General features: G+C 43.2%; 1 non-coding gene across 1 annotated transcript; it reads left to right on the forward strand.

The window, feature by feature from the left end:
* The first annotated feature begins 13,597 nt into the window (after positions 1-13,597).
* Positions 13,598-13,672, forward strand: Trnat-ugu (transfer RNA threonine (anticodon UGU)). Its single transcript has one exon. It is a non-coding gene; the product is annotated as a tRNA-Thr (tRNA).
* The last annotated feature ends 58,417 nt before the right edge of the window (positions 13,673-72,089 follow it).

Consider the following 72,089-nt stretch of genomic DNA (forward strand, 5'->3'; position numbering starts at 1 on the left):
AGCATCATTCCAACGACAACTGTGGTTATCGCAAAAATTAATGAATTGCGCAGGCTCGTTCGTCGTGTAAAAGATTTCTCAGTTCAGATTCAGATTATGATACTGGTGCTGCTCATTACATGTCGTTAAATAATATTCGACTAAGCTGAGACATGCTAATTGGTTTCGAAAGAGGCATTTTGGTTTTCGTATGTGTGTATCAGTCAATGTTCGTTTCATTAATTAAAGGGAGACGTGTAATTATTAAGGTTTTTTACTCGTAATTAAGTTGCGGGGTTGTTTTCTTAATTGTATGGCCACTATTTTTTCTTGTGTTTTATTTACATGTTAAAGACTGCAACGTATGAATAAGGCCGTGGGTAGAAATGTTTCTAATAGGAGATTTCTGTGTGTTCTAGAAGGCTTTCTTGTTCTGGTTTCAATGTTTATGTACCTTGGGCCGGAGGAGTACGCGGGCCGTGTGGGTCCGTTCGGAGAGCAAGAAGGCCATGGGTCCTGAGCAGGACTGTAAAAGTCTATATTGTATTTTCTTCCTGTAATGTAGCACTCTTATTGAGCTATAATTGTCTGAGTAGCTTATGCTTAAATGTGTGGTAATTAAGCTTGCAGAAATTTTGCTTTATTCAAGGTTTTCCAAGATAATGTTGCACTTACAATAATTTTATTACTTGGCTAAATATTTTTTTAGATGCAATTATGCTTGTGTCTTTTTAACGTTGAGTTTTTTAGTACACTTTATTTAAGGGAAAGGTAAACTTTAACCTGTTTGTGAGGCGAGTTTCTTTCTGAGTTCACTTCGAAAGTCTTTGCTTAAATGTTTGATGTTACTGAAATGGTTTAAAGAGAATTTGATAGTGATCGTATTTATTTCAAAATTTGTTTGCTAAAGGATAAAGAGTGTAATGAATGTAAATTGTACAGTATATTTTTTTGAGTACCAAGGAATGTGAACATGTGCTGAGGAACTACACTATGATAAAATTTATTATATGTGCACACTTGGGCCTAGTCCTTCCTTAATCAAAAGTGAGAGCCTGTTCTAAAGATTTTAAGTCATCGCTACACTACTGAACAGTCTTCTTGACTTATTATCGAACTTATTGTGTTACTGAATAACAACAACCTGTATAAACCTTTCTATAACTGAACAAAGTGGTCCAATGAAGGTCATGAAATAAAAATAAATAAATAAAACAAGACTAAGGCGTTAAGTCCTTGAACTAACCATAGGATTTAGAAATGATCTCGGCAGCGCATATTAATGGTATGTAACGAAATCATGTTTGTTTATTACGTATCTAAAGTCGAATGTATGAATTAAGCTTCCCGTATGTAACTGCTTTCAGTCCCGACTGCTTTTCCTCGATACTACTGAAGGATAAGTTAAGTGCTTCGATTTCATTGTAGGGGCGGTGTTGAAGCTGGTGGAGAACCTTTACTCTTTAGTCTCCACACTGTGTGACACCCTTTACATTTGGCGCACTGTGTTTCTAATCTGACAGTTCTAAAATAAAAACTTTGTGAAATTTGTGAAGCCGGTGGCTGGGTTATCAGTATACGAGGATTGGCACATTTGTGCCTGGATATTTCAGTATATTTTCAGATTTTATTCGCCACCCTGAAGTATCAAATGTTGCTTGGGAATTGCTTGTTCAGCCACAGAGTTGACTGTTTTCTTTTTTCTTCACTTGTCTCTGTATTTACAGTTCTGACTTTATACGTACCGTATATTTTGCTTTTAATTTATTGGCTTTTGGGACGTGCCCATACAGTCATCTCAATAATGTAATATCAACTGCGACGATACCAACGTGAGGACAACACGACACCCAGAGTACAGAAAATCTCCGGCCGGACCGGGAATCGAAACTGAGCCCCTTCGGATAGCAATCCACCGCTCTCACCTCCCAGCTACCGAGTCGTACCATATCGTATGTTGCACCTGTGGAATGTTTGATTACAACTTCATTTGCGGTAGACGTTGAGATTGTTTGATGTTCCTCTAGACACTTTTCCTATTTATGGAAGCGTGTTCGATTAATGAATTTATGAACCGAAACGCGAAGTCCTAGTGTGCTGGTTTCGCTATTCATTACATCAATAGAATCAATGTCGTGTTGAATTAATACGAGCCCACTACAAGGAGTGTTTCTTCCGTTCGTTTTCACTTCCAGTGGATACTAAATTTGGTGTATTTTGGGTTTCACAAAAGCAATAGGATGCGAACATACAGAGATGGGCAAATAAAAGCGGCCAGGGCGAATGGATACGACTGTATGTGATTGTATGCATATAAACACACCGTGAAGCGCACACCAAGAAAATGTTCAAATGTGTGTGAAATCTTATGGGACTTAACTGCTAAGGTCATCAGTCCTTAAGCTTACACAGTACTTAACCTAAATTATCCTAAGGACAAACACACACACCCATGCCCGAAGGAGGACTCGAACCCCCGCCAGGACCAGCCGCACAGTCCATGAGTGCAGCGCCTCAGACCGCTCGGCTAATCCCGCGCGGCGAAGAAGCGCACACCACGTGTACGCCCACCACGTGATGCACACAGATTCAGAGCGTAGTGAGGGCTGTGTCAGTGTGAGTGGATCAGTGCAAAGGGGGCGATGGTACTCACAGTGGAGCAGTGGGTGTTTTCTGTGGAAAGTTACGTGACATGAAAGGCGTGGGAACGGAATGGTTAGTTGTTTGGTTCTGAGCACTATCAAATGGCTCTGAGCACTATGGGACTTAACAGCTATGGTCATCAGTCCCCTAGAACTTAGAACTACTTAAACCGAACCAACCTAAGGACATAACACAACACCCAGTTATCACGAGGCAGAGAAAATCCCTGACCCCGCCGGGAATCGAACCCGGGAACCCGGGCGCGGTAAGCAAGAACGCTACCGCACGACCACGAGCTGCGGACGGTTAGTTGTTTACTGAGACGTTTAATGGCGTGAAAGTGCTAGCAAAGAGTGCCATACAAAAGCTTAGTTGGAAAATTGCTTCAGTCAGGACCTCCTTCCTAAATGTATTTTATAAATGATAGAGGGCACCAACCAGTCGTCGGTTTTTTTTTAGTTGGTTTTGTTACGCAAATCCAATTCCAACTTTCCTAATGGAAGGTAACCTGATTCCTAAATGTGCCCGCAAACTAGAAAGTGTGGCTGCAGTTCACCAGAAAATGCCTCAGAGTCCTACCAAATCGCCCCGGCGCCTGCCGTATCACGTTATCACGTCGATGATGCGCACGAATACACCGCCTGGACGTGCATATGCACTCCTACTGAGTTGTTCATACATTGAAACCAGCAGATCATCCTCAGCGCCTCCAGTTCTGTGAGTGGCTTTTCAGTGAGATGACATTGAATGGCTTGGACACGGATCTGTTCTTAGAATCACAGGTTATGGGCAGCGGAGAACCTGCATAACTTCCACGAAATATAGTTGTATGATCGGAAGGTTGGAGTTTGGTGTGCAGCGTCTGCGCGCCGTATTATTACTTTCATCAGACGCTGACTTCGGCGCGATACATTGCCAACATTTTGAAACCAATTGTGGCAGCATTAATGGAGGAGGAAAACGCATACAATTATTTCCGACAGGATGGAGCAACTGCCCATACAACCAGCCGAACCTTGGAGCACACACATTTACACAGTCTTCACGCGTGACAGAGCTGTTAGCGGAGGTCGGTTTGGTCGCGGCCCTAGCTGGCCACCCAGGCCACCTGATCTGTCAGTGTGCACTTGCTGTGTGTGGGGAGCCCTCATGACTAAGGTGTGTCTCAAAAACCCTCGTAGTCTTCAAGAACTGCAGAACATTTCGGATGAGACTGTAGCAATTCCAGTAGTCCAGCTTCGATCCACCTTCAGCAACTTGCTCACCACGGCCCAAAAGTGCCACGAGCTGAGTAGTGGTCACTTTCGGCACCTGCTATAGATTAGTACTGTATTTTCTTCCCTCTACTGTGTTTCTCTGTACCCTGGAACTCTGTCCTCCAGGCCACTTTTATTTGTCCCACGCTGTACATTCGAAAACTCGACCGCAAGCACTGTGGTGCAAGTGTGCATGTGAGAAATAAGATAATGATACTATGGCTGTTAACTTATTGAGTTGTGAATTTGTTTTCTAATTTAGTTATCTCGTTTGATAATTTTCGTCACTGCCACCAGAAATAATAAGCCGACCACCACCAAACACTATCTGACGGCCAGCGCGGAAGAGATTCTGCCAGCGTATGTTGCCGCTCGCTGCCCTCAGTTGAATTACTTGCGAAAAATATTATAATTGAAAGGTAAATGAATAGCGTTGTCTTAATTCGCTAACACATAATGAGATTATGTGTGGTGGCTGACATCGTACTGTCAAGACCAATCACGTAATTGCTACGATGAAGTAAAATCCACAGGAAGTGAAAATTATGTAGTTCTTCTTCTCAGTGAAGATCCATAGAATGATTATTTATTTTGCAAGAGTTGATTGAAAATTATTTTCCTGTTTTCACTGTTCCTTACTCCAGAAATTGAAAATATTTTGACATTGTGGTTTACGAAAATCTGACAGTTCAGCTACAGATTACTGACGCCGCTGCCCATTCCACAGATAGGCTTCATCACTGACAATTTTCGACGAAGCGGACACTTAATAAGGGTAACTGAAAGTGTTTTCGCTCGAGATAAAGTCTCTGGAAGTTCGAATCAGCAAATTGCTCATCAGGAAACTAAAACATTTGGTTGTTGCTTACACGCTGGGCAATGGAAGTCCGAACACGGTCGAGAAAGAATGAATCAGGTGTCTAGTTGAGTGGAAGGCTGATTAACCAAAAATTGAACTTCTGGTATACTTATAGATCGGAAAGTGGGACTGTAACGCCGCAACACACACACACACACACACACATTCGTACACGTACTGCAATGGGCTGTTAACTCTCTACTCAGACCAGTACTGCGCAAATTTCACGTATCGAAGTTAGTTACTTAATTTGTCTTTATCATGTACTAATAATCTGTATCAGCACTTGTGTAACACCCTAACTGCCATCAAAAACTATGGTCATATATTGATCGATTACAAGACCGTGTGCAATTTACAGTTACATTCTATTTAATCAGTGTTTGACCTGAGTAACTCACAGGAAGTTTGGCGACTAGCATCGGATGACACCACGGAGGGATACTATTTTGTCAAAGTAAATGTTTAATCATTGTTTAATCATATGGAATCACTGGCATACTATGATTTATAGAGAGGACAAGGAAATTCGATAATACCAGAGCAGCTTCAGCTGTGGTAGTAAAGCATTTAAGTCAGACAAACTGTTGACCTCTCTGTTAAATAAAAATTGCACAACTACCTCGTCTGCTGAACGAGATTCACCGAGCGATGTGACAACGAGATCAAAACACTGGACACAGTACTCGGAACGGCGGAGTTCAAACACCAGTCCTGACATTAAGATTTAGGGTTTGCAAAGATTTCCCGAAGCGTTTAAACCAAATGCAGTGATAGTTAATTAGGAGAAAATTTACAGCTCAATCCTTGTCCCATTCGATGTGCTGCTCCACTTGTAATGAGACCATAAGCGAAACTACGTTAAATCCCGATCTACCTTTCTTTCTTAGAAGGCTCTGTGGGACAAACTTCGGCACGACTCGGCTATTTTCGCCACGGTTCGGGTGACAGTAGCCACGACACGACGACCGTTGCGCAGTTACCGATAGGCGATTCCTCTGTGTGTATCAGTTAAGCAGTTAAGTTATTACTTTCGAAAGAGCAGCACATGTCGAAATATGTAATCGCGTGTCAGTATTCTTTGATGACAAGATTTTAAACATGGATGAAACAGCAACTGTTGAAATTCTTCACGGAAAATGATGACAGCCAAAACAGTTGGAAGATAAAGATTTATTAAGTTTCTTGACCACAGTTTCGGTACATCTAAATATACCTTCATCAGAAGTAAAATACCTAAAATCACATCCTGCAATGGAGATACATAAAACAATTGTGCCAAAGGCGTCGTCAGTAGTTAAAACATCATCAACTACTAACGACGCCTTTGGCACAATTGTTCTATGTATCTCCATTGCAGGATGTTATTTTAGGTATTTTACTTCTGATGAAGGTATATTTAGATATACCGAAACTGTGGTCAAGAAACTTAATAAATCTTTATCCTGCAACTGTTTTGGCTGTCATCATTTACCGTGAATTCTTTGATGATGTCTCATGCCAAAGAAAACGAAATTTTGGGTAGAAATTTATCTTCTAACAAAAACCTGTCAAAACAGACGTCACCAATAATGAGACATCTGCATTGCATATCAGTTTCAGTTTTTCTTAATTTTTGTATTTTCCATTAGCACCGTTACCGGCTGTGTACTGTACGCCTTTGGTGGGTTAGATTGTGAACAGTGGGTGTCCCACTTATTATTATTCATCCCGCATTTATGGACTGTTTTTGTTTCCAGTGTTTGCACCCAATCAATTCAACATGCGCTTCCAAGCATTGTTAAGGTTTTCTTAATATTACTAATGCCTTAATGACTTCACTGTGCAGCTGATTTGATACACACCACATATTGATTATTTCTTGTACTAAATACACGATATCAAAGTGTAGCTAGTTTTGTACTTTCGTTGTCAGAAATGATTGAAGGTGATGCGGATTACATTAGGCCCATGGGTGGTGGCAGCTGAATCAAGTGCATAGTTTCACAAATACGACTCCCATCAGTTTCTGTCGACTTCTACCCTCAAAATGTAGCCCTTGTGGTTTATATTGCTTTTGTCAAATAAGGACGTAATCATAGCACTTTTACATCAGTTTGCAAGTAAACTCTTTTTGCTATCATATTCCCTTAGTTCCAGTACATATAAGCACAATTCCACACGTCAAAAAAAGTTTTACATCATCTCCGTTCCGAGAGTTCCGGAACTTGTACAGAAAATTGGAACATAGATCAACATAAACATCATTTCTACCCTTTTTATTGCTCATGAAAACCACACACTGCATGTTGTACCACCATACAGCGAGATCTTCACTGATACCCAGTAACACGTCCTCTTGCATTGACGCATGCCTGTATTCGTCGTGGCATACTACCCACAAGTTCATCAAGACACTGTTGGTCTAGACTGTCTCACTTCTCAACGACGATTCGGTGTAGATCCCTCAGAATGGTTGGTGGGTCACGTCGTTCATAAACAGTCCTTTTCAATCTATCCCAGGTATGTTCCATAGGGTTCATGTCTGGAGAACATACTGGCCACTGTATTCGAACGACGTCGTTATCCTGAAGGAAGTCATTCACAAGATGTGCACGGTGGCCGCGCGAATTGTCTTCCATGAATACGAATGCCTCGCCAATATGTTGCCGATATTGTTGCACTATCAGTCGTAGAGTGGCATTCATGTATCGCACAGCCGTTATGGCGCCTTCCATGACCATCAGCGGCGTACGTCGGCCCCACATAATGCCAACCCAAAACATCAGGAACCTCCACCTTGTTCCACAGTGTGTCTAAGGCTTTCAGCCTGACTGGGTGGCCTCCGACGATTATCTGGTTGAAGGCATGTGCGACACGTGATGCCAATTCTGAGCGTTCCATTCGGCATGTTGTTGGGCTCATCTGCACCGCGCTGCTTGGTGTCGTGGTTGTAAAGGTGGACCTCGCCATGGACGTCAGGAGTGAAGTTGCGTATCATTCAGCCAATTGCGCACAGTTTGAGTTGTAACACGACGTCCTGTGGCTGCAAGAAAAGCATTATTCAACATGGTGGCGTTGCTGTCTGGGTTCCTCCGACCCATAATCAGTAGGTAGCGGTCATCTACGGCAGTAGCAACCCTCGGGCGGCCTGAGTGAGGCATGTCATCAAAAGTTCCTGTCTTTCTCTATCTCCTCCATCTCCGAACAACATCGGTTTGGGTCACTCCAAGACGCCAGGAAACTTCCCTTGTTGAGAGCCATTCCTGGCAGTAACAATGCGGACACAATCGAATCGCGGTATTGACAGTCTAGGCATGGTTGAACTACAGACAACACGAGCCGTGTACAGCCTTCCTGATGGAATGACTGGAACTGATCGGCTGTCGGATCCCGTCCGTCTAATAGGTGCTGCTCATGCGTGGTTGTTTTTATCTTTGGGCTGGTTTAGTGACATCTCTGAACAGTCAAAAGGACTGTGTGTGTGATACAATATCCACAGTCAACGTCTATCTTCAGGAGTTCTGGGAACCAGGATGACGCAAAACTTTTTTTGATGTGTGTATTTTGTCTAACAGACCTAAGCCCATATGCTTTTACTGTACATGATTCCCACGCAGACCATTGTCTCTTGCGAAGGTGAAATATATTTAAAAACTGGATTACTGTCAATGGGCCAGGTGTACTACTGATAAAGCGCTTGTCTGAAAACCAGATTTTGCGAGATCGATTCCCTGTCGACCGAAGGAAATTTTCATTGGGCCTTCAATCTAAACTTCACGTCTCAACGATGTGAGAAGTCGCCAGGACTCCAAATTAAGCTTTAACTCCCCCTTCCCCGGTTGGATAACTTAGGTAGATTACGGACAGGTAAGTCGCTAAAGTGGCGTCCAGTTGAAAGACTTCTACTCGATCACTCAGCCACATGCATTGATTTACTACCAACGTAAATGGAGAAAAGTATCTGCCACTGGATCAAAACAGCTTAAGGGATATGTAGCCCCTACTATAAGAATTTGTATATGTATATGCATTCCTAGGTCTACTGACCGTTTATAAATAAAGCTTTCGTGATGGGAGAAGCAGAGATCCTCCAGGGTAGCCGAGAGCGCTAATGCGCTGCATCCTGGACTCGGGTTGGCGCGTCGGCCCTGGATCGAATCCGCCCAGCGGATTACCGACGAAGGCCGGTATACTGGCCATCCTGGATGTGGTTTTTAGGCGGTTTTCCACATCCAACTAGGTGAATACCGGGCTGGTCCCGACGTTCCGCCTCAGTTACACGACTAACAGACATTTGAAAACGTTCTCACTATTACATGGCTTACACTAGACACAGACAGCTGGGGAACGCTAATACCATCCTGGGGGGTTCGGGATGGCGACAGGAAGAGAATCCGTCCACCCTCTGCAACTAACACTGCCAAATCAATAGTAACACAGCCGACACCGCGTTGAAGCAGGACAAAGGCCCCAATAAAGAAAGAAAGAAAGGAAGAAACAAGGAATGCTCCTCTTACCTGCCAACAGTGCCAGGCAGGCCTGTCACCAAAGGACGAGCTATGGTGGACAACGCCCTGGTTTCCATCACTGCACTCTTCAGTGAGTCCGCAAACAGAACTAGCTCGACACACCAGCACTCACTAACGTCGTTGGTGAGAGTAGTTACGAGGCCAGTTCAATAAGTAATGCAACACTTTTTTTTCTCGGCCAATTTTGGTTGAAAAAACCGGATATTTCGTGTAGAATATTTTCAAACATTCCCGCTTCGTCTCGTATAGTTTCATTGACTTCCGACAGGTGGCAGCGCTGTACGGAGCTGTTAAAATGGCGTCTGTAACGGATGTGCGTTGCAAACAACGGGCAGTGATCGAGTTTCTTTTGGCGGAAAACCAGGGCATCTCAGATATTCATAGGCGCTTGCAGAATGTCTACGGTGATCTGGCAGTGGACAAAAGCACGGTGAGTCGTTGGCAAAGCGTGTGTCATCATCGCCGGAAGGTCAAGCAGGACTGTCTGATCTCCCGCGTGCGGGCCGGCCGTGCACAGCTGTGACTCCTGCAATGGCGGAGCGTGCGAACACACTCGTTCGAGATGATCGACCGATCACCATCAAACAACTCAGTGCTCAACTTGACATCTCTGTTGGTAGTGCTGTCACAATTGTTCACCAGTTGGGATATTCAAAGGTTTGTTCCCGCTGGGTCCCTCGTTGTCTAACCGAACACCATAAAGAGCAAAGGAGAACCATCTGTGCGGAATTGCTTGCTCGTCATGTGGCTGAGGGTGACAATTTCTTGTCAAAGATTGTTACAGGCGATGAAACATGGGTTCATCACTTTGAACCTGAAACAAAACGGCAATCAATGGAGTGGCGCCACACCCACTCCCCTACCAAGAAAAAGTTTAAAGCCATACCCTCAGCCGGTAAAGTCGCGGTTACAGGCTTCTGGGACGCTGAAGGGGTTATTCTGTTCGATGTCCTTCCCCATGGTCAAACGATCAACTCTGAAGTGTATTGTGCTACTCTTCAGAAATTGAAGAAACGACTTCAGCGTGTTCGTAGGCACAAAAATCTGAACGAACTTCTCCTTGTTCATGACAACGCATGACCTCACACAAGTCTTCGCACACGAGAGGAGCTCACAAAACTTCAGTGGACTGTTCTTCCTCATGCACCCTACAGCCCCGATCTCGCACCGTCGGATTTCCATATGTTTGGCCCAATGAAGGACGCAATCCGTGGGAGACACTACGCGGATGATGAAGAAGTTATTGATGCAGTACGACGTTGGCTCCGACATCGACCAGTGGAATGGTACAGCGCAGGCATACAGGCCCTCATTTCAAGGTGGCGTAAGGCCGTAGCATTGAATGGAGATTACGTTGAAAAATAGTGTTGTGTAGCTAAGAGATTGGGGAATAACCTGGTGTATTTCAATGCTGTATAAAACAACCCCTGTTTCAGAAAAAAAAGTGTTGCATTACTTATTGAACTGCCCTCGTACATAGGTTTCTCAAAGCTTCACTTATCGCTAGGAAGGAGTCTTCCTTATCTTACCACTGGCGATATGCATCGGAGCTATCAGCGGAGTAAGTAAGTTGAAATGTTGTCGTTATTGGGTGGATCCTGTAAGATTTATACAAAATAAATACGCTTTTGACTCTCTGTCTTGTTATGTTTCTGGTAAAAATAAACAAAGATGTGTGTAACTACAGACCTACGTTCCGCCTCAGTTACACGACTCACAGACATTTGAAAAACTTACATGGCTTACAGTAGACACAGACAGCTGGGGTACGCTAATACCATCCGGGGGGGGGGGGGGGGGGGGAAGGGGGGGGGGGGTTCGGGATACCGGCAGGAAGGGAATCCGGCCACCCTCTGCAACTAACACTGCCAAATCAATAGTAACACAGCCGACGCCGCATTGAAGCGGGACAAAGGCCCCAAGAAAGAAAGAAAGAAAGGAAGAAATAAGGAATGCTCCTCTTACCTGCCGACAGTGCCAGGCAAACCTGTCACCAAAGGACGAGCTACGGTGGACCACGCCCTGGTTTCCATCGCTGCACTCTTCAGTGAGTCCGCAAACAGAACTAGCTCGATACACCGGCACTCACCAACGTCATTGGTGAGACTGGTTACAGAGGTTTCTCAAAGCTTCACTTATCGCCAGGAAGGAGTCTTCCTTATCTTACCACTGGCGATATGCATCGGAGCTATCAGCGGAGTAAGTAAGTTTAACTGTTATCGTTACTGGGTGCATTCTGTAAGATTTATACAAAAGAGATACGCTTATGTTTCTGGTAGAAATAAACAAAAAAGTGTGTAATGAATATACAGATCTACAAGTCGAGCTCATTTCTCGAAGACTGTACAGGCGAGTTATCTACGTTTTAGATGAACTACCAGCAACACATGAAGGTGTGAATCTCGCACCGACTGGGGACGGGGTCAACAAAAAAATGGCTCTGAGCACTATGGGACTCAACATCTTAGGTCATAAGTCCCCCCCCCCCCCCCTCGGCCGGCCGCGGTGGTCTAGCGGTTCTGGCGCTGCAGTCTGGAACCGCGGGACTGCTACGGTCGCAGGTTCGAATCCTGCCTCGGGCATGGGTGTGTGTGATGTCCTTAGGTTAGTTAGGTTTAAGTAGTTCTAAGTTCTAGGGGACTTATGACCTAAGATGTTGAGTCCCATAGTGCTCAGAGCCATTCATAAGTCCCCTAGAACTTAGAACTACTTAAACCTAACTAACCTAAGGACATGACACACACCCATGCCCGAGGCAGGATTCGAACCTGCGACCGTAGCAGTCCCCGGGGTCAACAACTATTGTTGTTGGACAAATCTATGAAAGCTGAATATTTATTATGGGCGAATGTTTTCCAGTATGTTGTACCCACTCGATGATGTTATGAAAACAGTAAAATGTAAGCTTTCACGGACGTTATCTCACTCTTCCTCAGAACAGCCCTCAGAAGGGCCCACGGTACCGATCGTCGGCCGTGTCATCCACAACCACTGGGCATCGCTGCATGCGTATGTGGAGGGGCGTGTGGTCAGCACGTCAGAACGTTAGGGGGAAGTATTACCAGATCCTACCTTCCCTGATGAAGAAAAGAAAGGTTTTAAACATAAACTATCTTTTATATTGTCACAATTAAAGAAACGTTGGCGTGCTTTTCACAAAGTTTAAAGTACCTTCCTAATATATAACCATAACTTGCTGTGAAGTATCTTTAAAATTCCCTGTTGCGAAACTCGAGTAGGCAGGCCATCGAAGTTGCTCGTAGAGTTAAGGGAACGCAGTAAAAGGCTTAATACAGCAGTTTTGGAGCCACAGAATTAACGTACGCCAGTCAAATAAAGTTACGAGCATGTGCAAATGTTTAGGATTCCAAAGTGGTTAGAGATATTACTTCATCTTCTACACGAGGAGCTAAGTACAGACAAGCATTGGATATGAGTTGTAGAGACTTACAAGCGCGAAAGCCTTCTCAATCTTTGGGGAAGCTTCGCTGACAAGGGAACAATACGGAATTGTCCGAGCAGCTGATGAGCTGTTACAGTTTCCTTCAAGTGAGTAAAAAGCAGTGCTACCCTGTGACCGAAACCTGTCAGGTGACTGCCACATGTGCGGAGATTCAACTTCAAGCCTTTGGAAGATGTTTTAAATTACCTTCCAATTCATTACACAAATGCACTGAATCTTGTCTATAAATGGGGTTGTGATGGTCCACAGCGAATACAGTTTAAACCAAAATCTGAAAACAACCATGATCACGATGCAAACATATTTAAGTCATCTTTAGTGCTCTTCCAACTCATTAGCAACAAGAATAAGCTCCAACACTATCATCTCATCGCCATTGAAGACAAATACACGAAACAGCTGAAGTTACTAATGAAGAAATTAGTTATATCAACAGGCAAATTGAAACATATGAGGAATAAAAATCGCAGTAACAGAGGGTGATTTATCCATAAAAGACACATTGCTGATGACTATGATAGATGCAAAGATCTGCAATGCTGCAATTTGCAAGGCTGCCTCAAACGACTTCAGTGACATGTGAGAAACCAAAATAGTACATACAGAAGGTCTTCAGGTCACCATGCCAACACCCCATGCCCAAATTAAATGTTCCGAATTTTCGTTGCACTTGTGGTATAGAATAAACATCAAGAAGTGGCAAATCCGTTCTAAAGACGAAAACGAACTTGTTCAAGAGACAAAAAAAAGTCACACAGGAATATATATGACGGTAGTATCTGTTCCCGAAAGAACAGTTACTGTGGATGACCATGCAGCTTTGCTAGAAATGAAATGATAATTAAATGGACACCCTAGCTGTCCCTGCAGACGCGCTATCCTCTTTGCTCGCGGTGGCTTAGATGGATAGAGCGTCTGCCATGTAAGCAGGAGATCCCGGGTTCGAGTCCCGGTCGGGGCACACATTTTCACCATGTCCCCAATGAAGTTCATCAACGCTTGTTCGCAGCTAGGGTGTCCATTTAATTATCATCACACAAGAATGTTTAGAAATCGATTGGGGTTAATTGTCGATGTTGCCAAGGAAGACTATGGAAATAGAAATGATGGAAATACTAGTAGCATATTTCGCAGACGCTGAAACATCAGCAGAAAAACCAGGTGTAAAGCTGCAGCTCATCTATTCAGGGCTATTCTAGAGGCTAATTGCGGCGGACTTTAGACAGACATAGACTGATTTGATGGCCGGCCGCGGTGGTCTAGCGGTTCTAGGCGCGCAGTCCGGAACCGCGCGACTGCTACGGTCGCAGGTTCGAATCCTACCTCGGGCTTGGATGTGTGTGATGTCCTTAGGTTAGTTAGGTTTAAGTAGTTCTAGGGGACTGGTGGCCACAGATGTTAAGTCCCATAGTGCTCAGAACCATTTGAACCATTTTTGAACTGATTTGCTGCTTTTACTTTTGAGACACCAAGACTGTATGTTCATTTATACGAACGGCATTCTATGTACTCCACTGAACACAACATTTTCGTGCACGGCCCAATTGTCATCGAACATGCTCTCTTCCCCATAGGCAGTTTGTCAGAAGAAGCCGCCGAGGCTCGCAATAAACACTTTCGTCTGTACAGACAAACGTTTGCCAGCAAACTGTCACGAGAAGAATACACTCTGGACATAATAAGTAGGCTACTACTGACGTACTATCCACAAATAACAGGTATGAGACCGAAGCCAAAGGAAACCAGCAAGTCGTTCCTAAAAGAGACGTTAGATCTACTGCTCTCGAGCGAAGGACGGATGAGGCAGGTCCCTCAAGCTGAAAATGATGACGAAGAGGAGTCCCCAATAAAAACAGACAGCTCAAATGTACGAGACTGGTAGGCATCATCGGAAAATACGAGTCTAACAACAATACTATAATTTTGTTTTATTTTATGTTACATAGTATGTATATAGATTAGTATCCATCGGCCGGCCGATGTGGCCGTGCGGTTCTAGGCGCTTCAGTCTGGAACCGCGCTTCCACTACGGTCGCAGGTTCGAATCCTGCCTCGGGCATGGATGTGTGTGATGTCCTTAGGTTAGTTAGGTTTAAGTAGTTCTGAGTCTAGGGGACTGATGACCTCAGATGTTAAGTACCATTGTGCTTAGAGCCATTTGAACAGCCATAGTATCCCACAAATATATTCTCTAGGACCTAATAGCACAAAAAATACCAAACACTAATCCTGGTCAACTTTTTGCGATGGCCAGGACATCCCGTATCTACGGACAATAACAGAGGACGGTGTCTTCATCTGTTTAGTGCATTCTCTAGGTTGATCGTAATAGCAAAGAGCTTACAATAGAAGAGGTGTATTTCACAGTAGTGAAGATGAACATAGCTCTTGTTGTTGTTGTTGTTGTGATCTTCAGTCCAGAGACTGGTTTGATGCAGCTCTCCATGCTACTCTATCCTGTGCAAGCTTCTTCATCTCCCAGTACCTACTGCAACCTACATCCTTCTGAATCTGTTTAGTCTATTCATCTCTTGGTCTCCCTCTACGATTTTTACCCTCCACGCTGCCCTCCTATATTAAATTGATGATCCCTTGATGCCTCAGAATATGTCCTACCAACCGATCCCTTCTTCTAGTCAAGTTGTGCCACAAATTTCTCTTCTCCCCATTTCTGTTCAATACCTCCTCATTAGTTACGTAATCCACCCATCTAGCCTTCAGCATTCTTCTATTCTCTTCTTGTCCAAACTACATATCGTCCACGATTCACTTCTATACATGGTTACACTCCTGAAACACGTATGTATTCATTACCAGCGATGGCGAGGCATGACAGAATCTCTGACCAGAGAGTTATGTATCGTGGCTAGTCTGCGCTTGACCGCGCGAGACGACAGTTGCGTGTAGCGAGTCGGCAGGAACAGTTGTACTCTGTCTGTAGTAGTAGTCAGTCGACAGTAGTAGCGAGTGGACGGTTGTACTGAGCGGGCGTCGGCATGCGTCGACGGCGTGCTGTTCTTCCGAATCTGGTCAAGTTTGTGGTGGACGATGTGTATTATTGTTGAAGGTAATGAAGCAGCATTGCGCTCAGCTAATAACGTATGTTAATTGTAATTAATTTGTTAAAAAAATGATGCCCAAATAACAACTTTTTATAAAGTAACTCATTTAAAGAAAAAGATTCATTTCAAGCTAAATAATATTTCCTATGCATTCCCTCCAAGAATCAAAATTAAATATAGGCCAGCATTGCACGGAGCTGTGCCGAAAAAAAAAGAGCAGATATAGATAGTTTTACTGAGGTAAGAATTTATCAGGTTTAATTATTTCACAGGGCCGAAGGTCAGCGTTGCTGCCCTTATATGATTTATCAGGTTTAATTATTTGTGTTGAGATGTTACATTCAGTTCATCGTTCATCATTTAATTAACATTATTGTGGGTTTTAAGAGCAATGTTCATTCGTTAATGTTTGTGCAGAGTTTACATTTGGGCCATTATTATTCTTTAATTTTGCAAGCAGGTTACGCATGGCTCATTTTATTATTCAGTTAGTATTGACTAAAACATTATTGCTGGGAGGTTACACTTGGCGACCTCCGGCCAGGATCGTATTTCTTTGTGAATCTTTTGATAAGTAGTCAGATATCTGCTCTTATTTACTTAAATATAATTAGGATTTTGCGCATCGCATTTACTAATTTTGTCACTTTCTTTCACAGATCATTGGCAATTTGTTGCTCTTTGTTGTGTTTGTGTTTGTTGGATTTTGCATTGTGCTTATTTCATTTGTGAATAATTCTGATTTGTGTAAAAATGCCGCGAAAAACTGTTAATAGTACATCGCGAGGTATAATGAGTGAAATAGTCGACTTAAACAACTTGAATGATAGTACTTGTGACACGCAGTGTAATGATGACAATCCTCCATTAACGGAGAATCAGTGCGTACCGGCCACTAATGATGATTTTTATCTTAACGATGAACAAACGAATTCAATTGCCTCGTCTGTTAATTTGACGACAATTGATGACGCGGGGCGTTCTGTTGCAAAGAGCGCTGCCCAGCTTAACACACCCAGTTTGCAGAATTTACGTGACTAACGGACAGATATTTTTAATGAAAACGAACGGTGTAATCAGAATGCGTCGGATTTATTTATTTCCGAGGTAGTGATTAACAGTGCGCGTCCGATGGGCAAACCTTTTTGTGAATCACAGAATGACCAAATGGTCACACAAAACGTGACAATTGCAGGTACGCCATGAAACAGCACGGAGAATAGAGTAGGTAATATTGGCTTGGATCAAATGATGGCACTATTGCTACAAGAATTTGATGAAAAATTTGAACAACTTAATGAAAATAGTGAAAATCTCAAACAACAAAACAGTGAAAATTTCAAACAACTTAAGGAGAAACAAGACAACCTTAATGAAAATTTCAAACAACTTAGTGAACAGAACGAACAACTTAATAAAAAACAAGACATCCTTAATGAAAAATTAGACAACAATTCCAGACAGTTAAATGAAAAATTAGACAACAATTCCAGACAGCTTAGTGAACAGATTAGAGCCGTTGCCGCGCAGTGTCATAATACTAAGGAACAATTACGTGAGGAAATTGAGACTTGTGCTAGGAAAAGAAGTGAGGAAATTAGATCTGTTGCTCAAGAATTAAGGGATATGCAAACCGCTGCAACAGTATCACTTAGAGACGAAATTAGTGCAGTCGGTAAACAATGCTCTGAAAAGGCTACACAATTACGCGACGAGTTTAAATTAATGACAGCAGAACTTTCGCGCACAATGGATACAAAGATAGACGCGAAATTTGAACAACAGAACACTCAAATTGACGAACGTTTTAATCATCACCTACAAAACAGTGATACGCGTATCCGTAAATTTATACAGGATCAGAATAAAGTAAAACGACAAGTCATGGAAACAATTACTGCACAGAGACAGGAAGATAAACGTAAATTCTTTGCGAAAGCAAAAACATACGTAACCAACAATATTGCTACAGTGTCCGACGACATTAATACCATTAAACAGTTGAACACAGAATTACGTGATGAAATTTCTGATCTTGAATCAAAAACAGGTACACACACAGTAGATATTCAGACAGTGACAGACAGACTCGAACAATTAGAACTAACACAGGATTCTGATGACATCAAAGCTGACGTTAAAAAACTGAACGAAACCACACTTAAAATACAAAAACAGATTAATGCTTCTGACGCTAAAAATGATGATCAGGCAAAAATACTGACTGAAAAATATGATGAATTAGCCAGTCGTATTGACGTTATACACTCCTGGAAATGGAAAAAAGAACACATTGACACCGGTGTGTCAGACCCACCATACTTGCTCCGGACACTGCGAGAGGGCTGTACAAGCAATGATCACACGCACGGCACAGCGGACACACCAGGAACCGCGGTGTTGGCCGTCGAATGGCGCTAGCTGCACAGCATTTGTGCACCGCCGCCGTCAGTGTCAGCCAGTTTGCCGTGGCATACGGAGCTCCATCGCAGTCTTTAACACTGGTAGCATGCCGCGACAGCGTGGACGTGAACCGTATGTGCAGTTGACGGACTTTGAGCGAGGGCGTATAGTGGGCATGCGGGAGGCCGGGTGGACGTACCGCCGAATTGCTCAGCACGTGGGGCGTGAGGTCTCCACAGTACATCGATGTTGTCGCCAGTGGTCGGCGGAAGGTGCACGTGTCCGTCGACCAGGGACCGGACCGCAGCGACGCACGGATGCACGCCAAGACCGTAGGATCCTACGCAGTGCCGTAGGGGACCGCACCGCCACTTCCCAGTAAATTAGGGACACTGTTGCTCCTGGGGTATCGGCGAGGACCATTCGCAACCGTCTCCATGAAGCTGGGCTACGGTCCCGCACACCGTGAGCGCCACAATCAGGACTGCATACGACCGAGGCACACAGGGCCTACACCCGGCATCATGGTGTGGGGAGCGATCTCCTACACTGGCCGTACACCACTGGTGATCGTCGAGGGGACACTGAATAGTGCACGGTACATCCAAACCGTCATCGAACCCATCGTTCTACCATTCCTAGACCGGCAAGGGAACTTGCTGTTCCAACAGGACAATGCACGTCCGCATGTATCCCGTGCCACCCAACGTGCTCTAGAAGGTGTAAGTCAACTACTCTGGCCAGCAAGATCTCCGGATCTGTCCCCCATTGAGCATGTTTGGGACTGGATGAAGCGTCGTCTCACGCGGTCTACACCTCCAGCACGAACGCTGGTCCAACTGAGGCGCCAGATGGAAATGGCATGGCAAGCCGTTCCACAGGACTACATCCAGCATCTCTACGATCGTCTCCATGGGAGAATAGCAGCCTGCATTGCTGCGAAAGGTGGATATACACTGTACTAGTGCCAACATTGTGCATGCTCTGTTGCCTGTGTCTATGTGCCTGTGGTTCTGTCAGTGTGATCATGTGATGTATCTGACCCCAGGAATGTGTCAATAAAGATTCCCCTTCCTGGGACAATGAATTCACGGTGTTCTTATTTCAATTACCAGGAGTGTAGAAAATAATAATGACAGCAAATCAGACGATACTGCACCGATCTCGTTTAACCAAACACCTGAATTCCAAAATTTACAGCAGACCATCAATGAGATCGATTCGTCTAATAATAGATTACGTAGAAAGTTGTCAAGTTTACAGCAAGAAGTAACAGAGATGAAAAATGTTTCAGCGTTTAACACATCACAGCAGACGCCACTTTGCGAACAGTTGTCAGATTCACGCAGCGTGTATAATTTGGGTAATTTACAAAGAGTACGCGACTTAGATTTCGAACAGTCACAGTCAAACAGATTCCCATACAATCCTGAGCCTGTTCCGACATACAGAGACGATAATTTTGATTACAAACATTTTCTATCAGTGAGAAAATTTAAAGTATTTAAAAATGACAGAACACAGATTCACCCACTTCCCTGAATATGGAAGTAAATAGGAATATAAAAAAAGGGAGGAAGGTTTATCTGTTTAGCAAGAGTAATAGAAGGCAGATTTCAGACTATCTAACAGATCAAAACGAACTTTTCTGTTCCGACACTGACAATGTCGAGTGTTTATGGAAAAAGTTCAAGGCAATCGTAAAATGCGTTTTAGACAGGTACGTGCCGAGTAAAACTGTGAGGGACGGGAAAAACCCACCGTGGTACAACAACAAAGTTAGGAAACTACTGCGAAAGCAAAGAGAGCTTTACTGCAAGTTTAAACGCAGCCAAAACCTCTCGGACAAACAGAAGCTAAACGATGTCAAAGTTAGCGTAAGGAGGGCTATGCGTGAAGCGTTCAGTGAATTCGAAAGAAAAATTCTATGTACCGACTTGACAGAAAATCCTAGGAAGTTCTGGTCTTACGTTAAATCAGTAAGTGGATCGAAACAGCATATCCAGACACTCCGGGATGATGAAGGTATTGAAACAGAGGATGACACGCGTAAAGCTGAAATACTAAACACCTTTTTCCAAAGCTGTTTCACAGAGGAAGACCGCACTGTAGTTCCTTCTCTAAATCCTCGCACAAACGAAAAAATGGCTGACATCGAAATAAGTGTCCAATGAATAGAAAAGCAACTGGAATCATTCAACAGAGGGAAGTCCACTGGACCTGACGGGATACCAATTCGATTCTACACAGAGTACGCGAAAGAACTTGCCCCCCTTCTAACAGCCGTGTACCGCAAGTCTCTAGAGGAACGGAAGGTTCCAAATGATTGGAAAAGAGCACAGGTAGTCCCAGTCTTCAAGAAGGGTCGTCGAGCAGATGCGCAAAACTATAGGCCTATATCTCTGACGTCGATCTGTTGTAGAATTTTAGAACATGTTTTTTGCTCGAGTATCATGTCGTTTTCGGAAACCCAGAATCTACTATGTAGGAATCAACATGGATTCCGGAAACAGCGATCCTGTGAGACCCAACTCGCTTTATTTGTTCATGAGACCCAGAAAATATTAGATACAGGCTCCCAGGTAGATGCTATTTTCCTTGACTTCAGGAAGGCGTTCGATACAGTTCCGCACTGTCGCCTGATAAACAAAGTAAGAGCCTACGGAATATCAGACCAGCTGTGTGGCTGGATTGAAGAGTTTTTAGCAAACAGAACACAGCATGTTGTTATCAATGGAGAGACGTCTACAGACGTTAAAGTAACTTCTGGCGTGCCACAGGGGAGTGTTATGAGACCACTGCTTTTCACAATATATATAAATGACCTAGTAGATAGTGTCGGAAGTTCCATGCGGCTTTTCGCGGATGATGCTGTAATATACAGAGAAGTTGCAGCATTAGAAAATTGTAGCGAAATGCAGGAAGATCTACAGCGGATAGGCACTTGGTGCAGGGAGTGGCAACTGACCCTTAACATAGACAAATGTAATGTATTGCGAATACATAGAAAGAAGGATCCTTTATTATATGATAGCAGAACAAGCACTGGTAGCAGTTACTTCTTTAAAATATCTGGGAGTATGCGTGCGGAACGATTTGAAGTGGAATGATCATATAAAATTAATTGTTGGTAAGGCGGGTACCAGGTTGAGATTCATTGGGAGAGTCCTTAGATAATGTAGTTCATCAACAAAAGAGGTGGCTTACAAAACACTCGTTCGACCTCTACTTGAGTATTGCGCATCAGTGTGGGATCCGTACCAGATCGGGTTGATGGAGGAGATAGAGAAGATCCAAAGAAGAGCGGCGCGTTTCGTCACAGGGTTATTTGGTAACCGTGATAGCGTTACGGAGATGTTTAACAAACTCAAGTGGCAGACTCTGCAAGAGAGGCGCTCTGCATCGCGGTGTAGCTTGCTCGCCAGGTTTCGAGAGGGTGCGTTTCTGGATGAGGTATCGAATATATTGCTTCCCCCTACTTATACCTCCCGAGGAGATCGCGAATGTAAAATTAGAGAGATTCGAGCGCGCCGGAGGCTTTCAGAGAGTCGTTCTTCCCGCGAACCATACGCGACTGGAACAGGAAAGGGAGGTAATGACAATGGCACGTAAAGTGCCCTCCGCCACACACCGTTGGGTGGCTTGCGGAGTATAAATGTAGATGTAGATGTAGATTGGATACAACAATTCAGCTTTGCTTTTCCACCGACTTGGCCTGTAACACATAAACTTGAATTTATTTGTAGTTTTTTGGAAGGCGAACCGGCAACTCGTATGAGACCGATCGCGAGACAATGTTACTCGGTAGAAGAATTTCAGAATGCTTTTCTGTCAGCGTATTGGTCGAAGACGACACAGCGCGCAATTAAGGATCAATTAATTAGTTTACCAAATTATGAGAACTCAAATTTTTCCACTGCCACGCAATTTTTTGAACACATGGTCCAACAAAACCAGTACATAAGTGAACCATACAGTGAATCTGCACTTATTCAGTTATGTATCTCTAAATTACCACGGTCATTAAGAATGTCACTTTTAACAGGTCAGCAGAAGGAAAATATTTCGGCATTCAGAGATCTGTTACAGCTTTTGGAAGTACAGCAATCGGATTATTCCTTTATTAACAAAAATTTTTCATATAACAGCCAAGGTCAACAAACGTACAGCAATTACGATCAGCCGCGCAATTACAATAGCAAAGCTAATAGACGCTTCAGGAACGACAACCACCAGAATTCTAATAACAGGCAAAATTTTAATTATCAGTATCGACCAAATTATCAGCAAGAAGACCCACATTTTGGTAACAATAGACGTTTTTTACCACAACAGCATGAAAGTCAGCCGGTTAGCATACCTAACCAACAATGTAATGCACAAGGTCAACCAGGCTTTAATGTTTTGCCGCGTGCACGTATAGTCTCAGCTCCAACAAATAGTAACGCACGGCAGCAAGGAAATAACTACGTACAGAAAACACAATATTTCAATTCCCATCGCAATGCACCGTATAGGAATGACTATTACGACAGACGTAAAAATAATGAGCACAATTTTCAACGTACATTTAATAACAGTCGATCTTACGAACAGCAAAATCATCCACAGGAACATATTATCATGAATGAACCAGACAGCAGGTATCATCCAGAGCGTAATACGTCTGGAAGAAATAACAGAACCGTTCAAATAGTGGAAATGCCACAGCATCCTCCCGAAAATAATAGCACGTCAGATAGAATTTGACTAGATACTGTACAGATCGTATCTTCCAGTAACACAAGCACTACTTTAGACACGCATAATGTTGTTCACTAAAATGTTATTACTTTTGACGACATCAGAGGCACTCTTTTGCAGGAAAGACCAATTGTTCAGAAAACCATTTCACATCCTGTCATTAAAATTAAAATTGGTTCATCGAAATTTTCAGCAGTAATCGATTCCGGATCACCTATGTCAGTAATAAATGAAGAAACTTTCAACGAGTGTAACAAAGAGAATACCTATCCTACGCTACCATTAGGCAAAACGAAAGTGAAAGGAGCAGTATCGAGTAAAGGAGTAGACGTTAAAATACAGACGCATTTATCATTTTGTATTGCAGGTCACACATTTCACTCAAATTTTTGGATTGTTCCTTTATTGACAACAGACGTTATTTTAGGTACTAATTTTCTGGTACAACACGACGCAAATATTGATTTTCAAAATTCCTATTTAATGTTGATGGATGAAAATGTACAATTGGCTTTAGAATTTCAGCACTCTTTATCTGCGGAAGAACAAACAATTAACCGTACAGAGGTCATTTCTGCATCACGAAACATAGACTGTAATTCCACATTGTTCACGGATACGTACGTACACAACTATAATACTCCAGACGAAGCTGACTATGACATTATGCAGATGATTTCTGATAAAGTTAAACAGAGCAGTGCAAATACAGACGACGAACGCACGCAACTACACAAAATTCTTTTACAGCAAGCTCCAACTTTCGACAACATTCCTGGTACTATGTCCGGTTTTATGTATGAATTTCAAGTCAAACAGCACGATACATTTAGAGCCAAGCATTATCCCATTCCATATATCCATAGAGAACAAGTTAAGAAGGAATTGCAAGATATGCTCCAGCAAGGAATTATCGAACCGGCAGTTAGTCCGTACATAAACCCGTTCCATATTGTTAAGAAAAAGGATGGCTCACTTCGCCTCGTGCTTGATTCACGTCACATCAATGACATAATTATTAATGAAACAGATAGACCACAGACACTAGAAGAACTACTACAGAAATTTCACGGCACTGCTATTTATTCTACATTAGATCTGAAATCGGGATTTTGGCAAATTCAGCTCCATCCGAACTGCAGAAAGTACACAGCATTTCCCTGTTTTGGTGACTGTTATCAATTTTGTAAATTACCATTCGGTTTAACTATTTCTTCTGCAGTTTTTATTCGCGGTTTGAACACAATACTTCCGACAGTACTTAAAGACAGAATTACAACGTACGTAGACGACATTCTTATTGCTGAAGCTAACTGGTCTGAACACAATCTGATTCTTGAACAACTGTTGCAAACTTTTCGTGCACAAGGACTCACAGTTAATCACAGTAAATCGCATTTTGGCAAAACTTCTATAAAATTTCTCGGACATATAATTTCAGCAAAGGGCATTACGCCTGACCCGGAAAAACTTCAAGCTCTACGTGACATTACTGTTCCTACGACTAAGAAACAACTACGCAGCTTTTTGGGTTTAATTAACTTTTTTCGTAAATTTATACATTACTCTGCTTTAGACACCCCTAGATTATGCCAATTGACAGGGAAAAACACTATTTGGTCTTGGGATAGGCAAGCACATTCTGAATTTGTGAACCTGAAAGAAGCTTTGTTGAATGCACCACTTTTATCGCACCCAGATCTTACTAGAAATTTTTCCATTGCCACCGACAGTTCTAACACCGCTTTAGGCGTACATATTTTCCAGGAAATTGAAGAAGATGGTTGCATGGTAATTAAAAACATCGCTTTTGCAAGTCGCATTCTGTCACCTGCGGAAGGAAATTATTCTGTTACAGAACTTGACACATTATGTGTTGTCTGGGCTTTTACGAGATTTCGACAATTTCTTTATGGAGGACACACTACCGTTTACACAGACCACAGAGCGATATAGTTTTTACTTTCGGCTAAATTTACTCACGACAGATTAAGCAGATGGAAACTCTATTTGCAGGAATTTAATTTCACAATTGTTCATATTCCTGGCACACAAAATGTTGTAGCAGACGCACTATCTCGTTCTCTCAGCAACAATCAGCAAGACATCACAACCAACTTCTGCAAAGCAAATTTCAGCGTCATGTACATTCAACAAGTTGCATTTGAAAATTTCATTTCGTCGTCATTACAGGACATAGCACAAGAGCAGAGTAAAGACAACGTGTGGAAAGAAATTAAACACCTGTGGCAAGATAGGAATAATGTTACCATTAGAAACCATTACACTGTACGCAATGACATTCTGTTTCGCCGCTCTCATCCTGACAGCAACAACTGGTTATTATGCATTCCTGACGAACTGGTTAACAAATTAATCTGGTATACTCATTTAAGTTACGCACATTACGGAGCTAGAAAATGTTTTCTTATACTGAGACAGAACTGTTATTTTGCCAACATGGAGAAACGTATACGACGAGTTTTAGCGTCATGTAAAATCTGCCAGAAAGCTAAATCAGATACGACTTCACATATTCCTCCATTACATCCCACTGTACCTGTTAAATTAAGACACATGGCCGCTGTAGACATTTTTGGTCCGATTCCCAGAACTAATAGAGGTTTTTGCTACATCTTTGTCGCTGTTGAACTCACTTCAAAATTTGTTACCTTCACCCCGTTACGCAAAGCTACTGCTAAAACTGTTTCGGAAGCATTTGTAAAACATGTAGGGAATGTGTTGAAAGTAATTTCCGACAATGGATCACAGTTTCGATCTGCTATATGGACACGTATGTTATGAGCTAGAAACATTTCTCCGATCTATATATCCAGGTACCATGCTTCTTCGAACCCTTGTGAACGATTAATGAAAGAAATTGGTAAACTGTGTAGAATATACTGCCATAATAGACATATCGATTGGGACACACACATACACTCATTCCAGGATGTAATTAATTCCATACCAAATGAGTCCACTATGCTATCTCCGTCTGTTATACTGAAAAATGTTGAACCACATAACAAAATTAAAGAATTAGTAAACTTTCCTACATCTCGTCGACTACGACACCATGAAATAATTGACATTGCGCTGAACAACATCAAACGTGCCGCAGAGCGCCGGAGAAGACAACAAAAACAGGTTTGTACACGCCGTGACTTTCACGTTGGACAGAAGATATTAGTACGTGCACACTATTTATCCAACAAAATAAAAGGTAGGTGCAGTAAATTTGAACTTCTATACGCAGGTCCATATCGGATTCGCAGCATTCCTCACCCCAATGTTGTACACGTCGAAACTTTGAGAACCAGAAAAAGTAAAGGCAATCACCATGTCTCCAATATTAAACCCTTTATTGAATGAACATACTTTATGATTTATCACACTGTAATGCCATTTGCAGGTATTTATATGAACACTTACTGATGATTATCGTATTTTTCTTGGCAAGTGCCCGGCAAGGTAAGGTTAGCAGGTCGCTCTTCGTGTCGTTACACATCAGACCGTGCACATTTTTCCAGATAAACTTACGTATCTTATGAATAATTATGCAATTTTGCCTAGTGACATATTAATTTTATTAAATTCTGTCTCCATTAAAGTCTTTAATTCTCGCCTCTATTAACTACACAACATACAAGCTGAACACAAAGAAGGTCACATTTCTTGTCATCATTTATATGTATGTACGATTGTTTTCCTGTTTTGTTTGTATGCACTATGAATTAGTTAAGATATAGCAAACACCAGTTGACTTTGACATTTTTGCCTTATGATATCACAACATCGTGACTATCTTTACATTTTTTGCTGCTGCCTTATGATATTCTGTGTACATATTTGCATCTAAACACTGTCTATACTTTTTGACATAATACGTTTTCTGTCATGCTATGCTGTATGCTTAATTATATCACTATAAACCAGTTTTTATCTAATGGGTATATGAATTAAATGCAAGACATTAATCTTTGTTCATCATTTTCAGAAAGAAATAACGTGTAAACGAAATAAATTAAACAGACATGGGAATTTCACCTTCGGAATGAACGAAAGAAATTGCAATACCTAGTGAGGAAGAGTAAATGGATCAGAATTAACAAGCATTAACAAGAATATACTATACGCATCGTAGAATAGCAGTCTTAACTAATTTTTTCTTTCAGAATACGACGCGATTGATGCTGGCTGTCAGACAGAACTACACGTCTTAGTTTTAGTGATGAAATATGATAGAAATAAGGAATAGTTGTATAATGAATAATGAAGTGACTTTTTTGCAGATGATAATGAATGGTGATGAATAATGATGAAGAATATGCTACTATGGATAGTGAAGTTTTTCTTTACAGGTGATGATAATAATGGAGTTATGGTGATATGGATAATGAAGTTTTTCTTTACAGATAAAAATAATGATGAGGTTTATATATTTGATGTTAGTTAAGAGATACTATGTAGTTATTTAAGAACTTGTTGCAGTTCGTTTTGACAGTATGTGTTATATCGTATGGTAATATGACTGAAGGTTTTGGAAAGGACAGCTAGAGAACATATATATTTTTATACACATTTCACTACCTGTTAATTCGAAGTTCACTACTTTTCAGCATAATATGCGTTTCTTCTTTCAGTTTCATAATCCATTTTGTGTATTTTGCAGGAGAAATTATTCATGAAATTCATGTGGTATAAATACTTGTTTATTAAACCTATGTCGTTTATGAATGTGATCACATATACTCTACTTGTTTCACAACCTTGCTACAGATGACGAATGACGTTACACATCTTCATTTGCAGCGAAAACTCAAAAGCAAACAAAGTAATTACCAGTTCCAAATAATGCTACTAGATTAAGAGAGTTCTGAATAATACTGATCAGCTCTGAATAGTATGTCACTTCAATAATGACTTCTGAATAATACAAAAAAAAATGCTTTGTAACTGGCCAATGAATGCCACTGTTTATTGTAATAAGATTACTTATAGTGTCCATGATTACTAATTATGTATAAATGCCATGCCAATAATTAACTAGCCGGCCGCGGTGGTCTAGCGGTTCTGGCGCTGCAGTCCGGAACCGCGGGACTGCTACGGTCTCAGGTTCGAATCCTGCCTCGGGCATGGGTGTGTGTGATGTCCTTAGGTTAGTTAGGTTTAAGTAGTTCTAAGTTCTAGGGGACTTATGACCTAAGATGTTGAGTCCCATAGTGCTCAGAGCCATTTGAACCATTTTGACCCAATAATTAACTCATTTTGAATAATGACTTCTGAAGAATACAAAAAAAATGCTTTGTAACTGGGCAATGAATGCCAATGTTCTCTGTAAATGACTTGTGATGGTTTGCAATTAGGCCATGAGTGCCAATGTTCTCTGTAGAACCACGCATGAACATTATTCTGTAATACTACATACATGGTACAGAAATGTTCAATAACTGGGCAATGAGTGCCACCAACTACTAGTGTAATTCTCAATGAAGACTAGCATGTGACTTAGTGTCCTTCACCTTCTGACCTAATTACCTGGAATTACTGCAATATCCGTTTGTCCTGTATATCCTCATGATCATGGAGCACTATATTTGGTTTTTTGCACTAATTCTACATTGCTGTAAGAGACAAGAACGTGGTATTGACACGATATACTGTCCACCACCATGAGCGATGAAGATGCTATTATGGTCCCACTGTTTGGTGTACCTAATGTACTACAAAAGGGATAACATGGAATATTACTACGACATTTCAGTGTCTTGGCTACGCTGACTAATACTTCTGGGAAAAGAACTTTAGATTGCCTCACTTGGTGTTGTGCTTCTGTAGAAAGATATGGACTTTCAGTGCAGCTGCGTGCAACCTAAAGTGCTACAACCATGATGCAATCCTTCCCTTTCCTATCCTAATTCTTGTAACATAGTAAAGAAAAGTATATACAGTACATGTACATTTGTGTCATTTGTTAGTATGATTTGTATTCATTGCCTTTACATTTTGTGATTTCCTGATATGTTCTAAACTACAGTGCATGTGCCCTTTTGTCATTTTGTTAATATGATTTGTATCCATTGCATATACATTTTGTGATTTGCTGATATGTTCTGAACTACAGTGCGTGTGCACTTTTTGTCATTTGTTAACATGATTTGTACTCATTCATATACATTTTGTGATTTCCTGATATGTTCAGTACTACAGTGCGTGTGCACTTATGTCATTTGTTACTCTTTGTATATACATTTGTCTTTGCTTGATATGTTCTGTACTCAGTGCATGTGCACTATATTTACTTCATGTTCTACACCTGTATATATCTGTATATTCTGTGATTGTAAAGTTAATTAATTATGAAAAATTTGTTGCTCATGGCAAGTCCAAATGACTCACCATCGCTGCCAAATTTTTGCCCCCCCCCCCCCCCCTCCCAGTGGAGGGTTATGAAACACGTAAGTATTCATTACCAGCGATGGCGAGGCATGACAGAATCTCTGACCAGAGAGTTATGTATCGTGGCTAGTCTGCGCTTGACCGCGCGAGACGACAGTTGCGTGTAGCGAGTCGGCAGGAACAGTTGTACTCTGTCTGTAGTAGTAGTCAGTCGACAGTAGTAGCGAGTGGACGGTTGTACTGAGCGGGCGTCGGCATGCGTCGACGGCGTGCTGTTCTTCCGAATCTGGTCAAGTTTGTGGTGGACGATGTGTATTATTGTTGAAGGTAATGAAGCAGCATTGCGCTCAGCTAATAACGTATGTTAATTGTAATTAATTTGTTCAAAAAAATGATGCCCCAATAATAACTTTTTATAAAGTAACTCATTTAAAGAAAAAGATTCATTTCAAGCTAAATAATATTTCCTATGCATTCCCTCCAAGAATCAAAATTAAATATAGGCCAGCATTGCACGGAGCTGTGCCGAAAAATAAGAGCAGATATAGATACAGTTTTACTGAGGTAAGAATTTATCAGGTTTAATTATTTGTGTTGAGATGTTACATTCAGTTCATCGTTCATCATTTAATTAACATTATTGTGGGTTTTATGAGAATTGTTCATTCGTTAATGTTTGTGGAGAGTTTACATTTGGGCCATTATTATTCTTTAATTTTGCAAGCAGGTTACGCATGGCTCATTTTATTATTCAGTTAGTATTGACTAAAACATTATTGCTGGGAGGTTACACTCCATACAAATACTTTCAGAAACGACTTCCTGACAGCTAAATCAATACTCAATGTTAACAAATTTCTCTTCTTCAGAAACGCTTACCTTGCCATTGCCAGTCTACCTTTTATATCCTCTCTACTTCGACCATCGTGAGATATTTTGCGCCCCAAATAGCAAAACTTCTTTACTGCTTTAAGCGTCTCATTTCCTAATCTAATTCCCGCAGCATCATCCGATTTAATTCGACTACATTCCATTATCCACGTATTGCTTTTGTTGATGTTCATCTTATATCCTCCTTTCAAGACACTGTCCATTCCGTTCAGCTGCTCTTCCAGGTCCTGTTCTGTCTCTGACAGAATTACAATGTCATCGGCGAACCTCAAAGTTTTTATTTCTTCTCCATGGATTTTAATTCCTACTCCGAATTTTTCTTTTGTTTCCTTTACTGCTTGCTCAATATGCAGATTGAATAGCATCGGGGAGAGGCTACAACCCTGTCTCACTCCCTTCCCGACCACTGCTTCCCTTTCACGCCCCTCGACACTTATTGTGGTGTCACCGCCAGACACCACACTTGCTAGCCTTTAAATCGGCTGCGGTCCGCTAGTATACGTCGGACCCGCGTGTCGCCACTATCAGTGATTGCAGACCGAGCGCCGCCACACGGAAGGTCTAGAGAGACGTCCTAGCACTCGCCCCAGTTGTACAGCCGACTTTGCTAGCGATGGTTCACTGACAAATTACGCTCTCATTTGCCGAGACGATAGTTAGCATAGCCTTCAGCTACGTCAATTGCTACGACCTAGCAAGGTGCCATTATCATTTGCTATTTATCTTGTGATGCATGTACCGTCAGACCGATGTTCACCAATTGTGGATTAAAGTTAAGTATTCCAACAGCTACGACCTTTTTTTGCTAAAGTCTAACTTCCTTAAATGTTCCAGACCAAACGCCAGCCTGCGTGAGCTTAACGCGTGCCTTTCAGCTACCAATCATACTGGCTTGCCTGTCTTGCCGAGTCACAACACTTATAACTGCCATGTGGTTTCTGTACAAATTGTAAATAGCCTTTCGCTCCATCGTACACCTAGTGATACAGACTTCTACATCCTTACACATGTCCTCTAGCCAAACCCCGCTTAGCCATTTTGCACTTCCTGTCAGTCTCATTTTTGAGACGTTTGTATTCCTTTTTGTCTGCTTCATTTACTGCATTTTTGTATTTTCTCCTTTCATCAATTAAATTCAATCTCTCTTCTTTACCCAAGGATTTCTATTACAACTCGTCTTATTACCTACTTGATCCTCTGCTGCTTTCACTATTTCATCTCTCAAAGCTACCCATTCTTCTTCTACTGTATTTCTTTCCCCTATTCTTGTCAATTGTTCCCTTATGCTCTCCCTCAAACTCTGTACAACCTGTGGTTTAGTCAGTTTATCCAGGTCCCATCTCCTTAAATTCCCACCTTTTCTCAGTTTGATCAGTTTTAATCTACAATTCATAACGAACAGATTGTGGTCAGAGTCCACATCTGCACCTGGATTTCTCTTACAATTTAAAAGCTGGATCCTAAACCTTTGTCTTACCATTATATAATCTGTCCGACACCTTCTAGTATCTCCAGGCTTCTTCCATGTATACAACCTTCTTTTATGATTCTTGAACCAAGTGTTAGCTATGTTTAAGTTTTGCTCTGTGCAAAATTCTACCAGGCGGCTTCCTCTTTCGTTTCTATCCCCCAATCCATGTTCACCTACTACGTTTCCATCGCTTCCTTTTCCTACTATCGAATTCCAGTCACCCATGACTATTAAATTTTCGTCTCCCTTCACTAGGTGAATAATTTCTTTATCTCATCATACATTTCATCAATCTGTCCGTCATCTGCGGAGCTAGTTGGGATATAAACTTGTACTACTGTGGTAGGCATGGGCTTCGTATCTATTTTGGCCACAATAATGCGTTCAATATGCTGTTTGTAGTAGCTTACCCGCATTCCTTTTTTTCTATTCGTTATTAAACCTACTCCTGCATTACCCCTATTTGATTTTGTATTTAGAACCCTGTATTCGCCTGACCAGAAGTCTTGTTCCTCCTGCCACCGAACTTCACTAATTCCCACTATATCTAACTTTAACCTATCCATTTCCCTTTCTAAATTTTCTAACCTACCTGCTCGATTAAGGAATCTGACATTCCACGCTCCGATCCGTAGAATGCCAGTTTTCTTTCTTCTGATAATGACATCCTCTTGAGTAGTCCCCGCCCGGAGATCCGAATGGTGGACTATTTTACCTCCGGAATGTTTTACCCAAAGGACGCCATCATCGTTTAATCATACAGTAAAGCTGCATGCCCTCGGGAAAAACTACGGCCGTAGTCCCCTTCCTTTCAGTCCTTCGCAGTACCAGCACAGGAAGGCTGTTTTGGATAGTCTTACAAGGCCAGATCAGTCAATCATCCAGACTGTTGCCCCTGCAACTACTGAAAAGGCTGCTGCCCCTCTTCAGGAACCACACGTTTGCCTGGCCTCTCAATAGATACCCCTCCGTTGTGGTTGCACCTACGGTACGGCTATCTGTATCGCAGAGGCACGCAGGCCTCCCCACCAACGGCAAGGTCCATGGTTCATGGGGATTTGTGCATTTTAGACATCTTTACTGGATATGTTTGTCTTGCCTTTGTCCATGCTGATACCTCGCAAAATATAAAAAAAAAGCTTTTCAATACCCTTCGTATATGATGGGATGTTCTAGTTTTGTCGATACTAGGTCGTGGTGTAAGGCATACAATGTGTGGACAAAGATAAGGAAGAAAAGAAGACGCAACAGATTACCATGACTAGTACGGTATAGGGAAACCGTTGGAATACGGAACAACTTCGAGTCGTCTCGGAAGGGATAAATGCATGCTCAGTATAGTTTTCAAGAGTATCTTTTACGATTTTCCCTCCAAAATAGCAGTAAGTTGAGGTACCCATGATGGCGATGGATAGCGATCACATGCCGGCCGCAGTTGTCGAGCGGTTCTAGGTGCTTCAGTCTGGAACCGTGTGACCGCTACGGTCGCAGGTTCGAATCCTGCCTCAGGCATGTCCTTAGGTTAGTTAGGTCTCAGTAGTTCTAAGTTATGGGGGACTGATGACCTCAGATGTTCAGACCCATAGGGCTCAGAGCCATTTGAACCATAGCGATCAGGCGCGCTTTTCTCCGAAGTTGAACACAAAGGCTCCGTAAAATTGTGGTTTTGTGACTGAAGTGGCCATGGTAGATGCGGCACACACACCTCGTGGTCGCAAAACCAGACCTGGACGATACAAGCTTCGGGAACAGGGACCCTTTCGCCTTGGAATACAGCACCACCATTTGGAAACAAACATTGTACAGTGCGGATGGACGTGATCAGCCAAAATGATCGTATAATTCATGTCAGTAATGAGACATTCCAGAGTGATCATAGAGCCATCGCAGACGAGAGAAGACGGGGGTGGGCGAAGTTGAGGGGGCGGGGCAAAATTCCTGGGACTCAATTGTCATGTGGGACCCAAGTCTCTCAAGAGCTCGGATCCCCAAGGTTCTCAGCTGGCAAATATCTGACTGCTATTGTAAAATAAGTTTGTTATCATACTGGGTTACAGAACTTGTCCAAATATCTCAACATTCAAAAGTCAACGGTTCATACACTACTGGCCATTAAAACTGCTACACCTCGAAGATCACGTGCTACAGACGCGAAATTTAACCGAAAAGAAGAAAATGCTGTGATATGCAAATGATTAGCTTTTCAGAGCATTCGCACAACAATGGTGCCGGTGGCGACACCTACAACGTGCTGACACGAGGAAAGTTTCCAACCGATATCTCATTCACAAACAGCAGTTGACTGGCGTGTCCTGGTCAAACGTTGTTGTGATGCCTCGTGTAAGAAGGAGAAATGCGAACCATCACGTCTCCGAATTTGATAAAGGTCGCATTGTAGCCTATCGCGATTGCGGTTTATCGTATCGAGACATTGCTGCTCGCGTTGGTCGAGATCCAATGACTGTTAGCAGGATATGGAATCGGTGGGTTCAGGAGGCTAATACGGAACGCCGTGCTGGATCTCAACGGCCTCGTATCACTAGCAGTCGAGATGACAGGCATCTTATCCGCATGGCTGTAACGGATCGTGCAGCCACGTCTCGATCCCTGAGTCAGCAGATGGGGACGTTTACAAGAGAACAACTATCGGCACAAACAGTTCGACGACGTTTGCAGCAGAATGGACTGTCAGCTCATAGACCGTGGCTGCGGTTACCCTTGACGCTCCATGACAGACAGGAGCGCCTGCGGTGGTGTACTCAACGACGAACCTGTGTCCACGAATGGCAAAACGTCATTTTTTCGGATGAATCTAGGTTCTGTTTACAGCATCATGATGGTCGCATCCGTGTTTGGCGATATGGCGGTGAACGCACATTGGAAGCGTGTATTCGTCATCGCCATACTGGCGTATCACCCGGCGTGATGGTATGGGGTGCCATTGGTTACACGTCTCGGTCACCTCTTGTTCGCATTGACGGCACTTTGAACAGTGGACGTTACATTTCAGATGTGTTACGACCCGTAGCTCTACTCTTCATTCGATTCCTGCAAAACCCTAATTTCAGCAGGATAATGCAAGACCGCATGTTGCAGGTCCTGTACAGGCCTTTCTGGATACGGAAAACGTTCGACTGCTGCCCTGGCCAGCACATTCTCCATATCTCTCACCAACTGAAAACGTCTGGTCAATGGTGGCCGAGCAACTGGCTCGTCACAATACGCCAGTCATTACTCTTGATGAACTGTGGTATCGTGTTGAAGTTGCATGGGCTGCTGTACCTGTACATGTCATCCAGGCTCTGTTTGAGTCAATGCCCAGGCGTACCAAGGCCGTTATTACGACCAGAGGTAATTGTTCTGGGTACTGATTTCTCAGGATCTATGCACCCAAATTGCATGATAATGTAATCACATGTCAGTTTTAGTTCCATGTGTTTGTCCAATGAATACCCGTTTATCATCTGCATTTCTTCTTAGTGTAGCAATTTTAATGGCCAGTAGTGTAATAGAGTTCAGCACCGCCTAGTCAGAAATACCATAGTTACACCTCCACCAGCTTAAGGTTGCATGTGGCAGTTCCACGAACGAGAGAAAAAAAAAAAAGAAGCGTGCAACGTACACCATGTAGAAGGCTAGTCTATGTCCATGGACGCCACATGGCAAAAGGTACGTTAGTTGCACAAAACGCTGTACCGCTTCTAGAGTCACGTGGCCGTTACTGGGAATTGTTATTAAAGGACCAATGCTTGCATTATTTTGTTTTTAATATTTGAAAACAATGGAAATTTTGTCAAATAAAAATATTTAATATAGAAACTGCAAATTTTGACACCACTGGCTTGTTAAATTTTTGCCTACTTTCTTTCCCCAATTATCAGTTACGTCCTTCTTTTAAAAAAGTGATTATAACTGAGACCAATAAACAAACGAAAATACAGGCTAACAAGATTAAAAAAAACCTTTAAATTCACCCCATCCTTGTTTCTCAGTTCTCTTATTATGAACGGCAGACAGACGTAATGGAGGAATGCCCTTACTTCGGCCGCGCTTGGCTAACGGCACCCGGCTCGGAGGCCGGCTCGGCTGCGGACAGCAAGCTGCTGCACGTGGAGGCTCTGGGTTGGAGTCCTAACGCTGTCGGCACGAGAGGCGCTCTCGTATTGCGGGGTGTACTCTATCCCACTTCGTCTTCTTCCCTGCTCCTCCTGGTGGCTCGTCCGTGGTGGACGGGCGGAACGGGCTGCAATCCCAGAGTGTCGTCGGCTCAGCCGGTTGTGACGGCGGATGCACAGGGCCTAGGCCCTGCACGATCTCGACGACGGCTCACTGATGTGGTCAGCACTGGCGGCGAGCGAGTCTGCCGCGATGTCTGCTAATCCTGGGTTGATGATTGACAGTGGCAGCAGAGAGGACCAGAGCTGGTACTGTCCCCTCACGTCTGCTGCTGGATGGGCCGCCCTTACTGCAACATCTCCTTAATAAAGATTAACATGTCGATCACTGAGCTGAGTGGTACGCAGCGACCCAGTACACATCTAACTGCAAGTCTAACTGCGAGTGCCTTGTTGCTATCAAAGTTGGCGTATGTAAAGGAAGCACGAGGGACGTCCTGAGGTCATGCTCGTTTGTAATGACCGCATTCGTTCCACTTACACTGCTGACTTATCTGTCATACTCGCCCCTTAGGTGTTCTTGCGACAGAGTTACGTGTTGTTGTGGCAGAATTACGCGAAGTTGTGAAATGCAGTACAGCTGACGCTATACCTCTGTCTTGCACTCTACGAAACGCGTGCTAAGCAGTTCTCTCTCGCCTGTTGTGTGTAGCCAGGCCATTGCCCCTGCGTGACGACACATTCCGATATATGTGCAATCCTCCTACCTCTTGGCCAACCTACTGCCTCTGACTCTCGGCATAGGCAACGAAACTTTGACAGTATTCCACGTTTCCAACTCTTTACTATTGCGTGACACTTCAGTATTACTTACATATTTATTTTACATTTAACAATTGATCATACATGTTGCGCAACCTTCAGTTTAGCACATGGTTACTTTAAATGTTCAAAATGTTCACCGTTGGAGGCTGTAAACATGACGCAACGATTAGCGGTCGCCGCTTCGACAGTCAATGTTACAGTGGAGATCGCTGCACATGTCGCTATAATCTCCTGCGTGCTTGGGTTACGTTCACAGTTCCCCACAAGTAAAAGTACATAGGTGTTAGATGTGGTGACCGTGGAGGGAACTCAATGGGTCCTCTTTGTCCAATCGAGTGGCCCGGAAAATTGTCATCCAGGAAAGCTCGTACTGTTAGGTGGTAGTGTGATGGTGCCCCATACTATTGGTAGAGGACCTCTTCATCAGCTCCATAAAGCACACGTATACCTAGCAAAACTGATTTGCATAACATTTCCAGGTGCACTTCTCCAGTGACAGTAGCATCAGAGAGAAAGGGTCCTACTAAGCCCCTAGATGGTAGTCCACACCACATATGAACCCCCGGTAGACTGACCGCTTTATCCACATAAAGATGCGCATTTTCCGGTGCCCAGTACACACTGTTATGCCGATTCACGGTTTCATTAAGATTAAATTGTGCCTTGTCACTCCACACTACCTTCGTCACAAATTATTCGTCATGAGTTACCATTTGCTGATACCATTCACAGAACTGCATTCGGCGAACAGGATAGTAATCATTAATCGCGTGCATTACTCATGGAATGTAAACTTTCCACTTTGCAGCTTTCAGAATTCTTCGTACACTTTTGCTGCTAACCCCCACTTCAGCTCCACACTGCGTAGCAGACTTCTGTGGAGAATTAACAAACGTTCCCAACACGGGAGCCGACAAAGCAGGACTTGTAGCTGTACTTTGTCTTCATGATCTTCCTTTGTGATTATCACAAATCGTTCCATGCAATTCAAACTTGCAACTGATGCGTTTAATTGTTAGACAGGCTGGCGCTACTGTTTCAAACTCCCGCCTCCACTGGCGTTGCACTTCAATGGCATTATCAAACTTGAAAAACCACTTTACAGTACGTTTTAGTTGCCCGAATGTAAAGTATGGGCCGGCATGTGTGGCCGTGCGGTTCTAGGCGCTTCAGTCTGGAACCGTGTGACCGCTACGGTCGCAGGTTCGAATCCTGCCTCGGGCATGGATGTGTGTCATGGCCTTAGGTTAGTTAGGTTTAAGTAGTTCTAAGTTCTAGGAGACTGATGACCACAGATGTTAAGTTCCATAGTGTTCAGAGTCATTTGAACCATTTGTCAAGCATGCTCCAGCTTTCTTGTTTTCTCGATACCGAGATAAAAGTACTAACATCTGTTGAGTCAAAGTCGATACTACAACAACTCAAATCGAACGACAATATCGATATCTCGATACAGTATACCTTTTTCTGGCGGACTCTGTATAACAGGTTTTTAAAACTGACTGAAAAGCATAAAATAATCTCTCCTAGGGCCATACAGTTCCATAACCCCATGCAGATATCATGTAGATCTTTGGTTGTGAATTTTTAATAGGTGTGACAGTATGCACTAAACAAATGAAGACACCGTCCTCTGTTATTGTCTGTGGATACGGGATGTCCTGACTATCGCAAAAAGTTGACCAGAGTTAGTGTTTGATGTTTTCTGTACTATGAGATCCTAGAGAATATATTTGTGGGTTACTAATCTATGTACATACTATGTAACATAAAATAAAACAAAATTATAGTATTCTTGTTAGACTCGTATTTTCCGATGATGCCTACCTTTCTTGTACATTTGAGCTGTCTGTTTCTGTTGGGGACTCCTCTTCAACATCATTTTCAGCTTGAGGGACCTGCCTCATCCATCCTTCGCTCGAGAGCAATAAATATGATGTCTCTTTTAGGAAAGTTTGCTGGTTTCTTTTGGCTTCTGTCTCATACTTGTTATTTGTGGATAGTACGCCAGTAGTAGCCTGCTTATTATATTCAGAATGTATTCTTCTCGTGAGAATTTCCTGGCAAACGTTTGTCTGTACAGACGAAAGTGCTTATTGTGAGCCTTATGCTTATTGTCAAACTGCTTATGGGGAAGAGAGTATGTTCAGTGACAATTGGGCCGTGCACGAAAATGTTGTGTTCAGTGGAGGACATAGGTTGCCGTTGGTATAAATGAACGTCTTGGTGTCTCATAAGTATGAGAAGAAAGTCAGTTCAAAAAGCAGAATGTGGAAACATGCAACAAATAATAGTAATGAGTGTAGAAAGATTTGTCGTTGAGAAAAATCACACAAACGTTCATATTATTTGCAGTGGAATGAAATTGTTAGTGAATAATTCATACATCAATTAATTATGACACGCACGCTACTTTTTCGGTTTCGTATTTCACAAATCTTGTTACACCTATTAAAAATTCACAAGCACAAATTTTGAGAACCGCGTGTTTGTAGGAATCCGTCTGAGGCTATGAGAAATTATTTTATACCTTTAAGCCCGTTTTAAAAGCGTGTTATATTAAAAGAATTATTTAAATAATAATTTTTTTATCTTTTCTGACAGTGTTGAAATTTTTCGACCGTTTTAAACTTTGCATAAGATTTCAAAAGACGCATGTGTTAAAGTTAAGGTTTATTTCAGTTTCTGTTCCCCTGAGTTGACAAATATATCGCTTCCTCCTACGTATACCTCTTGAAAAGACAGTAAAGTTACAAACTTAGAATGATTCTAGCCCATATGGGGGCATACCAACAATCGTTGTTAGCGTGAAACGTTCGTGACTAGAACAGCAAAAGTGGTCCACAAAGTATCTTTCGCCACACACCAACAAGAAAGCGATTTGGTATTGCATTGTCATCTAGTTTTGAGGTAAGTTTCAAGTCTCTAGCTCATTGGGTACTTAATCTGAAATCAGTTGTGAAATTTGTACCGATCAGACAGACAGAAAAACAAAGTACCCTGCGCCATACACCAGGTACTAAACCTACATAATATTACATTGTTATCTATTTTAAGGCATGTTGAAAGCTTCAGGTCTCTAATTCATCAGGAAGTCATTTAAACTGTCAGTTGGAGATTTTCTACCTAACAAACAGAGTAGAAAGCGACCCGATAAATTGTTTTTATAAAGAGAGAAAGACAACAAGGAAAAAATGTGACACAAGTTTATCTAGCCTCGAATCTGCTTCTGTCTCAACGAATAATGATAAAGGAAACGACAAAAACCCACCATGGTAAAGGTGTTATGTCACTGTGGAATAATCACTGTATTGAATTGTCATTTCATATAATTTTATTTCCTGGAGTGCATTGTTGTGTATAATATCAGCTCATAGATGGGTAGATAAACATGTCTGCAGTGGCCAATAGTATTGCAGGAAACACAAGTCATTCAACTGATGTTCAAGAGTTGTTTGAATTTAATGATAATTATGCTGAAATTGAACCACTGGAAAACAGGATAAATCACTTTATGCTGCCTAGCGGCTGCAGTTTGGCCTTCCCTCTGACCGGATATGTCGGTAGATGTCGGAAGTCGTTGTCCTTGAAACAACTGCAGGTGTATGCAAACTAACACTGGATAGCGTGTGTTGGTTCAGTATACTGTGAGTGACGGTGAATGACCATGGACGAAGAGCTATAATACACTGTTACTTCCATACGTTATTTCTACCAGAGCAAATTGTTACCGTACAGCAAATTGCCGGCCGGAGCGGCCGTGCGGTTCTAGGCGCTACAGTCTGGAACCGCGAGACCACTGCGATCGCAGGTTCGAATCCTGCCTCGGGCATAGATGTGTGTGATGTCCTTAGGTTAGTTCGGTTTAAGTAGTTCTAAGTTCTAGAGGGCTGATGACCTCTGAAGTTGAGTCCCATAGTGCTCAGAGCCATTTTGTACAGCAAATTATTGCTGCAGAGCACTCTTTCCCCACACCGTTCTTCATCGCGCTGACACGGCCTCAGCCAAATGGTATAAGATGTTCATCTTATCTTGCGGCATAGCTATGTGTTGTTTATAGAACAATGGGGTAAGCGCTGTTGCCGCCGCGCGGGATTAGCCGAGCGGTCACGGTGTCGCCTTGCGCGTCCAGCGAGCAGGTTGTTAACTTCCCTCTGTGCCGCAGCGCCGCTTGTGTCGAAGCTACTCAGTCTCGCTGGTGTACCGGTCGGAGTCACATCGTAGTTGCGTAGCGTAGTTTGTTGTCGTTTTCCTCTTGGCGGCGGTGTTTTCTGTCCGCGCCATGGTGACTGTCGAGTCCCCTAAATCTGTTCCTCGTCGAGCTACTGTTCGTTTCAGTTTTGACAAGAGTACACGTCGTGTTCAACCTTGCTCCTTAAAAATTCACGATTGGTTGGCTGATGTTATCCGTGTGACACCTGATCAGGTAGATACTGCTTACTTTGATTCTGATTTGTATGCATTCAAGTAGAAAGACTTCTCTCCCGGGTTGGTTCTAAAGTTGTGTTTACACATCGCGATGGTTCCGTTAGTAAAGTCCTCCTTGAAAATGCGGCACTCGAGTATACTCCGGTTAGGATTTATAACCTTCCTCCTGAATTGGACGATTCATTTCTTAAAACAGCGTTGCTTCCGTTTGGAGTAATACGGCATATCCGATGGGAACGCTGGTCAGCACAACATCGCCTCCAGTGTTATAATGGTATCCGGACTGTGGGCATGTGCGTTAGAAAGAATATTCCTTCCCACTTAACTGTTTGTAGTTACCGAATCTATGATACGTACACAGGGAAAGAAGGAACTCGTTTTCTCTGTAACGAAAGCGGTCATTTCAGATATGATAGCCCGCGCTATAGTACTGTTCTGACGTCGTTAGCAAACATAGTAACTTCGCAGTCAGCTGTCAGTCTCCAGCTTTAAGCGATGTAGGGGCGACATTACCCCCTACTCCTGACGAATTTCCACCGTTACCGACGCGTACCAGTGCGGCCTCTGTCTACGAGGGGACGACGGCTCCTTCAGCGCAAGTCAAACGCCGGCGGACTGAGGACGTTACAGATTTCGAGGACGCCCCACTCCAGTCTCGCTCTTCTGACACGGCGTTGACAGAGGGTGCACCTTCTGGCGGTAAGGCGTTGTCTACTGATGTTAATTGTGATTCCAGTATTACCAGAGAGGATGTAGCTGCTCCTGTTGATGTTGAAATGTGCGTTCAATCTGCGTCCCCCACTCCACCCGTCGACTTGACGGTTCCCGTGGGTTCCGTTGTTCCCGCAGAGACGTCGCTGCTGGCCAGCCTCTACAGTGTTCCAGTGCAGTACCACCCCCTCCCCCCCCCCTCCATGCTGAGACGGTCGAGCAACAGGATTCTACGGGTTCTCTTCCTGATGTTCGGGAGATGCCACCCAACACCGGTACTGCATTACCTGTCTCTTCTGTACCTGATGTTGCTGTTGATCGTTCTGAATTGTGTTCCCCGATTTCCAATAAGTGCGGTGACGATAGCTCCTCTGTCAAATAGGAGCTTGACGTGCCCCCAACCCCTCCACATGAAGAGTGTTTATTTTCACGGAGTGGTGTGAAAGAGCGTTTTCAACCTGTCCGTGCCGTGGCGCGTCGTAAAAGGAAAAGCGAGGATTCCTCGACGTCAGGTGGGGAGGACTAGCATTATACCTTCTTTTCCCCGCCTCCGGACGTTGGGGAGAGACGGACGTGATAGTGCTTTTTCCTTCATGTTGTTTTATTGACCTTACATGTGTTAACGGATGCATGCGTATAAATTTCTAACCCTGAATGTTAATAGGATACGCTCCCAATTACGGCTTGCTGCGTTACGTCAGTTTATTTACGATTCCCGAGCTGATATCGTGTGTTTACAAGAGATATTATTTGATGTGTTTTGTCTTCCTGGATATTCTATGTTTTTCAATGTCGCGCATGAAAATTCTACCGGTATGGCTTTGCATTATCGAGATGGGATCCCGCTGACGGACTTGGAAACGCTAGATAATGGTCGCGGTATAGGCTGTAGTTTTTATGACCTCACCTTAATTTTTCTTTACGCTCCGTCTGGACACGTTCGTTCATCCGAGAGCGCGCGGTTTTATAAGGAAGAAGTTGTTTATTTACTCCGACGGACCCCACGCAAGATTTTTTTAGGGGAAGATTTTAACTGCGTCTTACGCCGTGTTGATCAGACCCCCAATTATACATTTTGTCGTGAACTTGATATGGTGACGTCCTTGCATCTCCAGAATGCTTGGGTTTGCAGATATCCTTCATTGGCGCGGTTTACCTTTTTTACAGCTTCTTCAAGTAGCCGATTGGACCGCTTTTATTTATCTGCCCCCATATGTAGTCAGCTTCTATCGATTGTTGTCATTCCTGCCAGTTTCACTGATCACTGTTCTGTTTCCGAGACTTTTAACTACGTCCCTCAGCGGGTCCACCTTTCGTGCCCTTTATGAAAGCTAAACATTCTACATCTCACGGACCCCTCTCTGGAAGACATCATCGCAGATGTATGGCAGCGGACAACCCAGTCCCAGACGCGTTATTCCTCACTTCTCGAATCGTGGGTCACCTTTGCTAAACCCCGGATTCGAAATACACTCAAGCATTTTAGCGCTGAAAAAGCGGCTGAAATAATGCGCACTAGGGAATTTTATTATGTAGCCCTTCGCGATCTTTACGATAATGCTCGTGATGCCCCCTTTAGGGTCATCGACGTCCACCGTGTGAAGGCAAAACTTCTCCAGCTCAAACGTAGGCAAATGGATGGGGTCCGACTGCGTTCCCAGCCTCGTTCAATCGTACAGGATGAGTTGACCTCTCTCTATCACCTTCTCCGGCTTCACAAGCGATCGCAAAGGACTTGTCTTTCTACCATTCGTTCTCCAGATGGGCGTTAGTGGTCTTCCCAATCTGATATCGTGCGTGAACTTTACCAGTACTATTCCGAGCTTTGTGCTGAAGTGGATTCAGACGGTCCACCGTCTGTTGATTTCACCTCCCTCCTTCATCGTATTGTTACACCAGCTCTGTATTCCATCGCGATGACATACTTGATATTGTGGCTCGTTCTCCCTCCCATAAATCACCTAGCCCCGATAGCCTTCTCAAAGAATTTTATATTCGATTTTGGCCCCTAATAGGAGATACGATAACTTCCATGGTGAATGAAGTGTTCCACGGAGGCCTTCTCCTGCCCAGCTTTAAGGTTGCTAAAATAGTCCTGATTCCCAAAAAGCCGGGACGTTTGCGTGTGGATCAGGTCCGCCCGATAACCCTCTTCAACTATGATTATAAAATAGTGGCGCAAGCGGTCAATAGCCGACTATCGGTATTGTTGACTACTATCATCGCGAACCATCAAAATTGTCTTCCGGGTCGTACTCTCCTGACTCCCGTTGCTGAATGTCGAGATTTAATTTCGATTGCTTCCACCACTCCCGTGCCAAATGCTTTGCTTTTCATTGATTTTCACCAAGCGTTCGACCGCGTGAGTCATGGAGTCCTTATGCGAGTATTGACGACTGTTGGTTTTAACCATGCTGCACGACGGCTGTTTAGCTCTCTCATCACTGGTACTCGGGCATCCATTGACGTAAATGTCACTCTACGTGCTGTTTCTGGAGCCATAGCTGCTCGTTTGAGTGGCTGGTCGCTGCTGGGAGAAAGGTTTACCGTTCGTGCATGTGATGATGACGTTATGGTTCTTCTCCGTACCCATGATGATATACCACTGCGGAAGGAAGTTTTGGATGCCTTTTGTCATCTTACGGGAGCGCGGGTTAATGACCAGAAATGTCGTTTACTCAATTTGCGAGGATTTGACACTGTTGAAATTCCATGGGCTTCGAAGGTCTCCCGATATCGATCGTTGGGTGTTATAATTGACAGCTGTCCGCTAAAGATGGCTGCGATAAACTGGAAGCCTGTCACGGATAAGATTCAGGGTGCAATCATTGAACACGAGCGTCGCTCCCTCTCATTTCTTCCTAAGGTTTGGGCCATGGAAACGTATGTGTTAAGTAAGGCTTATTTTATTGCACAAATCTTTCCACTTGCTGCGATGATGTCCCGCAAGTGGCAGGTTATCTGGCGCCACTCTGTATTTTGCGTGCGTTATGCGGTCATGGCGCGGCCCCGCTTGCAGGGAGGTTTGGGCGTCCCTGACATTCGGGTTAAGGCTTCTGCCTTGTTCATCCGTCGCATCGTGTTAACGTATCACCGCGCCCCCCAGTCACTTACAGCTCGCCTTTATGACTGTATCCGATCGGCGAGTTTAACACCTCCAGTAGATATTGGTGGGCTTAGTTATAAATTATGGCACGTCAAGGAATTTTTTCTTGAGGTCAGTTGTTTAGAAATAAATATCATTTCCCAAGCGAATCTCTCCCTAAAAATGCAGTTAAGCTGCTGGCCAGTTCCTCATAGTATTCCCTCTGTAGAAGCCCTGTCGCCAGAAACGAACTGGAAGATTGTTTGGTCTAGCATCAGCATCCCGATTTTCCCAATGGAAGTGGCGTCCTCGTGTACAAAGTTGTTCATGATATTGTACCCACCAACGTGCGTCTTTTTCGTATTGGCCTCAGTGTAACGGATCGCTGCAATCGTTGCCCTGAAAATGATACATTATCTCATCGGTTGATTTCCTGCGGTCACGACCATTGGAGATGGCTTCGCCGACAACTGGCTTTTCTCCTCAGGACGTCGGAGGCGGCTATCTCGGGGGAGATTCTCGTGCGTCCCGTATCTACCTTCTTTCCTCGATCGAAGAACAATACCATCATGTGACTTGTTGGTCATTATGTCCACTACGTGAATGTGAGTGGATATGACGCAGATCCGTGTGTCTTTTCCCAATATATGGCCACCGCACATTGCACGTGGCTCAGGATGCCCCGTTATCGTGAAATTTTTTCTAATATATCTTGTTTTTCATCGACAAGGCGTTGGATGAGTTGCCATGCCCCCACTTTTTCTTAATTTCTTTTTTTATTTTTGTGGAAACCTCTATGGATTTAGATGTTCGACCATGTAGAAGTGAAGGAAGAAAGAATGTGTGGGCACGTTAAAATTGACTCCCCTTTCCTTCTTACACGTTTTTCTGATTTCATCCCTTTGTTTTTGTCGAAGCGACTTCTTTTGTTTTATTTTAATTGATTGCCTTCAATGAGTACTTTGGAAAAAAAGAGTGAATATTTTCGTTTTTTGAAGGAGTACACCGCCATTTGAGTGTATAATTTCGGTGTTTCCTGTGTCGGGGAAAAAAAAGAAAAAAAATTAAAATTGGTCGCGGTATTGTACTGTGGGGTGAGCAAGCACGGTAAAAAAAATTATAAAAAAATAAAAAGAAAATAAATAAAAGTGGTTAGCGTTCAAGCCCCGTGATCGCTGGATCGATGAATCGAGTCCCGTTCGTCAGTTTTTTTATTTCTAACACAGTAATTTTCTTTGCTATTTGTAAAAAAGTGGTTAGGGGGCGTAAATTAAAAAAAAAGGAAGGAAAAAAAGCGGTCGAAGGCGCTGCAGTCATGGACTGTGCGGCTGATCCCGGCGGAGGTTCGAGTCCTCCCTCGGGCATGGGTGTGTGTGTGTGTTTGTCCTTAGGATAATTTAGGTTAAGTAGTGTGTAAGCTTAGGGGCTGATGACCTTAGCAGTTAAGTCCCATAAGATTTCACACACATTTGAACTTTTTTTTTTTAATTGTTGCCACCGCGGGGAGTGGAATGTTGCGGGGGAAGATCTCCCGCAGTGCTGACATTTTCAGCTCACGCTACTTTTTGACCGTTTACTGTGATGGAAACTACACACGGAAGTAGCAAGCTTTCGTGTTTGAGTAACATTTCCGTTCATGTTCACTTACAATTATTTGTAGCAATAAATATGAAATGAAATTACGGCCACAACTCTGGGTCAAACAGTTCATTGCGCGTAGTGGCTACCGCAGTGCCACACAGTGTGCCGGCCGAGGTGGCCGAGCGGTTCTAGGCGCTTCAGTCCGGAACCGCGCTGGTGCTATGGTCGCAGGTTCGAATCCTGTCTCGGGCATGGATGTGTGTGATGTCCTTAGGTTAGTTAGGTTTAAGTAGTTCTAGGGGACTGATGATCTCAGATGTTAAGTCCCATAGTGCTCAGAGCCATTTGAACCACACAGTGTTACGTGTTACTGAATGGCAGCAGCGGTGAAATTGCAACAACTGTTGCACCTAAACTTCAAAGGTGGTGCCAGGTTTGACGTATTCTGTCAGATCTCATACTCCGACGTAAAAACTACTACATGGTCAGGAGTGAGTAGATTTTAACACTCAAACGATCCTCCTCACTTTAAGTGCTCTCCCATCACATCAGCCGACGCTTTCGACGTAGAAAGTCGTGTTGGCTAATAACCGATGAATTTTCAGCCTCGAAAAACTGAAAATGCCACTGCAGTCGCTTCCTTCGAGTCAAGGTATCATAACCTGCTTTGATTCGTCATCGTTTACGATAAGTACAGTTATTATTCTGGCGTGTTATTTTCAAAGCACAGTGACTACTGTGCACGCTTATCTTTATCTTCGTGATCGCCGTTATCGACACTGCGGTACTCGAACATATAATCAGCGTGTTTCGTTTTTTGGCCACCTGTAGCGCTAGTTGACACCTTTGCTCTCTTTGCGTTGGCCAAAGGTTTCGATTTCCCATTTCTCATTTGCATTTCTTGGAGCGATCATCCAACACCACGAACAAAAGGTAACTGTAGAAGTTCTGAATTATCTCTGTTCTTCACTTAAAACTTCCGGGCTGATAGGCCGTGGTCGAAGTATAAAACACTCTCCTGACGTTTCGTCTCCGACTGCGGGAGACATCCTCGGAGGTAAAGCGGCGAACTGCGAAGAGAACTCGACGAAGCGCTATTATATAGGCAGTACAGAGGGCGCCACAGTCGATCACGTGGCGTCGGCTATGAGATTGTCTCTGGTAATGCCAACATTCTCGATTGAAAGTAATCGATCGTCACGCTTGCGGTGCAATGCTGACATCCAAATTTTATCCAGATTAACACCTTCGTCTTTCCTGTTAAAATTATTACGATGTTTATCAATCTCGATAGCCTCTCTATACAAGCGTGCATAATAATGCGAGGTTTTTGATATGACGCTCGTCTCGCTGAATTTTATTTCATGATCACCTTCCTGGTAAACATGTTCCGCTACGGCCGATTTATCCGTGTGACCCAGGCGGCAATTCCTCTTATGTTCAACAAGACGGGTGTTCACACTTCTCTTTGTGGTACCGATGTAAACCTGTACACAACTACAAGGAATTTTATAAACCCCCGGTGTAGCCAAAGGGTCTCGTGCATCTTTTGCCGACCTTAAAAATTCTTTTATTTTTCTGGTGGGTCTGAAAATAGTTTCCACCCCATACTTGCCTAAAACTTTCCCAATGCGGTCTGTGACCTTACTAATGAACGGAAGAAAAACTTTGCCCTTGGACGACTGTTGTTCGTCGTTACTCCTGATTCTGTGCCTAGACCGAAGTGCTCGATCTATATCCTTGCTAGAATAGCCATTCTTCACGAACGTTGACCGTAGATGTTCAATCTCATCTTTTAAATAAACAGGTTCACAAAGTTTGTACGCCCTGTCTACCAAAGTTTTCATTACACCTCTTTTTTGTCTAGGGTGGTTGTTTGATTCTTTGTGTAGATAACGATCAGTATGTGTGCAGACTGCCAGTAAGAGACCAGCCAGATGGTATCGCTACGTCGATGACACGTTCGTAGTATGGACACACGGAGCAGAGGAGTTGGATGCCTTCCTGACACATTTAAACAGCGTTAATCCGAAAATCCAATTCACTATGTAGACGGAAAGGAATGGGCAATTTAACTTCCTGGATGTGTCTGTGATTAAACGACGGGACGGAACGTTGGGCCATAAGGTGCATAGAAAGCCCACACATACTGATCGTTATCTACACAAAGAATCAAACCACCACCCTAGACAAAAAAGAGGTGTAATGAAAACTTTGGTAGACAGGGCGTACAAACTTTGTGAACCTGTTTATTTAAAAGATGAGATTGAACATCTACGGTCAACGTTCGTGAAGAATGGCTATTCTAGCAAGGATATAGATCGAGCACTTCGGTCTAGGCACAGAATCAGGAGTAACGACGAACAACAGTCGTCCAAGGGCAAAGTTTTTCTTCCGTTCATTAGTAAGGTCACAGATCGCATTGGGAAAGTTTTAGGCAAGTATGGGGTGGAAACTATTTTCAGACCCACCAGAAAAATAAAAGAATTTTTAAGGTCGGCAAATGATGCACGAGACCCTTTGGCTACACCGGGGGTTTATAAAATTCCTTGTAGTTGTGTACAGGTTTACATCGGTACCACAAAGAGAAGTGTGAACACCCGTCTTGTTGAACATAAGAGGAATTGCCGCCTGGGTCACACGGATAAATCGGCCGTAGCGGAACATGTTTACCAGGAAGGTGATCATGAAATAAAATTCAGCGAGACGAGCGTCATATCAAAAACCTCGCATTATTATGCACGCTTGTATAGAGAGGCTATCGAGATTGATAAACATCGTAATAGTTTTAACAGGAAAGACGAAGGCGTTAATCTGGATAAAATTTGGATGTCAGCATTGCACCGCAAGCGTGACGATCGATTACTTTCAATCGAGAATGTTGGCATTACCAGAGACAATCTCATAGCCGACGCCACGTGATCGACTGTGGCGCCCTCTGTACTGCCTATATAATAAGCGCTTCGTCGAGTTCTCTTCGCAGTTCGCCGCTTTACCTCCGAGGATGTCTCCCGCAGCCGGAGACGAAACGTCAGGAGAGTGTTTTATACTTCGACCACGGCCTATCAGCCCGGAAGTTTTAAGTGAAGACAATACCGGCCGTGAAAGCTTACATTGTATCTCTGTTCTCATTGTCGTTATTGTTGCGGTCTTCAGTCTGAAATTTGGTTTTATGCAACTCTCCATGCGACGCTATCCTGTGCAAGCCTCTTCATCTCTGAATGACTGCTGCAGCCTACATCCTTCTGAATCTGCTTACTGTATTTATCTCTTAGTCTCCCACTGCACTTTCTACCCTACATTCTTCCCTCCAGTATTAAACTGCTGATCTCTTAATGACTCAGAATGCATCCTAGCCTAGTTCTGCCACAAATTTCTTGTCTTCCCAATTCTGTTCAATACCACCTCATTAGTTACGTGATCTATGCATCTAATCTTCAGCATTCTTCAGTAGCACCACATTTCAAAAGCTTCTATTATATTCTTGTCAAAACTGATTATCATCCGTGGTTCACTTCCATACGTGGCTAAACTCCAGACAAACACGTTCAGAAAAGATCTCCTAACACTTAAGTGTGTATTCTATGTTAACAAATTTCTCTTCTTCACAAAAGCATTTCTTGCGATTGCCAGTCAACATTTTACCCTAGGCTCTACTTCGGCCATCAGCAGGTACTCTGCTGCCCAAATTACAAAACTCATCCGTTGCTTTAAGAGCCTCGTTTCCTAATCTAATTCCCTCAGCGTCATCTGATTTTGTTCGACTGCATTCCATTATCTTAGTTTTGCCTTTGTTGATGCTCATATTCTCCTATCAAGACACTGTCCATTCCGTTCAACAGCTCTTCCAAGTCCTTTGCTGTCTCTGATAGAAGTACCTTGTCATCGACGAATATGAAAGTTTCTATTTCTGCTCCTTGAACTTTAATTGCTATTCCAAATAATCGTTTAGTTTCCTTTACAGCCTGATCGATGCACAGATTGAATAACATCCGGTATAGGCTACAACCCTTTCACCCTCCCTTCTCAACCACTGCATCCTTTTCATGTCCGTCGACTGTTATAACTGCTGTCTGGTTTCTGAACAAGCTGTAAATAGCCTTTCGCTTCCTGTATTTTACCTTTGCTACCTTTAGACTTTCAAGGACAGTATTCGAGTCCACATTATTCAAAGCTTTCTCTAAGTCTACAGATACTATAAACGTAGGTTTACGTTTTCTTAACCTGTTGTCATATATTGACGACTTAATGACTTGCACGTTGTTACGCTAAAGGCTATTTAGAGCTGTCAAGGGCACTCAGAGGTAGGAAATCAGAGACATAATGTAGTGAGCAGGTAGAAGTGGTAGCGTTTAGGTTACCGGAGACTAATAGTGACAGTAGAGCCGTGCAAATAAGAGACGATCTGTGCAGCTGTACCAGGGGAGAGGTTACACTTAACTGATAACTCCATCCACCGCCGAGGCGCTGTATTAAAGCGTCAGTGTAGAAGATGGCCACGAAAAAGGCGCGTCTTAGCAGAGGCAAGAAGTTTGATACTTGCTCCTGAGAAGCAACGTCAGTGGATTTGCACAGATTAGAGTGATACTACAGCAGTCGCCAACCAACAGAAGGGCGGAGGGCGAGGCCAAGTGACGTAAAACACTCGTGTTGCTGGCCGTAATAGGAGTGGCACCGTAACAGCAGTGGTAATGATGTTTAGCTTCCAGCTGAACGCTGTTGACACCAAACTTGGAGTTTCTTCATGTAACATCCAGAGGCATCCCTACCTACTGGGTAGAAGTAGGGGAGGAATCTAAAGGTGGTTCGGCCAGAGGCGCCATGGAGGTACAGAACGACTCGCCAGATTTGCCAAATTTGTTGAGTGCCGGTGGTTTGTTGGGTAGAGTATAGGAAGGGAGAAATGGTGCGCCGCCACGATTCTTTAAAACACCAATGTTTTTGTATTCAGAGGGAGTTCGCAGGGAGATCGTGAAAGATTACCGTCAAACGTACTTGCCTAGGGACGCCAGATGAAAACTGATGTCATCAAGCCCTGAATAAAAATTGCGCAACGGATAACTGGGGAGGGGAGCTTGAGAGCGCTACCTAGAGAGCGTGTCCTTTCTGCACGATACCAGGCAAGGGGCTGGAGGGCTCACACGCTGATGTGTGGGTCCCTGCATTTTATATCTTTTATTTTTAATGAATTCCTTTAATTTGACTCCTTTGGGATTTTTAGGATATGTTAAAGATTGATGACAATTGATTATCTATTTATTTTAAACATTATCACTCGACTTTACAGCGATTGCAGCAATTGTTCCAGTTTACGATATTACAATTTTACAACTTGTAGTTCGGGTATATTATACACTAATCTGCACGCACATTTCTACGGGCAAGACGGAATTGCGTTGGCCAAATGTATACCACCAAAGTCTCCCAATATTTTACATTGGGCATCCACTATGTGAGGAGGATAACGGACCAGATACATTGACACAGGGGTGGGGGTCAAATTTACTAAATTAAACGAGAACATTCATTTCGTTACACAATCCGAAGCTAGAAATAAAAGAATTACTGCAAATATTCAAATACCTTATAGCGCCTCTTCTTCTTGATGATTTGGTTTGATTTGTACTTGGTCTCTCCTAAAACTCGGCGACAGTCGGTAGAGTGTTGAGATCGTTATCAAGTTACGAAGACGACGTTACACAAAATAACAGTGCTGAACCGAAATGTCGACGTGCGTTTTTATATTTACTTCACCAAGAATCGTAATTAACCGTTCGTAATCGAGGTTTAACCGATTAATGATTAAATATTGATATTAAAACCAATACAGTCGCATCCACAACAAATTCCCTACAAGCTGGTCGTAATTTCAAGTATCTAAGAAATCGTAACAGTGGGCTTGCTATTTGAGTCGAAGATTCTACACAAGCGCCAAGCGCTACAGTCAAATATTATCGCTGCGCGTAATTATTACTCGGGAGTTTCATGTCAATAATTTGATAGAATTTTAAATCACAAATGCACGACTTGGGACGAAAGGGTGTTTTATTGCACAATATCAGTCACTTCCTAACCGAGCCTTGAGAAGAAAACTTTCCCAGGTGTTGGGGGGATTTAAATTATACGCTTCGGACCTATCACTGAAGTTCCATACACCACTGGCTATTATGAATGAAAATTGTCTATTAGTGTTCGTTGCCTAAATCACTGTCTAAGTAATGTTTAGTTCAATTATCTAGTTAAAAGTTCACTTTATTCTAGTAGGTAAAAGTCCTCCGTTCGAATTCTAATGCCGTGATATTTGAAGTCAGAAGATCGTATTAGTGCATCATAATAGATCGCAATTATTCAATCTCAAAAACAATCTAAGCGCGCCTACATGTTCGAGCATTCAAATATATGACCTGCTTCGGCTAACTCTCGTAATGTAGTGAATTATACTTAGTCATTACTCACGTTTTCAAAAATGGTTCAAATGGCTCTGAGCACTATGGGACTCAACTGCTGAGGTTATTAGTCCCCTAGAACTTAGAACTAGGTAAACCTAACTAACCTAAGGACATCACAAACATCCATGCCCGAGGCAGGATTCGAACCTGCGACCGTAGCGGTCTTGCGGTTCCAGACTGCAGCGCCTTTAACCGCACGGCCACTTCGGCCGGCTACTCACGTTTTCCAAAGAGTATTCTTTGGGATCGTTGGTTCTACTTTGCGACTGTTATTTATGCTAATTTTGCGATCTATTATGATTTTGATTTTAATTTTACTGAAATTTAATCTTTCTTTCGTAGATTGCTAAATTGTCAAGTCTTGGATTCCTGATTTAATTACTTGTTTTTGTCCTAATAATAGTGATAAATGGAACTTCGTTCGCTTATTCACTGTTCTGGGAATTTGGGACTTGGGGGGGAAATCTTTGGGGTATTGGGAGCTAATTTTTGATTTTTATTTCTCTTCCGAGGAAGTGGCATTACAACCTCTCCTCCACGCGTGAACATCGAGTCAGACGCACTGAGAGCATGTCTGCTCACTTACCCGTCTTCTGTAACACTCCCAGAATATGGGCCCCGGTGGAGGGAATGGTCGAACCACTTGGCCGTGACCAACCTCTCCACCCCAAATCTTGTGACACTGGAAAGTCTTTGGCTTTTACCTGCCTGTGCGGTCTCTCTGATCCCCTACCCAGGAGTAAGGTTGGCACTACTATTCTACAGAACTACTTCCCGATTAAGATTTGGACATGCCTTATGGAAAGGTGTGAGGAGGATTAGGAAAGTTCATGTTCAGAGTCACGTACAAGAAATGGATAATACACGACACACACAAATATTTATTATGAAGCCTGACTCATTTCTTACCACTCGGCCACATGGGTTCTGTTGCACCCGCGGCCGGCCGCGTTGTGCAATAAAACTGGCGGCGGAGCCGCCCCCGTTTGTATTTCCCGGTGCGAGCGAGCAGCGAAACCTGCTGCTTATGGAGCGGAAACTACTGTACCGTTTCAATCGTTGAGGCACCGACTCTGTCTCTCTCATGGCCAGCCTCGGTAAGCTCCGACATGTCTGTTTCTTTCACTTGGGTTGCTGCTCTTTAGTAGTTAGCCTGACTGCAAATAAATAGTGTTAATGAGACCCTTCAGTACCACGAGTCCCCTGCTGCAAGCATCCTGTTGAGTCCCAAAATCCGCACTGTGTCAGAGTTAGGCGCTGATCCAAGTCGTTGTCCTGGCTTCACTGGGATTTTGTCTTCCTGCATTTGCTCCTCACCGCTTCGAAATTCCAGACTGACCTTAAACACCCTGTCTTCCCTCTATCCTGTGTAAGGACATGACACTAGCTTCTAAATTCTTAGACAATACAGTTGTGTGAAGACAAACTGCGATTAATTTACTTATGATCGATTATTCAAAATGACAGTCACAATCGCGTTATTTATTTTGCCACCAACCGGTTTCAACCCGCGATGGGCTCATCTTCAGGGCAATTTACACCATTTGGTCGCTCGCTGGAGTCGTCACCCTGCCTGTACACTGTTGGTAACTACCATCCGTGCATAGGCAGGGTGACGACTCCAGCGAGCGACCAAACGGTGTAAATCGCCCTGAAGATGAGCCCATCGCGGGTTGAAACCGGTTGGTGGCAAAATAAATAACGCGATTGTGAGTGTCATTTTGAATAACTGACTAACTTCTAACATAAGTCGTGGGGTCAGTACTGCCCCCCGTGTTCCTGCATTTCTCCAAAATCGAAACTGCTCTTCGCAGATGTCGAATTCTACCAGTTTTTCGATTCTGCTGTGAAGAATTCGCATACGTATTTTGCAACTATGACTTATAAAAACCCTTTCCAGCCCAGTGATGCCATATGGCATCATCATATTTAACTTTTTCCCAAGGCCAAACTATTTGTCCAAAGATTATAAACATGTGTGCAGGGCTTTCTAAAGTTCATTGTTCTTAGGTTGGCTACCGTGAATTCGCTAAAACGGAGAGCACCAGGTTACAATGCCTTGACAAAAGTGTTGTTGCATGGTGTCTACGGTACAGTGCACCCAGCTGGACTTTCAAAATATTATATCAAGGTAAAGGAAGCAAACTAATATAAAAGTTGCACTAATAAATTATTGTTGAAAGTGTAAATTAACTAGTAAACAGTTTGAAAATAATGCTAGTTACGGTAATTTTCTACTTGGAAGTCACAAAGATGTGTGATTCCATTTGGCATCATTTCGCATTTGTTATGTTACCAAATGTAGTATATGCAATAACTTCGACTAAAGTTTGCCATGATCTGTAACTCTAATATTTTCAAGTTTCTTTTGAAGCTTTATTATACTAACTAATATTAATATGTTAAAATTTTTATTGATATAATTTACCAGTTTTTTTGCTGCTTTAGTAAAAAATTCCTGGTTTGTTTACCAGATGATTCGCAATCATAAATCACTATCAGAAGAAGAAATATTGCTGCTTCTCGAAGGTGATTTATCTGATTTGGACCTTGATACGTCTGATGTGGAGGAAGAGACTGCAGCAGGACCCTACTACACTGGATATACAGTTTCTTCAAGGAATGGACCTTGATATGGTTAAAATTCTGAACCCTCAAGCCAATGATGAAGATGATCCCTTAGCTTGAAGATTACTTGCTGAGCCAAGCCTTGCACCAAGTCATTCAGCTCAGAAAATTCAGTGTGATACACGCCGGGATCTTCGGTGGAGAATGAAGGACATTGAAGAAGTGGACGCATCATGTAATGCAGTTTTTCCTGACCCTCCAGGGGATGAACTGACACCTTTTCAGTATTTCAGAACAATGTGTAGTGATGACATTATCCAGAACCTAGTCGAACAAGCTAATCTGTACTGCACACAGAAAACAGGTGCATCCTTAGATACAAATGTTCGTGAAACAGAAAAGTAGATTGGGATAAACATCCAAGCAGCTGTTGTGAAAATGCCTAGTTACAGAATGTACTGGGCAGAGGCTACAAGATTTTCTCCAGTAGCGGGCTCAATGCCTAGAAATAGGTTTGATAAGCTAATAAATTATTTACATGTGAATGACAACACTGAAATGAAACGAAGAGAGATCCCTAATTATGACAAGCTGTTCAAGGTGAGACCATTTGTTGACAAAATCAAACAAGATTTTTCAATTATTGAACCTGAGAAATATCATTCAGTTTATGAATTAATCATTTCTTTCAAATGTCGTTCATCCCTGAAACAGTATGTAAAAACCAAACCACACAAGTGGGGTATGAAAGTTTTTGCCCATGCTGGTTCTAGTGGAATTGAGTACGATTTTCAAATATACAATGCTGTAAAAAAACATGAAATTGTAATGAAATGCAAGTTCCATTATTGTATGTACTATTTTTTCTTTAATAAACTGCATCAAATTGTGTAATTAAAATATTCATTCAAGTTCCATTACCAAGTACTGTGACACCCCAACCACCTGATTGAAGGAAACAAATCCTGCCCAATGATGCCACGTGGAGTCATCCCAAATTTCCCTCCAAAAACAAAAAAATAACAAAATTTCTTATAAATATATATTATTACAATCATTATGTAGGGAAATACGAGAAAAAATATTTTTTCCCACAAGTAAATAAAAGTTGGGCTGGAAAGGGTTAACTGATAGTTCGGTTACTTTCTTACCTGACAGCAAATGCTTTCTTTGGAATTGGAATTATTACATTATTTTTGAAGTCTAAAGACATTTCGCACATCGAATGGAAGAGTTTTGTCATGGCTGGCTCTTCCAAGGCTATCAGTAGCTCTGACGGAATGCGTCTACTCCCCCGGCCTTGTTTCGACTAGGCCTTTCAGTGCTCTGTCAAATTCTTCTCGAAGTATCTTATCTTCCAGTTCATCTTCATCTACTCTCTCTTCCATTTCTATGATATTGCCTTCTAGTTCATCTCCCTCGAACAGATCCTCCATATACTCCTTCCACCTTTCAGCGGTCCCTTCTTTGCTGCGTCATTGGACACCTTACTTAAATAAGGACGTTCATAAATATGAGTAAATGAACGGTTTTTGGAGTTCGTAGTTCACAATCAGAAACCAGGTCTTGCTATCGCACATTTACTTCGCAGCTGTCAAACACTCAATTCCTATCAGTGAATGCCGCACACAAGGTAACGATAACTCAAGTAATATGGGTGGAGCTTAGAAAGGATCACGGACGCATTATCGTCGGTGGACTCCTGTTTTAAAATTTTTTTCCGTGTGCTTGCTGCAGCTGGGAGTTGTCACCAAGCTGACACCGTTCTTTTTTCGGAGTGATTCAACAAACGTTCAGTTGCGGTCCACAACGACAGAAAATTCTGAACATTGCGTTGTAAGTCCCTTATATTTCATGTCCTATACCCGTTGCAGTACTCGGATTAACGCTGTAAGATCAATTGCAGCTAACTTGCATAAGATTACCATTGCTGTTGAAACTATTAGTTAGTTAAATTTGTAATGTGATGCACGTTCTGTGGTACGGGTTCTTTTTGATTATGTGACATCAATCAAGCGTTTAATTAACTCATCATTGTAGCTAAAGTTGTTTTTACCAACTGACCACAGAAGTAAATCACTATAAGCTCGAAATTCCGCCACTGACGTTGAGGTGAAGAAACATTGAGAGTTTGTTAAATTACTTAAAATAACGTCGCGAAAACTGGGACACCATTCTGTGTGCATCTAAAGTTGTTGCCAGGGCAATTAATATCGATCCTGAATTACCAGAGATGCGCACTAAGTAGAGGAAATCATTTCACGATGAAGCTAGTAATGAAGTGATACATGGGAATTCAGATGACTTATTCCAGGTAAATGCTTTTATGTCATTACTAACAACCTAGTATCTAAGTGGAAAACTCGATATGAAGCACTAAAGATTTCAAATAAGACATTTTGATTTTTATAGAAATACTTAAAAGTGACCGACAGTTAGCTCTCTGAGGAATGCAGCTTATTTATGAATCAATGCCATAATGATCTCAAAAGAGATTTAAAAGAGCAAATCACACACAGGAAAACAATTCGTACTTCACACTTTGGAGACATTACTTTGGAACCATTAGATATGTGGAATAAGAAAGAGAATTTTAGAATTTCAAGCTTAGTTACGAATGTATGTGAAGCTTTGCTTATCTTTCACACTCTTCCAGTGACTACAGTGATTGTCAAAGGTCATTTGTAAGTTTATCAGTCGTGTTAGTTTTCTCTCTTGCCGAAAATCTCTCTTGGCAGAAAATCCTAAGAAATTTCGGTCTTATGTCAAAGCGGTAGGTGGATCAAAACAAAATGTCCAGGCACTCTGTGACCAAAATGGTACTGAAACAGAGGATGACAGACTAAAGGCCGAAATACTAAATGTCTTTTTCCAAAGCTGTTTCACAGAGGACGACTGCACTGTAGTTCCTTCTCTAGAATGTCGCACAGATGACAAAATGGTAGATATCGAAATAGAGGACATAAGGATAGAGAAACAATTTAAATCGCTCAAAAGAGGAAAGGCCTCTGGACCCGATGGGATACCAGTTCGATTTTACACAGAGTACGCGAAGGAACTTGCCCTCCTTCTTGCAGCAGTGTACCGTAGGTCTCTAGAAGAGCGTAGCGTTCCAAAGGATTGGAAAAGGGAACAGGTCATCCCCGTTTTCAAGAAGGGACGTCGAACAGTGAAAGGTGGCTACACTGAGTCACAGCGCCAGAGATTGCGCCAAAGAGTATTATTGCGCCGCCTCCACTGAGCAGTAGTAGTTCAGAGGTTGCCGTGGGGAGTGCTTGTTGAAAGGATGTCGATATTAGTACTTTAGTACTTTGTTATTCTATGCACTCAGATTGCGTACTAACACTACTCAGGGCCAACCGGTTACGAGACTTCGTAACCGGACATACAGCTACTAAAATTATTTGTATTTTATTTAATTAACCCCCATGCAACATATGTCCAGAACCATAGACCTATATCTCTAACGTCTATCAGTTGTAGAATTTTGGAACACGTATTATGTTCTAGTATAATGACTTTTGTGGAGGCTCGAAATCTACTCTGTAGGAATCAGCATGGGTTTCGAAAAAGACGATCGTATGAAACAGCTCGCGCTATTCGTCCACGGGACTCAGAGGGCCATAGACACGGGTTCCCAGGTAGATGCCGTGTTTCTTGACGTCCGCAAGGCGTTCGATACAGTTCCCCACAGTTGTTTAATGAACAAAGTAAGAGCATATGGACTATCAGACTAATTGTGTGATTGGATTGAAGAGTTTCTAGATAACAGAACGCAGCATGTCATTCTCAATGGAGAGAAGTCTTCCGAAGTAAGAGTGTTTAAGGTGTGCCGCAGGGGAGAGTCGTAGGACCGTTGCTATTCACATTATACATAAATGACCTTGTGGATAACATCGGAAGTTCACTGAGGCTTTTTCCGGATGATTCTGTGGTATATCGAGAGGTTGTAACAATGGAAAATTGTACTGAAATGCAGGAGCATCTGAAGCGAATTGACGCATAGAGCAGGGAATGGCGATTGAATCTCAATGTAGACGAGTGTAATGTGCTGCGAATACATAAAAAGAAAGATCCCTTATCATTTAGCTACAATATAGCAGGTCAGTAATTGGAAGCAGTTAATTCCATAAATTATCTGGGAGTACGCATTAGGAGTGATTTAAAATGGAGTGATCATATGAAGTTGTTTGTCAGTAAAGCAGATGCCAGACTGAGTCATTGGAAGAATCCTAAGGAAATGCAATCCGGAAACAGAGGAAGTAGGTTACAGTACGCTTGTTCGCCCACTGCTTGAATACTGCTCAGCAGTGTGGGATCCGTACCAGATAGGGTTGATAGAAGAGATAGAGAAGATCCAACGGAGAGCAGCGCAATTCGTTACTGGATCATTTAGTAATCGCGAAAGCGTTACGGGGAAGATAAACTCCAGTGGAAGACTGTGCAGGAGAGATGCTCAGTAGCTCGGTACGGGCTTTTGTTGAAGTTTCGAGAACATACCTTCACCGAGGAGCCAAGCAGTATATTGCTCGCTCCTACGTATATCTCGCGAAGAGACCATGAGGATAAAATCAGAGAGATTAGAGCCCACACAGAGGCATACCGACAATCCTTCTTGCCACGAACAATACGAGACTGGAATAGAAGGGAGAACCGATAGAGGTACTCAAGGTACCCTCCGCCACACTGTGTCGGGTGGCTTGCGGAGTATGGATGTAGATGTAGATGTTGGTCTTGGTCTAGCAATCAAGTAGTTCTCTACCTGTGGTGATCTTGCGTTCCTGGTAATCTTTGCATGACCCCAGGTTTTCCATCCTCTCAATTCCCGATTATAACTTTTCTGTAGAAAAGACTGAATAAATCCTGTGGGTCCCTATCTTCTAAAGGTGTGGTTCGGGTTCCAACACTTCCCCGATGGCGTGTAGTAGTGTCACGAATACAACAATTCTTAGGGGCGACCCAATTGTCACATCTCGCCGTGGAAATGAATGCCTGTCCAGGCCCCTCTCTTCTTCAGAAAAGAGTACCCATAACACCAGTAATAAATGTCTTATTAAAGCTGTGGTTAGCTGAAAATTCTCATTTCTGACATGAAATGTCATGCAGACTGTTAGTGAGATCACCGTACCCTGGGAGCCGATAATTCAGTGCCATCAACAAATTAGCCGTCGGCAGGCGGTGGGCTGTGGCGGCGGCGCGTTGCGTCGCCTCGGAGCTGTGCAGCGCCGGTCGGCTGACCTCCGCAGGTGTCGCGCGCCTGCGCAGTGAGGGCCTGGACAGGTCTCCACGTGGACAGGGAGCCGTGAGTGCCGCGGCCGTGGCAGCTTCATGGCGGTTTCGGAAGGCGGATGCAAGGCCAGGAAATTCCATGCTCAGTCAACTGCTTCATTCTCAAGCATCGGAACAATGTGTGCCCAACGCTTGTAACAGTCTTGATAATGAAAATGTGAGAAAGACGCCACTAGCCCACTCAAGACAATACTTCCACCCAGCGTTGGGGAGCGTCGTCACGGACAGTGGTCAGTCATTGGGCGGTACTGCAAATTTAGTCCGCCAATGGAAACGCCGAGAGGAGAAAAAATTAGAGGTGTCGGTAAGCTTAACGGAGTGAGGGGAAGTGAAAAGAAAGTAAGTGAGACAGCGCAGAAGTCAGAGAACATGGGGACTCATTCATAAAAAAAAGTGGTTCAAATGGCTCTGAGCATTATGGGACTTAACATCTGAGGTCATCAGTCCCCTAGAACCTAGAACTACTCAAACCTAACTAACCTAAGGACATGACACACATCCATGCCCGAGGCAGGATTCGAACCTGCGACGGTAGCGGTCGCGCGGTTTCAGACTGAAGCGCCTAGAACCGCTCTTTCATCCACCGCCTACTTAGTCTGCTGGCCTTGAATCTGACTGACACTCCCATCCTACTGTTCGTCGTCACTTGTTCTTTTCCAGTCCCATGTTAAGTAGATGAATCCTTACTGTCCAGTAAGCCGTTGGCTGTTGTGAGCTGTGGCTGCTTCATTCAGAAGCTGAAAAAATTAAAACTTGGAACAAACGACATTCGGGTCAGCTTTGATGCTATTTTTTTGTTTACCAAAGTCTCGCTCAATGATTCTGTAGAGTATATCGGTTTCATTTTCCAAGAGACATTACCGAGCCCACCACGAGCTATTTCATGAGGAATGGCAACTTCTACAAACACCTGGAAGGCGTCGCCATGGGTACTCTACTTAGTCCAGTGGTTACAAACTTCTTCATGGAACATTTCGAAGCACAGGCGATGGACTTGGCACCTTGTAAACCTAAAATGTGGTACAGATACGTCGGCGATACCTTTGTTGTGTGGACACACGGTGAGACATCTGACAGTCTCCATGCAGATATAGAATTTACCATGGAGGAGAAAAAGACCAATAACTACTCTTTCTAGATGTGCTGGTCATTAGGAATGGTGAAAACCTGGGTCACAGCATGTATCGAAAACCGACACTCCCGGACTATTAAATCACCACCCGACCCAGAAAGGAAGTATGATTAACACTCTCGTGACCAAAACAAGACGAATGTGTGAGCTTCTGTACCCCAGAACTAAGATGCAACACCTGGACAGTGTTCTGATGACGAATTGGTAGTCCACCACTTACAAAAGAACTGTCACAAAATCAAACACTCGGCCAAATAACACACCGGAAAAACAGGTGTCGGGCACGGCATTTTTTTTCCATACATTCCAAGAGTGGCGGACAGAATTGGCCGTATATTGCACAAACATGACGTAAAGGCTATTTATAAACCGACCAAGGAGATCAAAGGGTGTCTCAGATTGGCAAAGGAGGAAACGGATCCACTTGGAATGTCGGGAATGTACCGAATACCATGCACATGTGGAAAAGTATATGTCAAAATAACTGCACGCTCAGTCAACACCAGGATCATCGAACATAAGCGGCACTGCAAGTTGGGGTAGGTAGAGAAATCTGCTTTGGTGGAGCACGCACTGTGTGAAACTGAGCACGTAGTAAAATTCGACGACAAGGAAACTCTTGCTGTCGAGAAGAACTATTACACCCGCTTGTTCAGGGAATCTATAAAAATACATAAATATGACAATATCTCCCAAAAGAAAGAAGACAACCTGTATTCCCGTGCTGCAGAGAACGACCGTAGCAGGTAGCAAAGGAAGATCGGCAGCGGAAATAACCACAGGAAAACCACCGGACGTTGGCGCACCAGGTACGTACAATATAATCTGCGGCTGTGAGCTCGACTCCATTCCACTATCAGCATTAGTAGGTGACGTTTTGATAATCCGAGCCACTCGTCCTGGCGAAACGGCAGAAAAATTATCAAACAGAAATCGCCTGAAGAACCCGCAACAGAAGCTCACAGGCAGTTTGTCAACAAGTGGCTTCGAAAGCCTTATCTGTTACAGGGAACCTTTAAGACCAACAGCCACTTTAAGAAAGCATTTTCTCTTACTACTTTGAAGTTATACCCATAAAGGTAACATCTAAAGAACGTGATCTCATAGATCACCGTTAAAATTTCTTTCCTGTGCTAGAGTAGTTGTGTTCTGCTCTGTTTAACCGTCCAGAACTGTAATCCACAGGATGCTCTTTTCCACTGATATCCTGACTCAGGACACAACAGAGAGCTGTTTCGCTTGTACCTCCTTGTCAAAATCTGGAAACACAAGTACTTGGTCTTTGATTATTGCTTTAACGCCGAAAAAGCACACTCGCACTCTACCGACCACACAAATTTAATCGCTTTCCTTAACATATGATTTAACGGTTGAACAATTTGTGCAAATTCCTTTACTAATTTTTGGTAACAGTTACAAAGCTCAAGAAAAGATTGTAATTGTTTCGTTGTGTAAGGAGTTGCAAATTCGGAAACAGCTGATACTAAACAGGGATCGATTCTAATACCCTCTTCACTAGTGACATCGTTTTACTTGCATCTATATGAAATTATTTTTGTCAATACTTAGCGTTCTTAGTTCTTAGTCTGTCGAAAACCTCTTTTAACAATTTCATGTGTTGGTCAGCATTCTTTGCAAAAACTACGATATTATCGAGATATAGCATGCACTTCCTAAGTTTCAGGCCACGTAAAACTCCATCTGGCAACCTTTGAAATATAACTGGCGTATTACTGTTTTCTGTAATGCCAGCTGTCAGTTTTTGGTCGATAAATTCTTCCTCGAATGCTTGTAAATATGTATGATACGCTTCTTATAAACTGCTGCATTACTCCCTGTTCGTATGCGTTGTTGGGTAACATGAGTAGCTGGTAATGGACCCTGAGCATTAAGGCCCGTTCGCACTGTCCGTTACGTCACCGTCAAGTCGAGGTGTATTCACACTGAAACTTGCTGACAGATTAGAACTGTGTGCCGGACCGAGACTCGTACTCGGGATCTTTATCTTTCGCGGGCAAGTGCTCTAGTTTCGAAGGTATGTCACGAACTACTGTGCTGAATTACGGCTGTGGAGACAACTCGTGAGTTGTGCTAGGGGAGCTCAGACGGTAGAGCACTTGCCCGCGAAGGGCATAGGTCCCGAGTTCGAATATTGGTCCGGCACACAGTTCTAATCTGTCAGCAAGTCTGATATCAGCGCACACTCCAGTGCAAAGTAATAATTTCATTCTGTATTCACACTGTCCATCACGTCACGGCATTTCAAGTCAAGTTACTTGATTTCAACTCTCATTACTGTCCTCGACTGTTCTTTTCGTGAGAATTGCGATCTTCGCAAGATAATTTTCAACTTTTTTTACCAGCGAAGTGCACACAATCACATACACGACGCAGTAGCTTATATGCGCGGGTAGTGGAGTCCCCATTTGAACGAAAATGGAATTTATTGGACTCAAATGGTTTGCAGCTTGCAGGGACAGCTTATATGTAAAGAGAAGGGAGACAGAAGTGTTAAACAGCACAAAGAGAGTGCGTGGGTCCGAAAAAATTTCATTACGTGACACAGAAAGAGAATTTAATACATTATACAAGGAGACTGAGGAAGGGTAACCCTCGTTTTACATTTTAGGAATTCGAAGCGTCAATTTTTGTGTTTGTTACCTCAAACTGCACCCAGAATTACTACACTGTACAGCCAAAGAAACTGGTACAGCTGCCAAATATGGTGTAGGGCCCGCGTGAGCACGCAGAAGTGCCGCAACAAGACACGGCATGGACTCGACTAATGTCTCAAGTAGTGCTGGAGCGAACTGACACCATGAATCCTGCTGGGCTGCCCATATATCCGTAAAAGTACGAGGAGGTGGAGAACTCTTCTGAACAGTACGGTGCAAGGCATCCCACATTTGCTCAATAATGTTCATGTCTGGGGAGTTCGGTGGCCAGCGAAAGTGTTTGAACTCATGAGAGTGTTCCTGGAGCCGCCCTACAGCAGTTTTGGACGTGCGGGGTGTCGCATTGTCCTCCTGGAATTGTCCAAGTCCGTGGGGATGCACAATGGACATGAATGGATGCAGGTGATCAGACAGGATGCTTACGTACGTGTCACCTGTCAGAGTCGTATCTAGACGTATCAGGGATCCCATATCACTCCAACTGCATACGCCCCACACCATTACAGAGCCTCTATCAGCTTGAACAGTCTCCTGCTGAATTGCAGGGTCCGTGTATTCATGAGATTGTCTTCATACACGTACACGTCCATCCGAAACAAGACTCGTCCTACCAAGCAACATGTGCCCAGTCATTAACAGTCCAATATCAGTGTTGACGGGCCCAGGCGAGGCGTAAAGCTTTGTGCCGTGCAGTCATCAACTGTGCACGAGTGGGTCTTCGCCTCCGAAAGCCCATATCGACGATGTTTCGTTGAATGGTTCGCACGCTGACACTTGTTGACGTCCGAGCATTGAAATGTGCAGTAATTTACTGAAGTTTAGCACTTCTGTCAAGTTGAACGATTCTCTTCAGTCATCGTTGGTCCCATTCTTGAAGGATCTTTTTCCACCCGCAGCCATGTCGGAGATTTGATGTTTTACCGGATTCCTGATATTCACGGTACACTAGTGAAATGAAATGGTCGTACGGGAAAATCCCCACTTCATTGCAACTTCGGAGATGCTGTGTCCCATCGTTTGTGCGCCGACTATAACATCACGTTCAAATTCACTTAAATCTTGATAACTTTCGCTTGTAGCGGAAGTTCTTATATAACAACTGCGACAGACACTTGTTATATAGGCGTTGCCGACCGCAGCGCCGTTTTCTGCCTGTTCACATATCTCTGTATTTGAATACGCATGCCTATATCAGTGGCCAAGGCGGTTCAATATAAAAGGAACACAGTGTTACTAGCGGACATTACATTCCACCTCCAGTGAAAGTTTTTGTGCATTAGTCATATCTCCCTCAATACTTTTCCCTTCAAGATATGTAGGTTTCCTTTACTTGTTGTCTCTGGCTGTTAGTGATTCAGGAGACTTTTTTGCACTGGCTTTATTTAGTGAAACCACATAAATATAGACCTCTGATGCCTGTAAAACTATTTCACAAACAATGCTGAAAGCTGCTTAACAAACATCTTGCAGTGTCTGACGGTTTCAGTGAATTTCTTTATGCAATACTAAAAATGCCTGATAACATACAAGGTGCTTTCCATAAGTAATGCGACCAAATTTTAAAAAAATCATTTATTGAATGTATTCGTACAAATAATCAAAACTTTTCAGGCACCCTCTTGCGTCGATACACTTCTGAAGGCGGTGTTTCCATGCCTGGAAGGCATCCTGGAATGCCTTTTCCGGAATGTCCTTTAGAGCTGATGTAATATGCGCCTGGATGCTTTCAATCGTGTCCCAATGTTTTCCTTTCATGACTCCTTTTAACAGAGGAAACAAAAGAAAAGTCAGCGGGAGCCAGGTCAGGCTGGGAAACCAATGGGGTCTTGGTCCTAGCCAGGAAGTCGTTGACAATGAAGGCGGTGTGACTCGTGGTGAACTTTCCACCTGTCCTAGATGTCGCTTCGGCAGCGCGAGATCCTGCTTTGCCGGCCGGGTTGGCCGAGAGTTTCTAGGCGCTACAGTCTGGAACCGCGCGACCGCTACGGTCGCAGATTCGAATCCTGCCTCGGGCATGGATGTGTGTGATGTCCTTAGGTTAGTTAGGTTTAAGTAGTTCTAAGTTCTAGGGGACTTATGACCTCAGAAGTTAAGTCCCATAGCGCTCAGAGCCATTTGAACCATTTGATCCGCTTTTTGAGCACTTCCAAGTAGAAAGCTGAGTTCGCTGTAGTCCCGGCAGGTACGAATTCGTCGTGGACAATGCCTCTGACGTCAAAGAAGACAATGAGCATTGGTTTGATACTGTAGTTGCTCATGTGTGCCTTCTTGGGACGGGGCGACGATGCAGTGTGCCACTCTGAACTCTGCCTTTTTATCTCAGGGTTGTACTCAAAAATCCATGACTCATCACCAGTGATAACTGAGTTTAAAAAATGAGGATCATTTTCACACATTTCCAACATTTCTCGGCACCAATGCACTCGCATGTGCTTGTGTTTCTCGGTCAACACTTTTGGGACGAGTTTGGCACACACCTTTCTTATGTTCAAATCTTCGGTCACAATGCGGAAATGATTGTTTTTGGCATGTTTAGAGTTTGTGCTATCAATTGAAGGCTCAGCCGTCTGTGAGAGTTCAATCGCGCACACGCGTCACATTTTCGTCGACTCGTGCGGTTGATGGTCGTCCACTGCGAGGTTCGTCGGTGATCTCCTTTCGGTCCTCCATGAACGACTTGTGCCATCGAGAAACTTATGATTGGGCAAGCAATCAGTCCCAAAGGTTTGCTGAAGTAATGGAAACGTTTCCGTGGCGGACGTCCCAAGTTTAACGCAAAATTTGAGAGTATACCGTTGCTCTACAGAATGATCCATTGTGCCGTGTTACTTAAACTCAAAACGGGGTTGACGGAAATGCACATCCTGACTCTCTGGCAGTTCGCAGCCGAATGAGACAAAGAGCGTTTTGAAGCTAACACTCCCCTCCACTTAGCCCAGCCGGTTACAACACGTTGTGGTGTACTGTTGCGTCAGAAAAAAATTGGTCACATTACTTATGGAACGCACTCTGTACACTATTGTTGTTGTTGTGGTCTTCAGTCCTGAGACTGGTTTGATGCAGCTCTCCATGCTACTATATCCTGTGCAAGCTTCTTCATCTCCCAGTACCTACTGCAGCCTACATCCTTCTGAATCTGCTTAGTGCATTCATCTCTTGGTCTCACTCTACGATTTTTACCCTCCACGCTGCCCTCAAATACTAAATTGGTGATCCCTTGATGCCTCAGAACATGTCCTATCAACCGATTCCTTCTTCTAGTCAAGTTGTGCCACAAACTCCTCTTCTCCCCAATTCTATTCAATACCTCCTCATTAGTTATGTGATCTACCTATCCAATCTTCAGCATTCTTCTGTAGCACCACATTTCGAAAGCTTCTATTCTCTTCTTGTCTAAACTATTTATCGTCCATGTTTCACTTCCATACATGGCTACACTCCATACAAATATTTTGAGAAACGACTTCCTGACACTTAAATCTATATTCGATGTTAACAAATTTCTCTTCTTCAGAAACGCTTTCGTTGCCATTGCCAGTCTACATTTTATATCCTCTCTACTTCGACCATCATCAGTTATTTTGCTCCCCAAATAGCAAACCTCCTTTACTACTTTAAGTGTCTCATTTCCTAATCTAAGTTCCTCAGCATCACCCGACTTAATTTGACTACATTCCATTATCATCGTTTTGCTTTTGTTGATGTTATATCCTCCTTTCAAGACACTGTCCATTCAGTTCAACTGCCCTTCCAAGTCTTTTGCCGTCTCTGACAGAATTACAATGTCATCGGCGAACCTCAAAGTTTTTTATTTCTTCTCCCTGGATTTTAATACCTATTCCAAATTTTTCTTTTGTTTCCTTTACTGCTTGCTCAATATACAGATTGAATAACATCGGGAAGAGGCTACAACCCTGTCTCACTCCCTTCCCAACCACTGCTTCCCTTTCATGTCCCTCGACTCTAATAACTGCCATCTGGTTTCTGTACAAATTGTAAATAGCCTTTCGCCCCCTGTATTTTACCCCTGCCACCTTCAGAATTTGAAAGAGAGTATTCCAGTTAACATTGTCAAAAGCTTTCTGTACACTGGTGTCAAAAAATTAAAGCAACAGCTGTTATTTTCCCGTTCTAATTCACGATACAATCATACAAAAACTGTCAACATATGTCGTTGGAACCGTATTCGGCAAGGAAGACGGCATTCCGATCAACGGACAACCACGCCAGCAGTGACATCAGGGCACCCATGAAGCCGGGTAGCTTTTGCAGGGTAGCCCCACATCCATGGTCGATGTGTAACACAGTCACAGACGGTGCAGAATGACACAGAGGAGACGCCTGTAGATTCTCTGCCGTGGAAGGCCAAAGGAAGAATGGTAGCAGAAGAATCGATGGCTTAATGTGGATCGTTCTGTTGTTTCTCGGGTGAGGCGGCAGTTCATAGAGACAGAAACTGTACTGAGGAGGCCAGGACAGGGCCGACCACGTGTCACATCAGAAAGAGCGGACCGTTATTAGGGTGTGAGGGCACGACGGTACCACCTTAGTACCGCACTGCAACTGGCATCTGACATTGCAGCATCCCCTGGACGAGTTGTATAGACGCAAACGGTGGACAGGAGGCTTCAGCAGAGTGGCCATTATTGTTGGACACCTTCTGTCTATTTACCTCTGGCGTGTCTTCACAGAAGGGAACGTCTAGGCTGGCCGGAGTGGCCAAGCGGTTCTTGGCGCTACAGTCTGGAACCGCGCGACCGGCACGGCCGCAGGTTCGAGTCCTGCCTCGGGCATGGATGTGTGTGATGTCCTTAGGTTAGTTAGGTTTAAGTAGTTCTAAGTTCTAGGGGACTGATGACCTCAGTTGTTAAGTCCCATAGTGCTCAGAGCCATTCGAACCATTTTTTTTGGAACGTCTAGAGTGGAGCCGTGCCACCTGGACGGTGGGCCAACGTTCTTTTCACACATGAGCCCAATTTGGTCTGGAGAGTGATTCTCGACAGTTTCGCATCTGGATCCAAACACCGGGGAAAGAGACCGATATCAACGAGGATTCCTAACGGTGTGGGCAGGGAGTACGCTGTAGCTGATTATGTTCTGTAATCTTTGCATCGTTTCTACTTCACTATCGCCTGTTTATACATTTTTGTGGCAAAATAAAAGCAACCTTGCAAAATTTCCATTTCTTGCTTTAATTGCGGACACCAGTATACAAATAAATTCCACCTACTAATCAACCTGATGCTATCCACAGCATGCTTTTCATTTCAGGTAGCAGCCAAGTTGCAAGCCATTTCATTGTAAAGTATTAAATAACGTACTGCTATCTACAAAAATCCAAGTTATAAATGCAGTAAATGGCAAGTAATTTAGTACACCCATGTCGAAGAATTCAGACTGCTTCAATTAATTATTTATTATAAATTTTAACAGAAACAATAACGAAATAATTTATAGCAAATAACGACAACATGCAACTGATATCAACCACGACGAAACGAAATAAGGTGATCTGCCCTTGGCCGTATATTGGGAGAAAATGAGCTAGTTGGTCACGCGTAATCGGCAACGGACGGATGACGTCAGCCGTCGTCCAAACTCTCCTGCAGAGAATCATTGAGGGTGCCGTGACGTGACGGGACGACCAGTGGGGATGCTGGCGTTTGAAATGCACTGCAGAAAGTTTGGACGGGACGGGACCACGAGGCCAGTGTCAAGTGACCTCTAAACAACTTCTTATATTGTAACAATAACGTTTTCATAACTTACCGGTCACTGAAGATGACTTACTTTTTCCGTAACTTAGAATCTCTGACGTTATGCTTGTGGTTCTGGTCGGCATACGACCTGTCTATAATCTCTTCCTCTAAAATATGCAATGAGCCGATCATGAAGCCTTCGGTGGACTCGTGTCGTCCATACCGAAATTATCCAGGTTAACCAGAACCGTACATTCCCTATTCTCAATACTCAAGCACGCTATGCTTCTGCCTTCACAACAGCGCACTGTATCCAGCTGTTCGTTATTCTCCAGTGTTTCAACCACGCGTAACATTTCCTGTGGAAAGTCTCAATCCTCACTAGTTTCCCTGTGCCTGATGGCACCTTGTCAAAAGAACCCGTCTTTAGTACGCGTGCAAGCAACGTAGTCGGCGACACCACCATGACTGGCGTGCATGGCGGCCGGTGTAGCCGAGCGGTTCTAGGCGCTTCATTCTGGAGTCGCGCGACCGCTACGGTCGCAGGTTCGAATCCTGCCTCGGGCATGGATGTGTGTGATGTCCTTAGGTTAGTTAGGTTTAAGTAGTTAAGTTCTAGCGGACTGATGACCTCAGATGTTAAGTCCCATACTACTCAGAGCCATTTGAACTGACGTGCATAAAACGTTGCTTCGCTAGCAGCGGGGTAACCCAGCGTAAACAATGTTCCAAGTTCCGCTGTACTCTGCGGAAGATTGATTTTGGCAAGATGTTTAGTAAGGAAAGCAATACGCAGAATCACAGCATATTCTTTTTACCCTTTGTCAACAACTCCGAATGATAAGAAAAAGTCTTAGTCCCAATGCTAAAATTGTTCCCAGTAAATATGTATCGTCCTTGCCTTCTCCACGTGATCCATAACGAGGATCTCCTAGTCTTTTTCTGCCTAAGAGATCTAGAGCGACGATCGATATACGCTCCTCTGCGTCTATTAAAAATCCGTGTTCCTTGCCACCAACAAAATCCCATAAGCAGCAGTTCGTCTCCGCATCTAACTGTGCAGTAAAACATCTTATTGTTAACGTTTTCCGGCGGCTGATACGTTCCCATTCGTGTTTAACGAACGCCTCGTTTCCTTTCCGTGCTTTCCCGCGCTTTGTGAACCACTTGTCCACTTTCTTAGCACTTTGGCTAACGATGCTGTTTTTGCGGATGCCCATCACGTCAACACCTGTGACGGTTTATCAAGATCCTCGAGCGCTGAATCCATTCCTCTAAACACGTAGCTACTGTAATAGCCGTGGCCCAACCCAAAGGATTCTTCATTCTAACCCTATGTGATATTTCTCATGCAATGACGCGCAAAAACACGCCGAGAGCCCTATTTTCAGCTTCTCGGCGTAACACCGTATTCAATTCATCATTTCGTTTCAGTTCATATGTATGAGCATTGAAACTACGGATCCATACAAGAATGACTCGACCGACTCGTTGTGCTTTCCACTTAACGCGTTCAATTTTTCTCTGCAGGAGCGAGTTTTGTTCTCTTTGCGATACCTGTGCCATAACCCCTCAGCTAATTGTTCGAATGTTTCTGCATCCCTCAAGATTCCATGGTAGATGATAAATGGTTTAGCTTCCGCAATAAATCGTAAATTGGGCATAGGAAGGCATGTTTCGTCAGACCAACCATCCAGCTTGGCTGAAGCTATAACATCACTGAAAAATAAAGTTGTGTCTTCCGTTACTTTTTCAGAAAAAAGGTGTTATTAAATTTGCTAGTACAGCCTCGATACAAGGAGAGAACACACTCTGCGTAGTTTTAATTTCCTGAAACTGTCCCAGTACC

This window comes from Schistocerca cancellata, chromosome 8 (assembly GCF_023864275.1).
Source record: "Schistocerca cancellata isolate TAMUIC-IGC-003103 chromosome 8, iqSchCanc2.1, whole genome shotgun sequence".
Lineage (NCBI taxonomy): Eukaryota > Metazoa > Arthropoda > Insecta > Orthoptera > Acrididae > Schistocerca > Schistocerca cancellata.